General features: G+C 36.2%; 3 protein-coding genes across 3 annotated transcripts in view; 1 reads left to right on the top strand and 2 right to left on the bottom strand.

Annotated features, from left to right (window-relative positions):
* The first annotated feature begins 2639 nt into the window (after nt 1–2639).
* Nucleotides 2640–16142, top strand: CLEC9A (C-type lectin domain containing 9A). The gene is made up of 6 exons (XM_004438816.3): nt 2640–2779; nt 4259–4339; nt 12557–12703; nt 13807–13958; nt 15207–15328; nt 16013–16142. The coding sequence occupies exons 1-6, from the start codon at nt 2689–2691 to the stop codon at nt 16140–16142; spliced, it is 723 nt and encodes a 240-aa protein (XP_004438873.1). The 5' UTR covers nt 2640–2688.
* Nucleotides 16143–20651: 4509 nt separating this feature from the next.
* Nucleotides 20652–47315, bottom strand: CLEC1A (C-type lectin domain family 1 member A). The gene is made up of 6 exons (XM_004438637.3): nt 47201–47315; nt 37550–37648; nt 35982–36158; nt 26307–26458; nt 23902–24020; nt 20652–21766 (listed from the first exon to the last, which is right to left on the bottom strand). Exons 1-6 carry the CDS (start codon nt 47313–47315, stop codon nt 21616–21618), a joined length of 813 nt encoding a protein of 270 aa, XP_004438694.3. The 3' UTR covers nt 20652–21615.
* Nucleotides 47316–50818: 3503 nt separating this feature from the next.
* The window catches only part of CLEC7A (C-type lectin domain containing 7A), a 14945-nt gene continuing 4866 nt past the window's right edge, over nt 50819–60897 (bottom strand). Inside the window, exons 4-6 of the mRNA XM_014794004.2 lie at nt 59730–59881; nt 57956–58074; nt 50819–52037 (exon numbers count right to left, since the gene is read on the bottom strand). Coding sequence (XP_014649490.1) covers nt 51902–52037; nt 57956–58074; nt 59730–59881 — 407 coding nt within the window. The 3' untranslated portion in view covers nt 50819–51901. The remainder of the gene's footprint in view (nt 52038–57955; nt 58075–59729; nt 59882–60897) is intronic.

Raw genomic sequence — 60897 nt, 5'->3', positions numbered from 1 at the left:
GACTATCAATAAACAAGCAGATTTTGGGGTGAGAAGGAAAAATAACAGAAATACTTCAGATTCTGCTTCCTCTACAAATTCTTGAGATCTTTGCTTTTGGGGGATAGTATCATTATTTTCCTATTTTTACTTGCTTGTTTAGAGAAGCCAAATAGGAACTAATAATTCAGAAATCTGTCTAAAAATCAGCCATATCTCTGGACTTAAGTGTTTTACCTCCTCCAAATGGAAAAACATATATTTATACATCACTGGGGCACAACTAAATTTTGAAGAAGAGTATCAGTGCATGGCAAAAAGGCAATTAAAAAATGTAAACGAGGGGCTGGCCAGGTGGCGTAGTGGTTAAGTTCATGCTCTCCGCTTCACTGGCCCAGGGTTCGCAGGTTTGGATCCTGGGAGCGGACCAATGCACTGCTTGTCAAGCCATGCTGTGGCGGCGTCCCATATAAAGTAGAGGAAGATGGGCATGGATCTTAGCCCAGGGCCAATCTTCCTCAGCAAAAAGAGGAGGATTGGCAACAGATGTTAGCTCAGGGCTAATTCTCTTCACCAAAAAGAAAAAAAAAAATGTTAGCCAGTCAAACTCTGCCTATAAAGATTCTTTTTTCTGGTACTCATATTGAAAGCATCTTGCAGTATAGTTACAATATACTAACAATAGTACCTATTTCATAGAGCTGTTGTGAAAATCAAAATAATTCATGTAAAAGCCCTTTGAAACAGTACTTGGAATGTAATGAATAATAAATAACAGGTAGTGTGACTAAAAACATCAAAAGCAATACAGGTAACATATTAATCTTTTATTGGGAGAGCCCAATGCTTCCCCCACAGAAATTTATCAGAGAATATACTGTATTTGGGAAAACTAGATCTTTCTGAGCTTGATATTTAGTCCTGATAAAATTCGAGAGTACCTGGAAATTAATGACAATTCATTGAACTTCTGTTCCTGTGTTCCTGTCACTAGTCTTAATGAACATTTGGTATGCTTATGGTTTCTTGCTCTTTTTCTCCTCAAGAGAGAGATCATTCCATTGCAAAGGCTCTAGGGAATTGTCACATTATTTTTCAGATGGGAATCTCAGATCACATGAAAATCATAGGAAATATTGGAGAATTTGTTGCATATTCTCCAATTGCATCTTGAGATCCTCTCAGCCCCACCCTGTGCCTTGGGAGGCAGAACTCAAATGAACAGCATTATCTGGGCAAACTTGGCCTCTGGCTTCCAGTTAATTTAGCTATTGAGAGGTACTGGGCAGTAATCAGAAGGTGAAGAGAGGGTGGTCAGGTATTTATTCCCCTGGCTCTCTTCCTACCATGTCATGGTTTGGCAAAGTCTATATGTTCTATGTCTTAGACAATGGCCCCTGTCAGACAGACCACAAAGTTCCAATAAATACCCTCCCCTTAACCCTTCATGCCTAGGGGTGATAACAGCTTCCCAATGCATATTTCACCAGTCCTTTTTGTTTACTGTAATCCCTCCCAAAGCCTTGTAAACAATGCCTTTATTAAATGCCCTTAGATTACCCTTGAGTGTGCCATTTGTTTTCTCCTGTTATAGAGATCAATGAAGGATTAAGTGGGACACTGAAACAAAAGAGAACATTGCAATTTTGCATATTGTTGGGATTTGCAGTCAGTAAATTACCAAGACATGACCTTTGTCCATAAGGACAAATGGCCAATATATGAATGATGATGAAAGTAGCAAATTTCTCAATACCAATGCTGTAGTCACAGAATGTTGCAGAAATGGCCATCTATCCACTAAATAATTCGTGCTTCCTTTCTAGAGTGAAGTTGTCACAGATAGTTTGCTTAGCCAGGCAAAACTTACATTTATCAGGCCCAGCCTTCAGACCCAAACGTGAGTATTCCGTTGGTGGATGTGAATGTGATATATGTTACTTCTAGGTTATGGCTTTTGAGAAGCAGGTGTGCATTTGCCATCTTTTGTTTTTCTTCCCAACAGCTAGAAGCAGAGGACTCCAATGTTTCATAAGATAGGAGCCCAGGTCCCATTTGGAGCAAAATTACCCACTAACCAGGATTACTGGAACTAAAATATTATGTGAGTGAGAAATAAATTTTTATTGTGTTAAATGACTGATATTTTGAGGTTTACTTATCACAGCAACTGCATTACCTTAAGGAGTACAGTGTGTAAATCTATTTTAGGGATGAAATCCCTTCCTAGCTTTCTTGTTTAAGGACACTCAGTGATCTACAACTCCTAACACCCTGGTTTGCTCAATGTGGTCTATCCTCGGATCTTTGCTATCTAGGTCATCCCTATGCTTAATGTCCTATACCAAACATAAGTGCATTCTTTGCACTTCTATCCTTCTCATCATAACAGTAATCTGGTGCTATCACTTTCAACATCTGCTACATTTTAGAAACCAGAACAATAACATGTTCTATCGTTGGCAATTTTGAGTCCAGTTTCTTTCTCATTTCCTTCTTTAACAAGTTGTGCTTTGGCTTAAACTTCATAAACTTCTACTTTCTGGATGAAGATGCATTTATTCTATTCCTTAAACCCAAACATATTTTCTCACTGGAGTGAAAAAGTGGCCAATTTCAGTTCTTTCACCCATCTGCTCCTGACTACAAAAGAAGTTATTTGTCTCAGCTTCTCGTGTGGACTGCCTTACCTATCAAAGCATCTCAGATATGCAAGAAGAAGAAATGTATACTTCTCTTCGATGGGATAATCCAACATCAAACCCTTACCAGAAACATCTGCCTTCCACCAAATGTTCAGGTAACCAGTTCTAACTATTTAGTCCAAAACTTTGCAGTTTACATTTTGTTTCTTGTTCTATGATGAGCCCAAGGTGATTTTTCTAATGAGACAACCCTCTGAAGTGTATGATGCTGTGCATGATATGCTAACATTAAACAATGAAATAAAGTGGACGAGGAGTAAGTAAAGGTGAAAAGGAAAAGAGCAATGCACTTGACAAGTATGTGGTCCTTTATTCTCTCTCTCTTGCTGGAAAAGAAAAAGAATTCCTGGATTTGGAAAGTAAGAAAAGAAATCATATTTTTTTAAATTATTTCAGTTCCTGCATAAAACACCCTGAAATTGATCTGATAACGTATTAAGAAATAAAGAGAAAACATAGGTTGGAAAACTGGGAAAATCTTATCAGCCTAGAGCTGTCTGCTATAGTAATCAGTTCTGTCTTTATTATTTAATATTTGTACTAGTTTCCTATTGTTGAGGTTACAAATCACCACAGACTTAGGGGCTTAATACAACACAAATTTATTTTACAGGTCTACAGATCAGAGGTCCAAATGGGTTTCACTGGGCTGAGACCAAGGTGTTGGCAGGGCTGCATTCTCTCAAGAAGCTCTAAGGGAGAATCCATTCCCTTGTCTTTTCCAGTTTCTAGAGCTGCATTTCTTACTTTCCATGTCTCATGGCTCCTGCCCCCATATTCTAATTCAGCAGCACACCGTCTTCAAATGTCTCTCTGCTTCCATTATCATATGGCACTCTGTCCCTCTGATCTCTTACCTCTCACTTATAAGGGTCCAGATAATCTCCCCATTCCAAGATCATTTGGTTAATAACATCTTTAAAGTCTCTTTTACCACATAATTTAACATTTACAGGTTCCAGGAATTGGAACATGGGCATCTTGGGCAGAGGCATTATTCAGCCTACCACACTATCCAAAGATAAAGTTTACATATTTTTGTCTGATTAGTGCTAAGAATATAACAAATCACACATTCTTCATTTTTCCTTCCTGAATAGTTGCAAAATTACCTGGAAAAACATATTTCTCATCCCAAACTGTGTGTTTAAGAGGAAGTATCTTTAAACCAATCATGTTCAAGTGACACTGCAAAGAGATGAGGAGATGTGAAACAGCATTTTTGCTTTCAAAACTTAAACTTGCTGCCTGGTTTGTTATAATCTCTGAAAGTTGGAAAAGAATACATACAACTAGTTAGTAAGTTTTTGGCATCGTGTAAGAGTTAGAGAAGTATATTATTAAATCTCTTCTATTTGGCATGTTTCCGAATTAAATGCTATCCATGTTATAACTTGCATTTCAAAGAGTTTGAGTTCTCTTTTACCTGTTACACATAGTTAAAAGGCCTCAACGGTACTCTAGTAGGAATGCCTAATGTTAATTCATTCTTTTTCTCAGTCTTGTCTTATCCTGGCCCATATCTTTCATCTACTTTCTCAAACTAAATTTCATTGTCCCTATTCCTTGTTTAGGAACATGGTGTCTTGTGATAGTGATTGCATGTATTTTCTGCGTGGGCTCAATAACAACCTCCATTTTCTTGGGCATCAAGTGTAAGTACGAAAGGATATCTTCAAAATAATCTCTCTATATATGTATTATATACTACATATATCTTTATATACAATTATGTATCTATATCATTATAAACAAAACTTCATAATTCATAAATGGATAAATAAATCAATTAGAAACAGCTAAATGTATATAAGTCATATAAAATAATGGCTTCCTAATTTAAGTTATGGGACATTTATTTGATATAACTCACTAAGCACTTGGATGCCACTGATAACTTTTAACGTTCAATTGCATGTTGTTTAACTCAAATCTAACGCCATAGGTCTTTTTGGGGAAAATAATGTAAGTAATTATGTATATTACGCTGTAATTTGTGAATCATATTAGCCACAGCGTGCGAGCTGAAAGATTCCAGTACATGCTCTTCCTTTTCTAAATATACATTTATTCTAAACTTGACTTATGCAGATTATTTTAATAAGAGTTTTTCACTTTATATTAGGTAAGGTACAATTTAATATGTGTAATGAAAACCTGAGAACTTTATCTCGGCCATATTTAATGACATTTCTTTATTCCTTTTAGTCCAAACTTGAGACATGTTCCCAATTCTGGCAAGTGAAGTTGTTATAAGATATAATAATTACAGAGCTGCAGATTGCAAAAAACGGACTAAGAACCTTTCTTATCACTCATGCTAGCACTAAGAAATATGCTTAGAAAGACAAAGATGAAGGTTATTGTCCGGATAACTCTTCTTTCTTGCATGCCTTGGCAAATCATTTCTCTGTCTAGTAGACTTTAGCCAGTGAGAGAGAATTATCAGTTCTGAGAATGAGGAAGAGATGAGTTCAGATTTGCTTCCACAAGGTATAAGACACTTGATCTTGCTCATGTTAGCTATGAGCTTATTTTCCTGATGGTTCTCAGAGAAATGTCTTAAGAATTACTAGGAGCTCAATAAATAATTGTTACCTTGTCTGTCACCTCACATATAATTACACAGCCCACAACAAATGTTAGAACTTCCAGAAAGCTTTCCTTATCTCATTCTATGCTCCTTCTGTGCTTTATCCAAAAATAAATTTAAATCAAATGCAAGTTCATTTTTTTAAGGAACCTTACATTGAAATGTCTATTTATCAGACAGACATACTGAAAGTGGATTGCAGAGTTGAAAGACAGCTAACAGATAAGTCTATTAACCTCTAATAACCCAGTGTCTTCTGTAAAACCTGAAGACTTTTAACGGAATATTGCCAAGCTCCATTCTAACAACAATGCAAGAATCCCTATGCAACTGACATTGCAAACGTTAAAAGGCATGGTTCAAATAGTACTTCTATATAATAAATTTCAATGTTGTTTTATAAATATGAACTACTGGGGGTAAGAAGATAAAACAAATTTGAAGTGTAAAGAACTCTTTCAATTAAAAACAAGATTAACTGAAGATGCAACATTTTGAAGCAATATGGTCAAGTAAATGGGATATAGAATTAGTTTTTTATATAAAAATAAGCCTATGGTCTCCAATCACCAATTACTATATTGCCAAACAGCATATAGTACATACTAAGGATGCTTATAAAAGCATATTGTACAGGGGCCAGCCTGGTGGCGCAAGCAGTTAAGTGTGTGCGCTCTGCTGCAGCAGCCTGGGGTTCGCCGGTTCGAATCCTGGACACGCACCAAGGCACCACTTGGCAAGCCATGCTGTGGCGGCATCATCCCATATAAAGTGGAGGAAGATAGGCACTGATGTTAGCCCGGAGCCAGTCTTCCTCAGCACAAAAAGAGGAGGATTGGCAGATGTTAGCACAGGGCTGATCTCCTCCCAAAAAAAAAAAAAAAAAAAAAAAATACTGTACATCTTCCATGTCCTCACAAAACTTGCCGTCCTGTGGGTACTTAATTTTGTCTTCCTCTCTGTGTAGTTCATAAAATCTGTTTGGATAAAATAGACAATTATGTTCCTAAAAAACTGTGGGTCATCTTAAACTGTTTTAATTAATTTTGACTTCGAAATTCCACTTTTGGAAAATTTTTCTGTCACTATGTCCTGTAAAATAAACTTGCATGGGTAGCAATGGGGGAAAAAATATTAAAAACTCTCAAATGCCTATCACTAAGGGACAATTTAAATCAACAATGGTACATCCACAATACGGAATACCATGAAGCAAGAAGGAGGAGCAGGAGGAATAGGAGGATGAGAAGGAGGAGGAGAAGGGGGATGAGGAGGAGGGGGAGGGGAGGAGAGGGAGGGGAGGGGAAGGAGGAGGGGGCAGAGAAACAGCAGCATCTGTAGCAGCTGCTCTCTGTTGACTGATATGTAAATGTTTTCATGATATATTGTTAAGTGAAAAGAAGCAGCATTTAAAATAATGTATTTACTATGTCACAAATTGATTAAGAAAGGATAACTTCAAGTTACCCAAAGTAACACTGGAAGGATATATAAGAAATAACTAAAAATGAGATCAGGACTAGTGAGATAGATGATGACAATGGTGAAACAAGACATTTCATTGTTTCCTTTTTGTGGGTTTTTTAATGTTTTAACCCCATAGATGTAGTATGTATTGAAAAAATTTTTTTCAACTCCCAAAATAAAAATTATATAAAGAAAATGTTACTTTGATGAGGCTAAAGGAAAGCTAGCTAGAAAAGAAAGCATTTAAGACTTTCAGTAATTTCTGGAAAATGCTTACAAATAAAAGTTTTTGCTTTCTTTAGTTTTGCGTTAATAACCGTAAACATCTACTTTTAAAACCTAAATGTTACGATACAAATGTAAAATATTTTTACCTTTAGCTTTTGTCTAAATGTAGTGGCTTTTATTTATTTATTTATTTATTTATTGTGACCAACATTATCATTTCCCAAGGTCGCGTTATGTATTCTCAGCACTTAAGGCTTTTTTCAACTAAAACCAGTTACAGAAACACGGCAGTTGTGTTAAACAAGAAGCAGCTTCTTCACTTCAAACTTTCCTAACTAACTGCTTGTCCCTGCTGGTTACAGATTATGTCATAGCCACTAGGTTTTGAGTTATAAAAATCATGTTTAATTTTTAGTAATTATTCCATCTTAATCATGTTTCATGTTAATAAAGAATGTTAAGTGTTATATGATCTCTTCCTGAAAATTTTTATTGTGAGAGAAATGTCAATAATGTTTAAATTATATATATAATATGTGTATACATATTATACATATATACACAAAAAGTAGTGAATGAAATCTATATCCTTCTAATTAAAGTATCATAATATGAAAGTAATGAATGAAATAACTACAAATTATTCTTATATGTTATTAAAAGGGTGTTCATACCTGTCTGACAATAAAATAACTAGTAAAATTAATCATGTTACATTGATATAAAAGAATACAATGCAGTAATTTAAAGAAGTCCTCTAGGACTGTTGTTATTAACATGGAGATATAATTAGGCAATATTTTCCTATGAAAGAAACAGATTAAAAAGTCATTTATAGGGCCGGCTCCGTGGCTTAGCGGTTAAGTGCGCGCGCTCTGATGCTGGGGGCCCGGGTTCGGATCCCGGGAGCGCCCCGAGGCACCACTTCTCCGGCCAACGCGAGGCTGAGTCCCACGTACAGCAACTAGAAGGATGTGAACCTATGACATACAACTATCTACTGGGGCTTTGGGGGGAAAAACTGAATAAATAAAATCTTTAAAAAAAAAAAAAAAAAAGTCATTTATAGGGCCGGCCCCGTGGCTTAGCCGTTAAGTGCATGCACTCTGCTGCTGGCGCCCCAGGTTCGGATCCCAGGCGAGCACCTACACACCGCTTCTCCGGCCATGCTGAGGCCATGTCCCACATACAGCAACTAGAGGGATCTGCAACTATGACATACAACTATCTACTGGGGCTTTGGGGGAGAAAAATAAATAAATAAAAATTATAAAAAAAAAAAGTCATTTATAGAAAAATGTAGCTTTATAAAAACGATATGTCAAATCCTTGTATTTTTTACATGCATATATGGAAAAAGGTTTCAATGGATATAAACTAAATCTTAACAACTGTTATTTGAGTGATAGGTTTAAAAGTAGAAGTAATTTCTTGCTTTCTCCTTACTATTTTGTATTTTCTGTCTTTTTCTACTATATTAGTTATGCTAGTTGAATTTCTAATTACAAAACTCTATAGTGCAAAATATTTTCTGAGAAATTAGATTTTTTTCATTCTTTTTTACTGTTCTTTTTCATTTTCCTAGTTTATCAATTAGGTATAACATATAACATCATAAATAAATACTTTTATTTTGGAAGGCACTGAAAATATTTTGTCTTATATTTCCCCACGTAATTATATTGTTTAATCTTTATTCCTCACTTGTTGCAAATTGATTACAACCCCAACACCAATAAAGGGGCAGTATGTTGCTTTCCATTTAGGGGGAAACTAACAAAAGTCTCATTTCTCTTTCTCCAGTTTTATTACAGTTTTATGTCATGAAGGCTTTTCAAATAGTAATAAACAAAGCAATAATAACCTCAAAAATATTGTTAACTAGACAAAGTTCATCAAAATTTAAAATTTTAGAATAATACTTCAAATTCCTAAAAGAAAGATTATTTTTCGGTATCTAAACATGCCAGATTATTAATAGGATAATATAAATAACATCACTGTCCTACTCCCTACTCTAGTTAGATTCAACCTTTTGCTAAGAAGAAGGAAAATAATCCAAGCCACTGGCAGCCTGGATTACTTGAACTATTCACACATGGACAGGGTATAAACCTCTGCTTTCTCTAGTCCACAGTTCTTGGTTTCTAGCATTTCCTTCTCAGTAGCAATGTTGATAACTAAAGCAGATCAGAAGATACAGATACGCAATTACATATTTTATTATGATTGCTGACTTGACCAGTTAATGGAGAGATGAACAACATGCAGATGCAAATTGTTTTTTTAACACACAAAGTATATTCTTCCCCTTCACGACAATATCCTCTATTAAGAGCACAAGCAAATTGCATTCAAGTCTCCATCTGAGACAGAACTAAAGAGATTTTATGTGGACCAACCTTAAAAATATTCACTTCACTTGCATTTTTCTAATAATCCATTATTCTAAAATGGCAATCTGAAAGGAGTGGAGTTTGGCTAGTGCAATTATTATAAACAATGCAGATCTGATCAATTCTTGATCAGATTCGTTTTGTGATCTTAGTTAATTCCCTCTTTAAAATGTGGTTAAAAAAAGGAAATTATTTTACAATTCTGCCTATTTCTTCTTTTTTTCTATTTCTCTCTAAGAGGTCTGATTTTTACTTTTTACGGTCTCACTGGCATGTATAGTTTTTTTCTTTTTAATTCAGTAATTGATTTCCTTGATTCTCTTCTCTCCTTCTATAAAACAACATGTCTACTTAATAACTGCCACTTAATAACTATTAATAGATCATAAACTTATTTCAAACCAATTATATAACACTCTGTTAAACCACTCTCTGTTAAACCATGTAAATGTAGCTGGTATAGCCTTTAACCTAGAACTAACGAATGTGGTGAGTGAAAGACACCATTAAGAGGATTAAACAAAAAGGCAAGTTATAAGCTGGTAGTAAATATTTGCAAACCACACATCAAAAAAGAACTAAAATATAGAATTATTTCCTACAACTGCATGTGAATCTATAATTAACTCAAAATAAAATGTTACTTAAATAATATGAGCAGGAAAATTTTGTGTGATGGATAAGTTCATTATCTAGATTGTGGTGATAGTTGGTATGAATATATATATATATGATAATATATCAAATTTTACTGGTTAAATATGTGTGGTTGCATATAAATTATACCTGAATAAAGCTTTAACAAATTGCAATGGTTATGATCTGCTTTATCACCCAAAAAAAGAATTAAATATATTCACTCAGCTGAAGAGTAAATTAATTAACTAGAAGATAAAGCAGAAGATACAAAGAAGTAATAGAATGAAGAGAGGAATAGTGACAAGATAGAAAAATATAGAAAAGTGAGAGAGAGACATAAAACATACATGAGAAGGATTAGTATATGTGTAAGAGGAGACCCAAAAGTGGAAGACAAAGAGATTTGGACAAAAGTCAGATTATTATGACTTGTTGGATAAATATATTCCCAAATTGATTACAAACATTAAGCCCATTAAGTTTCCAGAAATTGTATAAAAATAAAAGATAAAATCAATATCTATGTTGAGAAAAATATTTAATAAAATAGGAGTGGGTAGATACTTTAAAATATGATTTTTAAAAAGAACTGGTTTAATAAGCTAGCCAGAATGGTATGAAAAGAACAAGAAAAAAATAGTATAAAAGTAATGTGAAATTGGGAGAAACGTTGGCCCTATCAGATATTGAAATAAATTATAAACCTAAAATAATTAAGGCTATTTGGTGCTGACATACTAATAGATAAATAGGGATTGAATATAATCAAAACAATAGAAATATACCCAAGTAGTTTATTGGAAATTTAAGCTAAAGATGGCAACTAAAAGAACATGAGAGGGGGGATCGTTCAATAAATGATAGACAACAGTGTAGCCTTCTGGGGGGGAAAATGTTGAAGTCATACCTTATAATTTACAACAGAATAAGTTCCAGCCACTTCAAAATGTAAATGTGAAATATATTTATAAAAGTATAATCTCAGGTGTAAAAACATGACTCAAGAAATATCTGATCTATGTGGGGTAAACTACCACAAGCAAAGTCAAAAGACAAACTGGGAAAATGTAACTGGAGCTTATACCATACAAAAAGCTAACTTCACCAAAATACAAGTGCACTAACAGAATCAGTTGAACAGGATTCGTTGCTAAAGATGACTCAGGACCCAAAATGACAGTGCTTCCAAACCTACAGTTTATTACAAGAAAAGGATACAATTTAACAACAGCATTAAAGCAAAGATACGTATTATAACAAGAAGTCTGGGGAGGCCAAGCGCAGGCAGACACCTTTTCCTCTCGCTGTAAGTGTCCTTGAGGAGATAAACTCTCTCTTGAGTCAAGAACCACTATATGTTTATTGACCACCTTGGTACCAGGGAGCCCAAAATGGAGTCTCGCTTGGGAATTTTATATTTTGCTGGCCACACAGGCATATTCCTGTGAGGTAACCAGCCTCAACAGCAGAGCCTTCCCAGGGTCTCCCTGTAACCATGGGCAATCATCAATCACATGTCATCAATAAAAAATACTGACAAGCTGGTATAATCTGGCCAAAAAATCCTCCAAGTTCCACTGCTAATCAGTATGTTTCATGCCCTGTCCAGAGGCCGGTGCCCTGCAGGAACTTTAGAAACACTGCTCAGGCTGATTCCAGGCCTGTTGGAATTAATTTTCACAGCACACTAAGGACCTCATATAAAACAATAAGGAAAAGACTAGAAACCCAATGAAAAAATATTACAAAGGATATAATTATACACTTCATAGAAAAGGAAATATACCCGACTTTTACTTAAATGTATGTGAAAAGAGTTTCAACATCAAATATAAAAAGAGAAACGCAAATTCAAACGATACTAAGATACTATTTGTAACACCATATAGTGAGGGTAATTTGGAAATATCTAATACAATTTAAATGCACATAAACTTTGACCTAGCAACTTATCTTAAAAACATACTTGCACATATATGAAATTATGTATGACTAAGGTTCTTTATTACACAATTTATTTCTGTTATACCAAAAGATTACAGTATAAAAATCAATAGAGAATGAGTAAAATAAATCATGTTACATCCATACGATGGAATCCTGTACAGTTATAATGAAAGAATGAGAAAGCTTTTTGTGTACTGATATGGAATTATGTCCAAAATATATCTTATGTGATAAAACAAAAGACACAAAACCATGTAAACAAATTGTTACTGTTTGTGTAAAGGGAAGAGAGGGCATTTTATATTCATTTGCTTATAAAATTCAAAATATTTCTGGAAAAATAAAAAAGAAATTGGTAAACGTGACTGCTTAGGGGGCATGATTGGGTGAATAAGGAGACAAGGGTGGCAAAGTGGCTTTTTGCTGTGTATCCTTTGTAGTTTTTGATTCTTGAACAATGTAAACTTCAAATAAAAACAAAATAATACAAATTAAAGTCACGAAAATGATCAGTAATATGTAGTTGTCCTTAGTCTGTGTTGAAAGATTACTTTGTTATAATTTTTCAGTATTTTACTAGAAATGATTGTTATTGCTTGAAGTGTTCCAGGTGTCCGCTATTGCAATGAAGCAGCAAGAAAAACTCATCCAACAGGAGAGAGCACTGTTGAACTTCACACAATGGAATAGAAACCCTGACCTCCAGATAAAATATTGTCAAACCCTCATGAAGAGCTCTTTAAGTTCAGGTAATTGACATAAGATCAATTTCCACTGTGCAGATATGAATGTGTGTGCCAATTCCTCAAAAGAAACAGTGACACACATTTTATCCTCTGCAAAATTGTAGTTAGGATTTTATAATAGGAAACCCATAATTTTGATCCATTCTCCAGTTCAATGTTATTTGTATATTTCAATAGTATGTGGAAAATACTGAGGTTCTAAGAAATGCAGGTAAAGAAAACATACAGTCAAATTTCAAAGTGAAATGTGTGAGATTAGTAGGTCAGATTTTTAAAAAAGCAACATTCTATGTTTTATCCCATCACTCAAATTTATGTGTATCTTTAATTATAGCTCCAAATTCCTCAATATATTTAGTTTAGCTATTTCTTTACAAATTTACCTAACTCTTTGAGCAGAAAATCCATTTTGAAAATTAGAGTATTTGTAATAAAATTATAGCAATGCAGGATTCAGCTCTTTTTAAAAATTCTACAGTTATTTCCGTTTAACCTTTACAAGTGTTACAAGCATTTTAAACCTAAAACAGTCTATTTCTACCTGTTGTATAGTTTGTCAAGTATTCTATAGTTACTTGTTTAGCATTTAATTATACATATAACATAGAGAATTAACTTTCCTGTAGTGGATACTATTTAAGTAATTGCCGATGAGATAGGTCAAAAACCTATTGTAGCTCCTTCTGACTAAAATTTAGTCAAGTAGTACATTTTCAACTAAACCAATTTAAGTAAGATTAAATGAACACTAAACAATAAGCAAACAAATGAAGACTATAAATGATGTAAACTTAAAAAAATGAAAGATTTATAAAAATAGAATAATCAGATTATGTATTATAGAAGGGGAACGATTTGGGAAAAGATAGTCCCAAATTAATTTTACCTCAAAATAATTCTTAGTGATCTATTGCAGTTGGAAATAATTACATAAATCTTATTGTATTCATCCTCAGAGAAGCTGAAATTGGTAAGTACTGCATCATATGAACCATTCAGTTAGAGCGTTCAGCTTCACTGGGGGTGACCCAAGGGGTTCTTTGGAGGAGATGTGCGACTAATATTTTTACAACAACTTTAATAAGGTAAAATGTTTATGTTCAAAGCCCATAACTGCAGCCCTTGTCCAGACAACTGGATTCAGAATGGAGAAAGTTGTTACTATGTCGTTGAAAATCACAAAATCTGGCATGCCAGTAAAGAGAATTGTTTGAAGGAGGGCTCTACTCTTCTACAAATAGACAATAAAGAAGAAATGGTAAGCACTATTTTATGATTTCATATCATTCTGAAAATACCATGTCACCCATTAAAAGAAAGGACTGATTCTTATAAGACAGAATTCCTTCATATTCTATAACAGTAGTATATTTGTTGAAATAAAGGTGTAAAACAGACAAAGTAGGCATTAATATGGTTTGTTTTCCTTTTAACTGGAGAAACCAAAAAAACCCAGAATGATTATCCAGAAATCAAGGAGAGTATGTTAGCTCTACATCTGTTACTGTTAATCAAAAAGGGGCGAAGGAAAGGGAAATAGCATTTTGTGATGTGCTAATCCAGTCCAAGAGATACATTCATTATAATTGTATACATGTTTTAAAATTATTATTTTCGATACTGTAGGGAAGTATAACCTATAACAATTTTGTAATTATGAAGAAAAAGCAGAAGTATAAAAAGTGAGGTGATTCATAAAATGGAGAGGTCTGTAAAAATAAGCATTTGCTAAATGAAATGTTTAACTGACATTAAACCTAGTGTATTACATCTTAACAAACGAACAATAAGATGTTTCCCTGAAATCATTCTACCCATAAATATGTGTGAAGTAGAATGCATAGTTACATATTTCTGACCTTATTAAAAATGTTTGCCCGCTATATTCAATAGTTAGTCCAAGTTCGTTTTTATAAGAATAATGGGAGAACAATTTGTTAAGGAAATGCGGTAAACCAAGGCAACTTGAACTAACTTATTACAATTATGGGTTTACACTATTTTTTCTGTGCAAACTTGGTGACAAATGTTATTAATGTTTCTTCTAACAAAATATGCCTACAGTTAAGTTGCTTCTGGAATCTTCTAAACTATTCCTCATACTGAAGTATACTGGGAAAGAATGATCTAGGCGATCTCCAGGAGATCTATGATGTCCAGGAGATTTTACTTCTCCTGATAATGAGGGTCTAGTATAACACTTACCTTTTTTTTGACATATACTATCTACCAAACTCTGTTAAAACTCTCTGAATCTATTAAAACTGTTTTAATACCAGATGCCTATTTTTCCCATAGTCCTTAACACTGCATTGATCATATGGCAACAGAAAAAAGTCTATAAAATGTATCCCTTCTTTTAAATACCCTCCCTCTCTCTTTCTCAAGCTGTCAAGTTCCCATTAATTTCTGTCTAGGCAAAATTCCAAACTTCATATTTCACGACAGTTTGTTGTTGGGTTTTTTTTTCCCCCTCAGTTCGCCTTTCAGGTCTTGTTTCTTCTAGGACTTTATCACTGGCAGCCTGAAGAAGATCAAACGCAGCTATGGTTACTGGGTGGGACTGTCTCGGGATGGACTCAGCGGACCTTGGCTTTGGCAAGATGGCTCCTCTCCTTCCCCTGACCTGTAGGTATCTGAGGAAAATGTTATAAGAAAAATTAGAAACATGAGAGAATTCCAAAGTTCATTTTATTTGATACCTTAGATTTCCTCTAGGAGACATAACCAGCATGATAATTTCACAGGCTTCTGACGGAATTAAAGCTGAGGCAATTTAAGAGTAGCTTCATGGCTTCTAAATCTTCCTCCTTCTCAGCCCCACTGCCATTACCCTCTAGCACATTCACATCAAAATTTGAGAGTCTGAATGAACAATTTCATGTAATTATCAAGTACATTTCTTTTGTATCACTTAATGGTTAGAGAGTGCTAAGAGAAAGAGATTATAGTAATTATTAAGCAATTTCCATATTAAGCTTTCAGACAGAACTGGGAGAGTGGTGAACAGAATCAGGTGCCTTAGTATTTTGAGAATGGAGAATCAGGAAAAAAATTCTAAATTAGAGTCTATCTTTGTGTATCCGTGTTTGTTTGTTTGTTAATATACATTTTGTTGAAATTACCTTAACATATTTTCTTGAGAGAAAACAGCTCTGTTGTTGAAGTAGGAGGACATAACTACCACAGGAGGGTGCCATACTAAAATAAAATAAAACAAAATGAAAAGCTGCACACCTCTTATTAGTTACCCACAGGAACATCACCGTAAGCCCGATACCTAACCTCAGATGCACTGACTTGCCTCTCCAGGTTGCCAGAACAGAGACTCGAATCACCTAACCAGGTCTGTGGATTCCTCAAAGACAAGTTCCTTTCTTTCGCTAACTGCAGCAATTGGAAATATTTTATCTGCGAGAAATACGCATTAACATCTATCTGAAAGAAATCGTGCTTTAAGTGTTCTCTCTATTACAATGGTATTTGTAATAGGCCATTGGAAAACCTGCTACAAAAAGCCAAACAGCAAGTGCAGAAGTAAACCAATGTGTGGGCTACGAAACCAGCTACCTGGGACACACAACTTATTTTGGCATTTACATTTGGTAATATTCTTCAACACTTTCCAGACATTTATTTGATGTTGTTCAAATTGCCAAGAATAAAACTGATTTAGAGCTATAGAAGACAAAACCCTGAAGAATTGAAAACAAATTGAAGAAAAATAATTTCCATTTGTCGCTTTTTTCTTTTTTTCACATAGAGTGACTATAAACTCCATACAGAAATCTCTAAGTCATTGGGGAGATGATGCAGTTCCAGCTGACTGATATTTTTTAATAAATAAATAAATGTGACCTTTTAAACTCTCTCTCTGACAGATCTTTCTATGCATTTTCTAAGCTTCCAGGCATTATGTTATCAGACTGGTAGGATGGGAGGACAAAGATATTGGAAGGGAGACAGGCTGCTATCTGCTGCCTGTAAGATGATATCATTTTTAGGACTGCAGAATTCTCCTAGAGAGATGAACTACAAGCACTTCACATAAGTGGAAGGAATATCAGGCTGCCAATATCAGTGTTTCTGCAGTAAAGGACAGCTATAGGCTTCTTTCCTCCCTCTCACTGACCGTCCCCACCGCTCACAAATCAAAGGACTCATGGTCTGGAATCTCAAGGTTGACACTCCAGCACTTTTGGCTGCCTCTCTCTGTGCCTCAATTTCTTCATTGTAAAATAATAATAGAACTTACTTCAAAACGTTGTTTGAAGATTAGATCATTAACGTCTATAAATTGCTGAGAACAGTACCTTGCACAGAATTGAACACTCTATTTGTGCTTGCTGTTGTTACCTGGAATAAATCACCAATCATCACTAGGCATCAACCTTATTTGTGTATTCTAGGTAAAAATGACCCCTTTTCCTGCTTGTATTACAGGAATATTGAGAAGATAAAGTTTACATGTAAAATGTCAGCAACTCTCTGGAGAGAATATCTGTTTTAAAGTTAATGAATCTCTTCAAATAAATCTGTAGACAATCTCTGTCCTAGGTCTGTAGGTTCCTTGAAACATGGACTAGCTTGTTCCCAAGAGACAATGGATACGATAGTATTTTGTGACCTGAAAGAAGGAAAAATTCACTAATTGTTATCATATTATTTTTCTACCATTTACTATCCGTAGAACAACACCTTACCATACAGCAGATTCTCATCAAATATATGCTAAATCCAATATAATTTTATTCAATCTTTTATTTCTCGAAGGAGTAGCTGAGATGCATTAGATTCTTATCTTTCTCTCCTTATAATAAAGACACAACTTATATAAATAAAGTAAAATAAAACCTAATTTGCTGAGGCAGTGAAAATCATTTAAATGAGCCTAGAATCAATTGTAAAAAGATGACCTCTGAAGGATAATTCCTTTAAGGATGAGAAGAGCGTGTTTCGGTGTTTTTTTTTCTTTATTTACCCTTGACCTGGAGTTTGAATGATGGGAATTTCAATAAAAGGAATTTTCTCTAGTTTTCTGCTAAACCTAGAAAAGGAGAATAGCAAAGAGAACACAGTATAAGTTGTCTCCTGTGTTTGGTTTTCACAGCTGGCAGCTGACAGCTGAGTATAGTAACTTGGAATAAAGGAGAAACAATAGCAATTTTATTAGTAAAGATTGTTTGCCTTCAAGATTCTTCTAAGCATTGTCATGGAGCTATGTTTAGAGAAAGAATAGGAAGCACTTAATAACTCTTTAGAAAAAGTACAATGAAGCAAAAGGCAAACATCCTTGGGCTGATGTCATCCCATTAGTACGTGATGCGGTATTTGCAAGTCAGAATTTTATCTACAGTACAGTTGACAGAAGCTCCTACAACTACAATTTTCTTCAGTGGCAACATTGTTTTCTACACAGACGTTATAGGTGGAAGATGTTTTCCTGCAGGTTTCTTTTGGCCCAGAATAACAAGGCCTTTTTCAAGGTAGTGGTAAGAGATTGGGCCTTAGCGCTGAGAGAACCAGTTTCGTATCCCAGTCCCACCAATAATGAATTGGGTATCTAGACCTGTCTCATTGAGTTCCAAGTTAGCTTTAAAAAACGGAAAGAAGAGGAGACGTAAAACTCTGTCCTAGAAATGTAAAGAGGCTTTGTTATATGGTATGGTCAGAGTACATTAAGTGTGTAAAAAGAAAAACATTAAAACAGTAATTTTGATAGACTTATAATAAGTATTATTAGATTCTGAAAATCTATTCATACAGTGAACCTTGTAAAAAAGTTTTGTACACTTTACATCTGATTATGCTGCTTTCTGTATTCTTCAAAAACAACAAGAATCCCTTTACAAAGTATTTGACTCCCAAATATTAAGGCCAACCCTGAGGCAACCTGCTAGACTCTTCTACTTAATCTTCTTATATCCCCAAAGTAAAAGCTCCCATTACGTTTCTCATACTTCCTGCTGTTACAGGGCTCATGACCTGCTTCCTGTTGATAAGTTTTAAGAGCTGGTTCAATATCCTCAGGAAAAGAAATAGCTCATTGTGTACCCTGGGGAACTCGGATAGACCGGGAAAGGCTATGTTCCTCGTTTGACTTTTCCTGCAATTTCTTCAGAATGACCTAAACGCACAAGAGCCTAGAAGAAAAAAAGTCTTCTCATGCTGAAAAGCTAATTCATGGGGTGCTGTCCTCTCTGATTCTCAATGGAAAATTGTTCTCAGCAAATCATATTTTTAAATTCACGTTATGTTTTTTTATTCATAAAATTAAAAAAAAAATGTTTGTGGAGAGAATGTTGTGTCATACTCCTTTTCTGTCTTTTGGGTATCGTGATCAGTGGGTTTTGTTATACAAATGAGGGAACTGAGCAAAGATGGAGAGGAATAAGCTCAAGAATAGCAAAAATGTCAAATAAATGCTATTTTTTCCTTCCTCACCATCAAAAGTGGCACTTTCCCTCAGGCTGCAGATTTGGAGAGAGAGCACTATTCAACACCCACTCTCCAGGTAGCTAGACTCTTCAAATCAATGGCATTTAAAGAGACACTTGTCATCCAACCCTGAACTAGATTGCAGTTACGTAGGATGCCAGGAGTCAAAACTTGATGCATGTCATGTCCCTATTTTACAACTTAGCCCAAAAAGTCGTTTGACTTTCTCACGTTAACCATATTTTCCTTCTGTAGTAGTGAAGCTTAAATAACATTTAATTGCTTAACTAAAGGCCTAATCCACATTTCTTGTTATGTGTTTATTATAGTAACCACATTCGTTAAATATCTGCACTCATCGTAGAAAGTATTTGGTAATATCCACAGCTTCCCAGTGTAAATGCCTCTCTACAATTTGTTCATGAATACATATCCAAAGAAGGTTGTTTATGCTTCGTGCTCCCGTATTTTTAAAAATGAATCACTAAATCCCTTCTCCCTTTTACACATTTTTAATATCTCTTACGTTTTATATTGCAATTAGGATTGTGAAACTAATTTCACATTTACCTCATTTCAGCTAACCGTAACACCTTGAGGAAATTAGAAATATTTCCACTTTATACTTAATGAAATAAGCTTTGTGAAGTAAAGTGATTTTCCCAAAATAAATCAGAATAAGTGGTCTAAAACTCTCATTTTATGACCACAAATACAGTTCTCTTTGCACAACACAATAAATCAACACAAAATTTGTTCAACACTGAATACATTTCCTAGCTAATCATCAGAAAATTGAAAAAAAAAATTCTTAAGGAAGAAATCTGCAAGTAGTGATTGACAGGTGACACTGTCATAAAAATGAACACAAAAGTGTCCTCTTTATCATATGTTTATGAACTTAATGTCATTAATAGATGTTTACTGAAAATAAAACTGAAGCACCCCAGTTTCCACTATTGAAAAATAAAGATTTATAATAGATTATACTTTCTAGTGTTAAACTCCTAAAATTGATTTATCTATAAACGAACGAGGTGAGTAGTTGTGATGGTGTTACTCGCATTCACCCTTGTCATATTGTCATCCTGAGAAAGCGGCTCTTAGGCGAGAAGCCAGCTATGGATGCAGATGTTATACGCTCTCTTTCACTTTCAATGACCTGAGTGGATAATTTACCCTATCGCAATTCGCTTTACTCATCTTTAGCCATGTGTTAAGGACATAAACTTGCCTCAAAGGATTTCATTTTAGGAAAGTGTTAAAACCATCCTCTTGAAGACAGCATGCATCTCAAAGACGTCTTATTTCCCCCAAATAATCAAATAATCAGTACTCTTGTAGAGTCCCTACAAATTCTCAGCAAGGCACAAACAATCAAAACACTGATTGCTATCATATTTTAAAGAGCATCTCCACACTGAATTTTTCCCCAAATCACAAATCCATTCTAAAATGACACACGATTCACATTATTTACATTTATTATTATTAAATCTTCAGTACCTGAAAGGTATAAATATGGATCAAATGGAAGAAAACAGGAACAGAAATCAAATTACTAGAAATGCACGTAAAGAGATTGACTTTTGCCCTCATCTTCAATCTCTCTGAAGGGAGCATCAGGGACAGTAATTCCGGTATGGAACTGAGTTGAGAATAGTTCTTTCCTGTGACAAATTGCTAGAGAAAGGAGACAATTATTGGAGTCTTAAGTGGACATGGGGAGGTATGTTTGTAAAAAGTTAAGATTCTAATAAAGAGAATTATCCCAGCGGAAAGCAGTTCATAGACATAGAAGACGGGGGCTTTAGTGAGAGATTGGGAAGGGAAAAGTACGAACCGAAGCAAACAAAAAGAATTAGCTGTGTATTTGGTAGCACAGTATAGGGAATGATTGCTCATTCCTCATGGACAACTTGACTGTTGGGACAAAGAATGTTACATACATTTATTTGTGCTACTTCAGTAAGTTTTTCACTTCTCCAGGTATTACAGAAGACATGGAAACCGGAAGATGATAGTCGATGCTAAGAAGGAAGAACACTAGAAAGTTATCTCTAAGTTAAGAAGGTGGATTCCAACAAATTTTTGAGTTTCTGAGGCTGCTTGGTGGTACATAAATAGGACTTCTTTGTGACTGGAAAATATATGCATGAATCCAAACTCAGAAGTGCTGGTGATCCTGAACAGGAAACACAAAAAACCTTCTTGTACCAGTCAGAGAGATTGCCTTTCCTGATTTTTTTCCATTTCCCAATGTCTGAAATATCTCTTGCATTGAGATGGTTTGGCTCAACCATTTTGTTGAATTGTTGTATGAACATGGATCAAATGGAAGGAAATAGGAAGTGAAACCAAACTAGAAGAGGTGCACATAAAGAGATTGACTTTTGTTCTGATCTTCAGGTTTTCTGGAGGATGCTTGAAGTTGCATTTGTAGCTGGAGAGTCAATCACCTCCATGGTTCAGAGAAGCTAATGGAGCCTCTCAAGCTGCACTTTTGCTGCTATTCTCTCACAAGCACACCGCCTCAACTCTCTGCAGTCTTTCGAGAAAGCCTTTCCATTGAGGATGGTCACACAGTCTCTGCTTCTCAGGCTGGTGAAGTCTATTATAATCTCAAACCTTAAAAAAGAAAAAAAGAAGTTAGTTTAACACAGTTTATTTCTAAAATGAAATGTTAAGTAGCTAGAAAGTACATAGAGAGTATTCCTAGCTTAATAAAATTATAGACTAGATACCCAGAATGAGTTTACTGGAAATATGGTGTCACCAAGCTCTTCCTTTTCAGTCCCTCAATTTTCATACTCATTCTTAGAAGCAGCAGGTCACCCAAAACAACAAAAACTGTTTCTAACTAAAACGAAGGTACATGTATAATCCAAATTTATCATATGATTTCACTGCCACCTGAAAAATGATCTACCTTCTCTGTGACTCAGTGTACTTAACTGTAAAATAAAAAAGATTACACTGAATATGTCCTGTCTCCTGGGAGAACAAATCCTATATGCTACATAGAGAAGAAAGGCATCTGTTCAAACATGGCTTTTTTTTTTTTATTGAAGTATAGTTGACATAAAATATTGTATTAGTTTCAGGTGTACAACATAGTGACTTGACATTTATATACACTACAAAATAATTACCCTAATAAGACTAGTAACCATCTGCCATCATACAAAGTTATCATAATATCATTGACTATATTCCTTATGCTGTACATTACATCCCCATGACTTACTTATTTTATGACTGGAAGTTTGTACCTCTTAATCCCCATAACCTATTTCACCTTATCCTCTCCCCTCTCCCGTCTAGCAACCACCACTTTGCTCTCTGCATCTATGAGTCTGTTTCTGCTTAGTTTTGCTTGTTCAATTGTTTTGTTTTTTTAGATTCCACATGTAAGTGAAACCATACGATATTCTTTCTCTGTCTGGCTTATTTCACTTAGTATAATACCCTCTAGATCCATCCATGTCACAAATGGCAGGATTTAATTCTTTTTTATGGATAATATTCCATTGTATATATATATATACGACATCTTCTTTATCCATTCATCTACTGATAGACACTTAGATTGCTTCCATATCTTGGCTATTGTAAATAATGCTTCAGTGAACATAGGGGTGCATATATTTCTTCGAATCAGTGTTTTCATTTTCTTCCAATAAATACCCAGAAGTGGTACCGCTGAATCATATGGTAGCTCTATTTTTTAAGTTTTTGAGTTTCTATAGTGGTTGCACCAATTTACATTTCCACCAACAGTTTATAAGGGTTCCCTTTTCTCCACATCCTCACCAACACTTGTTATTTGTTGTCTTTTTCATAATAGCCATTCTGACAGGTGTGAGGTGATATCTCGCTGTGGTTTTGATTTGCATTTCCCTGATGATTAGTGATATTGAGCACATTTTCATGTACCTGTTGGCCATCTGTATGTCTTTTTTGGAAAAATTTCTATTCAGGTCCTCTGCCCATTTTTTAATCAGATTATTTGATACGGAGTTATCATATGATTTACTCATATATTTTGGATATTAACCCCTTATCAGATATATCATTTACAAATATATTCTCACATGGCTTTAAATTGTAATATATTTTGGTATAGATATTACATTCACCTATTTCAAAGGATACCATGAACACTCCTACCTAAATGCTCACATAAGTAAAACTAATTTTTTATAATATTACTGTTTACATTGTCAGTATATCTATGCTCAGAGACTGTATTTTTAAAGATATGCTCCCCATTTCACTGGACAGAAAGCCAAGAAATCTGGGTTTTATACTATCTCTGGGTATTGACACATTGTCTGACCTGGTGGCAAGTTACCGTTACACCCTAGGCTTCAGTTTATTCATCCATAAACGATCTCTATCTCTGTCTCTGTCTCTGTCTCTGTCTCTGTGTCCGTCTCTGTCTCTCTGTCTCTAAATCCCAGACACTTAATTATGCCCTAAGGGACTTCAGGCCCTAAAATACAAATTTCTGAAAGCAGCCAGCCAGAGAACTGTCGCTACTATTTTACTAACATTTTGTTCTCTGTCTCCCTCACTGGTTTACAAGCCATTCCAGAGCAAGCACTATGTTTTATCCATCTCTAGACATGCTCCTGCAAACTTAGTATCCAGTACAAAGCAGATGTTCCATTAATGCTTGTTGAACCAAATTGTTGAACTCTGTCACTCAAGCAAAACCTCTTTATTAAATGCCTTTCCCATCAAATGTTCTGAAGGCTTACAGTTCAGGGGAGTAGTGGGCTCCATCCATCCACAGCCAGGCCTTACCACTGCCGTTGCGGGATAGCCCTGTCCAATAAGAGTAGAAAAACTCAGAGTAGCTCTGAGGCATGGCAAACTCCTGTGAAAGGCACACAAGAAAACCTTTAGCTTTAGAGGTGTTATAGCGTGTATATGTACACAGAGATGTATAGGGCCAGCCAGCACTTAATACAAGAACAGCACATGATAGCACTACTCATGATAGTGTACTACACAAGACAATAGTACACATAAGAGAAAAAGCATCTGTGCTGAGGACAGCTAATTTGTCCAGGTTAATGAACTATTTTGTCTTAACAATCGTGGAATATATACTGATATTCTGAAACCAACACTCACATCAACCAAGATTTATAAATGATACATTATTTTCAAGTCACAGCATTAAGCACTAAGATTGATATAAAAAATATAGGAGGCAGATTTACAAAGAGATGTAGAGAGTGACTCTGGGAAATGGAAGGAAAAGTGTAGGAATGGAGAAGTAACTTTTATAAATAAATGTGAAAGGAACTGACCAGGAAAGAGAAAAGAATAATGAATATACTTTAATGCAAAAAGAGGTAAAAGAAGAATTTAGAAGGATGATTTATATCTCAGACTAGGAAGGGGAGAAAGAGAAAATGTTCATATATATGTATATATATATTTTTTGTGTGTTTATATACACATATATAGCCATATATATGATAATTTCTGTTCCTAATATCCATATTGAATTTTTAAAGTTATTTACTTCCTTCTATCTAGTCTCACTCTTTAACATAGAAATTTATATAAATTACCTAAATTTATTAGAGTTACCCATTTTCATGTCTTTCCTTGCCACTATACTATGGGTTTCTTAAGGACATATACTTTATTTTATTCATTTTTATATCCTCAACCCCTCAGATAATTAATGGCACATATTGGTTCAATAAAAGACTGTTGGAAATATAAATGAAACTACCCCTAAGCAATAGTCATGAAATAGGCATATCAAAAGAACTGTTGTTGGGCCGGCCCGGTGGCGCAAGCGGTTAAGTGCGTGCGCTCCGCTGCGGCGGCCCGGGGTTCGCTGGTTCGGATCCCGGGCGCGCACCGACGCACTGCTTGGCAAGCCATGCTGTGGCGGCGTCCCATATAAAGTGGAGGAAGATGGGCACAGACGTTAGCCCAGGGCCGTCTTCCTCAGCAAAAAAAAGAAAAAGAGGAGGATTGGCAGATGTTAGCACAGGGCTGATCTCCTCACAAAAAAAAAAAAAAAAAAGAACTGTTGTTGAAAACATTGTTTCAAATTGAACAGTGTCCTTTTCAAATTAAAAGTTCTGAAAATGAATCATACGAAAGTGATTTAAATATGTACAAACATACGAAGTGTATAAGAAAAAATATATAACTTTCTCAATAATATTTTCTAATATTGTATATAGTTCAGTTATATACCTGAGTCCTCACTATGTGCTGGAGGTGGAGGAAACAAAGAGAATTGAAAAAATTAGGAATTCTTATGCTAGGATACATTGTCTTAGTCAAATAAATTGCCTCCATTTCCACCTAAATTGAGCTATCAAGAAAGGATGAAACATTATTTTAGTAGATGAGAGAGAGAGCAGTGTTTCATTAATCACAGATTTCAGGAAGTGGGTAGGAATTAAGATGTAGCTAAAAGTATGTTGAGTTTGCATAGTTAGCTGGGCATTTATTTCAATTAAATAAGCCTTTGCCAATAACCTATTCTGTGCCAAGACCTCCGCTAAAATAATGATGAATAAATAATTGTCACACTGCTTGAGGAATTAAACCTAAAGACAACAATAAACGTTAAGAGAAAGGGGAATAATCACACCATTTTAATTGTGTACTTTGATTGTGCGTACTTAATATATGCCAATTTATAGTTTTATTTTCATATCTGCCTTGACCAGTCTATGTTAGGCTATAAACTTCTGGAAGACAAGATATTTATTTGCAGATTACGGCAATGATTTAATTAAATATTTTTCTGTTAAAAGCTGTGTCACTTTTATAACGGAAGAGCAGGAAGTGATATTTTCATCTTCCTGACATGGCATCAATATTGTTCTCTTCCTACCCAAACCTAAAGAGATAAGAAATTAAGACATTTGTCATTTGATTCCTGACTCATGGGGAGTTGGAAGAGCTTTCTCTCATGTTTCCAAAGGGTGGGTATTTGTGGAGAACAGAACTCCTTTTATATACCTCAGGGGATCATTCAAAGCAAGACGAATAAGTCTTGGGCCTTGATTATAATAAGTGGGAGAGTCTGTGGACATTGACTCCTTAGAATCTTCCTGTATAGCTCTTTTAAAGACTTCTTTTCGAGAATACTTCAAATAATGACCAAGCCTCAGGACCTTACCAGCACTTGCTGTGTGTTTATCTTCAGCATAGTCGAGTTCTCAGAAATGCAGAAATATTCACAGCCCTGCCAACTCTTGCTCTCTTTATAGAATTGGTAGCATTTGTCCCCATGCCACTTCCATTTTTCTGGGCAAGGGCTGCATCTGTGTTCTTGGAAAGAAAATGATTTTAATAAGTTATTTTCTACCCAGGTCTGCTGGCTTTCTTCTCTTGAAATTACATAAGTACTTGATGACTCAAGAAAGAACTGATTCTCTTTCTCTTAGATACTCAATTTCCCAGCAATGATAACTACAAATGATTACCAAACACCCACTACATGCCAGGAATTGTAATTGGTAGTGAGTATACAGTGGAAATTAAAACAGACACTGCCTGCTTTCACGGAGTATGGAAACAGTAATGAATGATTGGGAATTCCTTTTTTTTTTTGCCCTATGTAATTCAGCATACTGAGAGGATATTCAATTTCAAAAGAACTTTTCATATTCAGAAACTCAATATGCATTGTATTTAAGAAACAACTGGGCATGGTGACGTCAGCATCATGGCAGAATGAGCTTCCTCCATTGAACTCTCCCCGTCTAAGACACAACAGAAAGGACATTCACATTCCAACAGAAGCTATTCACACAACACAGGGATGTCTGAGGCACCCAGGCAGCCGTACACCCAAGGAATGAGGTTCTGGAATCCCCAGACTAAGTCAAAGGAGGTAAGAGGAGCTCCCTTCCTTCCCCAAGGACTGCGACCCAGAGACTGAGACCATGTGGCTCTCAGAGGAGGGGGGAGGGGTGGCTCGCTGTGTGAAAACCAGTGCTCTCCAAGACCTCTCACAGCCCAAGGGGATCCCCTTCCGGAGTGAGCAGAATTGTTGCGAGAGTAGTTTCAACAATCTAGCCCCTCAGGAGAGCAGAGAGCAACAGCGAGGTGAGAAACCTCTGAGACTGGGGAGGCAAAAGTAAGTACCCCTCCCCCATCCAGCCTGCCCGACTGGTGCTTCAGCACAGCAGTGCTTCAGCTCAGCCCTGTCCCCAGAGGCTGTGGCCCCCAGGTGCCCAGGCCCCACACAGCAGGGGCAGCGTGACCATGCCCCGCCCCCACAGGCAGTGGCCCCCAGGTGCCCAGGCCCGACCAGCAGCAGAGCGAGTCTGCACCCCTGCACCAGAGGCAGCGCAGCTCAGGCCCCACCATGCCACAGCCCCAGCTGCTCCAGCTGGACCGTGCCCTGCCCCCAGCTCCTCCGGCTTGACCTCCCCCGCTCCGCCTGACTCCAGCTGCTTTGGCTTGGCCTGTGCTCTGGCTCCAGCTCACTTGGCACCAGCAACTTCAGCCCACCGCACTCCACTTCCAGCTTCTTTGGCCCAGCACACTCACGTTCCAGCTTCTTCGGCCCAGCACACTCCAGTTCCAGTTTTCTTGGCCCAGCAGCACTTCAGCTGCAGCTGCTTCAACCCACCCGCACCTGAGACCCAGCTGCGTTGGCCTAGCTGCACTCCAGTCTCAGCTGTTCCCACGTTTCCCCCCCAGCAGCCTCCACTCAGCCACGCCTCAGATCAGCCAGGGGCCAACGAGAGTGCCTATGGATTGAGGTAGGCCAGAATACACAGCCCTTGACCCTCACCCAGCGGCAGCAAGAGGAAACTGCAACCATATATTTTCGCTGTGAGGAAAAATAAGCCAACACCGACAGGCACCATGCAAAAATCTATTAAATCTCCAGACCAAAAGGAAAATGACAACCCAGAAGTCAACCCAGAAAACACAGAAATGTATAACCTTAATGATAGAGAATTCAAAATGCCATCATAAAAAAGCTTAATGAAATACAAGAAAACACAGACAGACGATTCAATGAAATCAGGAGTTTCTTCACATAAGAGATTGAAACTATAAAAAAAAAAGCAGAAATCTTAGAGGTGAAAAACACAATAGAGGAGATAAAGACAAATCTAGAAGCCTTAAGCATCAGGGTTAACAATATGGAGGAAAGAATTAGCAGTATCGAGGACAGCAATGTAGAAATGTTCCAGATAGAGGAGGAAAGAGAACTAAGACTAAAAAGAAATGAAGAAACTCTCCAAGAAATATCTGACTCAATTAGGAAATCCAACATAAGGATTATAGGTATTCCAGAGGGAGAAGAGAGGGCAAAAGGAGCAGAGAACTTGTTGAAAGAAATAATATGTGAGAACTTCCCAAACCTGGGGAAGGAGCTGGAAATACCAGTGAATTAAATAGACAGATCTCCTAAATATATCAACGCGAAAAGACTCTCTCCAAGGCATATAGTAGTAACACTGGCAAAAGTCAACAACAAAGAAAAATATTAAGGGCAGCTAGACAAAAAAAAAAAAAAACATACAAAGGACTTCCTATCAGGCCTTCAGCCGATTTCTTGACAGAAACTTTACAGGCTAGGGGAGAGTGGAACGATGTATTCAAAATTCTGAAGGACAAAAACTTTCAGCCAAGAATACTCTATCCAGCAAAAATATCCTTCAGATATGATGGGGAAGTAATAACTATCCCAGATTAACAAAAGCTAACAGAGTCCATTGCCACAAGACCCCCACTATAAGAAGTGCTCAAGAAGGCCGCCATCTCTCAGGAAAAAAAGAGAAAGGGGCTTCAAAGTTTTGAACAAGGAGGAAAATAGGTCGACAAAACCAGAAAAATTGCAGTCCTCTATCAAAATAGATTAGCAAACACTTAATTATAAAACCAAAGATCAAGGGAAGGTAAGCACCAAGCATAAATATAACCTCATCATGTTAAACACGAACTCACAACACAAGAAGGAATAAGATGTGACAACAATAATTTAGAAGGGGAAGAGGAAAGGGATCAAATTGACTTAGTCTAAGGGAATAAGAGGCCATCAAAAAATGGACTATTACATCCATGAGATTTTTTTATACAAACCTCATGGTAACCACTAACCAAATAATCAGAACAGAATCAGACATGATAAAGAAAGAGAAAACTAAGAGAAACCCCATACATAACTACCAAACTAAATTGGTAGTCCAAAACACACGGGAAAAGAAACAAAACAAATGCAAAAGAACCAGAAAAAGAGCAATAAAATAACAACAACAAGCCCCCATATAGCAATAATTACCCTAAATGTAAATGGACTGAACTCTCCAATCAAAAGACACAGAGTGGGGGATGGATTAAAAAACAAGATCCAACAATATGCTGCCTCCAGGAAACACATCTCAGCTCTAAAGACAAACACAGGCTCAGAGTGAAAGGATGGAAGGCCATACTCCAAGCTAATAGCAAACAAAAGAAAGCAGGTGTTGCCATACTTATATCAGACAAAGTTGACTTCAAGATAAAATAGGTAATGAGAGACAAGGAGGGGCAATATATAACAATAAAAGGGACACTCCACCAAGAAGACATATGACTTTTAAATATATATGCACCCAATACAGGAGCACCAAGGTACATAAAGCAACTATTAACAAACCTAAAAGCAGATATTAACAACAACACAATAACAATAGGGGATCTTAACACCCACTTTCATCAATGGACAGATCAGACAGAAAACAAATAAGGAAATAATGGATCTAAATGAAAAACTAGATGAGATGGACTTAATAGACATATACAGAGCTCTCCATTCAAACACAGCAGAATACACATTCTTCTCAAGTACACATGGAACATTCTCAAGAATAGATCATATGTCGGGAAACAAGGCACGCTTATATAAATTTAAGAAGATTGAAATCATAACAAGCATCTTTTTAGACCATAATGCCATGACGTTAGAAATCAACTACAAGGAAAAAACCAGGAAAGTGACAAAGCTGTGGAGACTCAACAACACGCTACTAAACAACCAATGGATCATAGATGAAATTAAAGGAGAAATCAAAGCATATCTGGAGACAAATGAAAATGAAAATACACTGTACCAACTCATATGGGCTGCAGCAAAAGCGGTCCTGAGAGGGAAACTCATAGCAATACAGGCCCACCTTAACAAACAAGGCAAAGCCCAAATAAGCAACCGCAAACTACGCCTAACAAATTAGACAAAGAAGAACAAACAAAGCCTAAAGTCAGCAGAAGGAGTGAAATAATAAAAATCAGAGCAGAAATAAATGAAATTGAAATTAAAAAAACAGTAGACAGGATAAATAAAACAAAGAGCTGTTTCTTTGAGATGATAAACAAAATTGAAAAACCCTTAGCCAGACTCACAAAGAAAAAAAGAGAGAAGGCTCAAATAAATAAAATTAGAAATGAAAAAGGAGAAATTACAACAGATACCACAGAAATACAAAAGATTATAAGAGAATACTATGAAAAACTATATTCCAACAAATTGGGGAATCTAGAAGAAATGGATAAATTCCTAGACTCATACACCCTCCCAAAACTGAATCAAGAAGAAATACAGAACCTGAATATACCAATCACAAGTAAAGAGATTGAAACAGTAATCAAAAACCTCCCAAAAAATAAAAGTCCAGGACCAGATGGCTTCTTTGGAGAATTTTACAAAACATTTAAAGAAGACTTGATACCTATCCTTCTCAAACTATTCCAAAAAAGAGAGTAAGATGGAACACTTCCCAACACATTCTATGAGGCCAACATCACCCTGATAACAAAGCCAGGAAAAGACAATACTAAGAAGGAAAACCATAGACCAATATCCCTGATGGACATAGATGCAAAAATCCTCAACAAAATATTGGCAAACTGATTACAGCAATACATTAAAAAGATCATACACCACGATCAAGTGGGATTTATACCAGGGACACAGGGATGGTTCAACCTCCGCGAATCAATAAATGTGATACACCACATTAACAAAATAAGGAATAAAAACCATATGATCATCTCAATAGATGCAGAGAAGGCTTTTGACAAGATCCAACATCTATTTATGATAAAAACTCTCAAGAAAATGGGTATGGAAGGAAAGCACCTTAACATGATAAAGGCCATATATGACAAACTCACAGCCAATATCATACCCAATGGCAAAAAACTGAAAGCCATCCCTCTAAAAACAGGAACAAGACAAGGGTGTCCACCCTCAAAACTCTTATTCAACACAGTACTGGAGGTTCTAGCCAGAGCAATTAGGCAAGATAAAGGAATAAAAGGAATCCAAATAGGCAACAAAGAAGTGAAACTCTCGCTGTTTGCAGATGACACGATCTTATACATAGATAACCCTAAAGAATCCATTAGAAAACTATTAGAAATAATCAACAACTACAGCCAAGTGGCAGGGTACAAAATCAACTTACAGATATCAGTTGCATTTCTATATACCAACAACGAACTAACAGAAAGAGAAGTCAAGAAGACAATCCCATTTACAATTGCAACAAAAAGAATAAACTATCTAGGAGTAAATTTAACCAAGGAAGTGAAAGACCTATACAATGAAAACTATAAGACATTACTGAGTGAAATCAATGATGACATAAAGAAATGGAAAAATATTCCATGCACTTAGATTGGAAGAATAAACACAGTTAAAGTGTCCATACTACCTAAAGCAATCTACAGATTCAATGCAATTCCAATCAGAATCCCAAGGACATCCTTCACAGAAATAGAACAAAGAATACTAACAATCATATGGGGCAACAAAAGACCCCATATAGCTAAAGCAATCCTGAAAAAGAAGAGTAAGGCTGGAGGCATCACAATCCTTCATTTGACTTTAAAACATACTACAAAGCAATAGTAAGTAAAACAGCATGGTACTGGTACAAAAACTGATACACAGATCAATGGAACAGAATTGAAAGTCCAGAAATAAAACCAGATATCTATGGGCAGCTAATCTTTGACAAAAGAGCTAAGGACATACAGTGGAGAAAGGAAAGTCTCTTCAATAAATGGTGCTTAGAAAACTGGACAGCCACTTGCAAAAGAATTAAAGTAGACCACCTTCTTTTGCCATACACAAAAATTAACTAAAAATGGATCAAAGACCTGAAGCTGAGACCTGAAACTATAAAACTACTGGGGGAAAATATAGCTAGTACACTACTCACCATCAGCCAGAAATGGATCTTTTTGAATTCCATGTCTACTCATGGAAAAAATAAACAAGTGAGACTTCATCAGATTAAAGAGCTTCTACAAGGCAAATGAAACAAGGATCAAAATGAATAGGGAACCCACCAGCTGGGAAAAAAATATTTGCAAACCATATATCTAACAAGTGATTAATCTCCATAATGTATAAAGAACTCACACAACTGAATAACAAAAAAACAACCCAATCAAAAAATGGGCAGAGGCAACGAACAGACATTTCTCCAAAGAACATGTACAGATGGCCGATAGGCACATGAAAAGATGCTCAATATCACTAATCATCAGGGAAATGCAAATCAAAACCACACTAAGATATCATCTTACACTTATTAGAATGGCTATAATCACCAACACAAAAACCAACAAATGCTGGAGAGGCTGTGGAGAAATGGGAACCCTAATCCACTGCTGGTGGGAATGCAAACTGGTGTAGCCTCTGTGGAAAGCAGTATGGAGATTCCTCAAAAAATTAAAAATAGAAATACCTTATGATCCAGCCATCCCACTACTTGGTATCTACCCAACGAACCTGAAATCAACAATCCAAAGAGGCTTATGCACCCCTATGTTCATCGCAACATTATTCACCATAGCCAAGACATGGAAGCAACCCAAGTGTCCCACAACTGATGATTGGATAAAGAAGGTGTGGTATATATATACCATGGAATACTACTCAGCCATAAAAAAAGATAAAATTGCCCCGTTTGCAACAACATGGATGGACCTGGAGGGTATTATGTTAAGTGAAATAAGCCAGAAAGAGAAAGACAAACAGTGCATGATTTCACTCATATGTGGAATATAAACCAACACATGGACAGATAGAACAGTTTGGTGGTTACCAGGGGCTAGAGGGGTAGAGGGTGGGCACAAGGGGTGGAGGGATGCACTTATATGGTGACTGATAAACAATAATGTACAACAAAAATTTCACAATAAAAAAATTATTAAAAAAACTTTATTGCTAAAAAAAAATAAAGATAAATAAAGATACCAATTCTCCTAAAAAAACAAAGAAACAACTGAAGTTTCTATAATTTTCTTCCTCAAAATCCTGTTATATAATAGTAAAAGGATTTTTGAAAATGCAATACATACCAATGGGATATGAACTCTTTTCTCATTCTAAGCACAGGTAAATAAAGTTTTAGAAAAAATTGCACAAACACTAAGCCGAGCATGAATTAGAATGGTAAATATCTATGTGTCAGAAATAAAGATGGGCATCAAAATCAGAGAAATAAGTGCACAGGTCAAGGGTGAGACGGACTCCATGGGTAGTGATTGTAAATATAGGAACTAGACCCGGAAAGCCATGGTTTTAACGTCTACGTGTGTACATGGCCTTGGGCCTGTGAGAGTTGGGGACCTGTGGCCAAGTCCCTTGTCGGTATATGGTAGGATGGGAACTCAATCATATCCACAAAAATGTCTTTATTTTAAAAACAATCCAGTGTCATGGGCCGGCCCCGTGGCTTAGTGGTTCGGATCCTGGGCGCGCACTGACACACTGCTTCTCCGGCCATGCTGAGGCTGCGTCCCACATACAGCAACTAGAAGGATGTACAACTATGACATACAACTATCTACTGGGGCTTTGGGGGGGAAATAAATAAATAAATAAAATCTTTAAAAAAATAAAAATAAAAAAAATAAAAACAATCCAGAGTCAAAATGGTAACATGTTACAATCTAAGGGGTCGATACACAAAGGGATATTATATTCTGGTTTGTATTTTTCCATATATTTGAAATATTTCATGAGGTAAAACAAAGTTCTAAATAAAGAATTTAGGAGATTTTCTTTGTAAGTCAGTTTATATCTTTGGCCCAGATCTTATTTCTTATAAATCAAACTGCCTACTCGTACCTTGGCATATGACATGCTTGGATATCTAAATTATAATTCAAATTCAACATGCCCAAAATAGCATTCCTGGTTCCTACTCTTCCCCCTCATAACCACAGAATTCTTCCCCATTTCACTTGATCACATCTCTATGCTTTTAGTTGCTTTGTTCAAAAACTCTGGAGATATCTTTGACGCCTCTATTTATCTCAGACCCTATTTTATCCCATCACGCATTCGTCTCCACTGATAATATTCTAGTTGGAGGCACCATCATCTCTCCCTGGATTATGGCAATAGCCATTTCTTATGTGATTTCTCTGTTTCTATCCTTCTCTCTTCTAGTCCATTTTCAACATATTTGCAGAGTGAGTCTTTAAAAACTCTTGTCAGATATGTATTTCCTCTGCTCTAGAGCCTAGTAATGAATGCTTATTTTGCACAAAATAGAAACCAAATCCCTTACAATGTCCCCTAGTACCATAAATAATCTCTACCGCATCTCCTATTAGTCTTCCAATCCCTCACTCTGCTCCAGGCCCACCGGCTCCTTATTATCCCTTGAATATGGAGATACTTTCACATTTTACAGCTCTTGCATATCCTGTTTCCCCTACTTGGCTTATTCTTTCTCCGTATATCTACATGGCTACCTCCCTCAACTCTTCAAATCTTTGCTCCTATATTATCATCTTAATTAGGAATTTATGATATCCGTATTTAAAGATTTTATTTATTTATTTTTTCCCCCAAAGCCCCAGTAGATAGTTGTGTGTCATAGTTGCACATCCTTCTAGTTGCTGTATGTGGGACGCGGCCTCAGCATGGCCGGAGAAGCAGCGTGCCGGTGGGAGCCCGGGATCCGAACTCGGGTCGCCAGCAGCGGAGCGCGCTCACTTAACCACCAAGCCACGGGGCCGGCCCTGATATCCGTATTTAAATTAGCAACCCACCATCCCTGAATCCCCGATCTCCCTTACCTTGTCTACTTTATTTCCCATAGGATAGATTATCCTTTCATATATTATATTTAGGTTGATTAATCGTTCTTACATGCCTGGATCCTGGGGTTTCCCAGAATGTGGGAATTTGAGTATTAAAACTGGAAAAGTTTTGAGCAAACTAGGACAAGCTGGTCATCTTATTTTATGTTTTTAAATCTATTTATTACCACCACCCCAAAAGAGCAAGAGTTCCATGAGAGCAGAACGCCTTGTGTGTTTTGCATGGTGCACATCAGTAGGTGCTTAATAAATACTAGCTGAGCGGTTGTATTTTATTTTAAACCGATTTTTATTTTAAACAGTATTTCAACCTGATCCCTGTATAATTCTTAAAGTTTGAGCACTATGGTTGTGAGTTTATTAACTTCTTAATGGGGAAGGATTTGTCAACACATTATGAAATGTATACTACTGTTAGGTCTCTATGTGCCAAGGTAAATTGAGCAATAACCTGTGTTTTATTTACTCGCGTTGTTATTTGGGTTATTTGTTAATTGTTTTTATTGTTCAAAATGTCTGAATTTGAAGAATCCTTTCATGTATTACAACACAGATGTATCTGAACTAAATGATCCTAGTAACTGGAGATGATCTGGATGCCCGAACTCTTTCTTAAGTTTGCCAGACAACTACACGGTTCCCCGATCCTAATGGGCAAGTCAGCCCTATATACTGACAGATATTCTGAGGCCAGAGGGAAGCCTAGTGATCAGGACTCTCTTACCTCCAGTTTTGTTATAGAGCTCTCGACAAAGTTTTTCAGCCACGTGCTGCAGAGTTTCTGCAAGCTTCCTGTTTTGGGCTTGGAGAGACTGCAGCTGTCGGGAGAGATTCCCCAATCTTTCTTCCTTTTTAAAGAGGCTGTCTTGTTGAGTATTGGAGAGCTGGTAGAACTGAAAAACTGACCCAAGTTACCAAGTCAGATTGGACAGCTTATTTCTTCATTTCTATTTCTATTTTCTACATATGGGAAGACGAAACAGTATTTCTTTAAGATCTCAGGCTCTGAGATCTCATATTGCCTATATTCAAGTTTGGACTGTAGTACATAATAAATTGGATTTTCCTTGGGCAAATTAATTTCTCTAAGTCTGTTTCCTTATCTGAAAATGTGGAGTCATAATAACAGTTTCTAACTTCAGGAATAAATTTCTTAACCAAATTTACTACTCAGTAAATATTTTTATGTATACTTTCAAACCATTACTCAACCACAGGTCCATTTATGTATTGATCATTATATTGAGTATTGACAATGTACCATATATCATTATCTCATTCAATCATTAAAATAGTCATATTATTATTTCTGTATTTTTATAGAGCTGCAATTGGGCTCAGTGAGAACAAGTAACTTCCTTAGTATCACTTGGCTAGAAAATTTCAATGCTTAGCTTTAAACTTCAGGTTTCTAAATCTAAGTAGAGAAATCCTTCAGGAATCATGAGAGTTGTTTTATATACCTAAAAACAATGATGGTTGCAAAACAATAGTTTTATCAAAATGAAGTAAAAATTTTGGGGCCAGGTGGAAATACTAAGAAATTATTTTTTTTCATTTTAAAATTTAAGATCAAAACAAGTTTCTAAAATTTCCTTTAAAAAAAGCAATTTTTGGCATTAAAACGTGCTTGTCTGTGTGGCCTTTTACTTTGAACTACCTTCTTCAACTGTTCAGGAAACATTGCTGTAGAGTCTCAATCTGATGAAGCAAATTTGCCCACTTCCTTTTTTAAGTTTTTTCCTTTGTCCTTACGAGTTTGAAATTTAAAGACTTTTATACATGCATTCGTCCTTGTTTGATTTTCACACGTTTTTGCAAAATGATTCCATACCTTCCTGGACTTTTTGAAAAAATGTTACAGTGATTAAAAACCTAGTCTGTTTTCCTTACATTGAGGGGGCGGAATGTAAATGAAATTTCTTCCCTCTGCTTGGCCCGCTGCACCATGCATACTGAGAGCAAAACCCACTGCTGCTCTACTCTTTTGTGGAATGGGAAAGGGCTGAAGTATGCATTTATTAAAAATTGATGATTTTAAATATTGACATATAAACAAATAGACAAAAACCTTCTAGTCTCAAAAAGATTGTAAAAGTCTAGCTGGCAAGTGATTGTTGTATTTTAATGCTTCTACTACTCATCATTTAAATAGGTGCATTAGAGTAAGGTACATTGAATTACCCACAGGCTCCAGAATTAAAGTAAAATAAAAAAATCTATATCAAGTATTTCTCATCCTAGACAAACCTTGGAACCGGGATCCTCCCCCAAGTCAGAGCGGAGACTTACACACAAGCCCCAGTGCTGCCAGGCCAATCAGCAGCAGTGAGCACAAAGCCAGCAGGGTCAGGGCCACTGGACGCCAAGCTGAAGAGCGGGGCTGGTGCTCTGCAGGGAACAAAAGAAAAGGCAGGGTTTCGCTTTTTCTTCCTCTTGGATCTACATCAGCAGCAAGCAAGTGAGAGGAGTTGGTTCTGGGAAGGAACAAATTCTGCAGAACAGTAATCAGGAGCTAGAAAACATTCCCTCTGTCCTCAGAAATATTGTCATAAAGTTCTATGCCAAGCCTCACTTATCACAGCTAGATACTTTCACAAGCCCCACCCATTTCTATTCTCCCCACTCACCCAGTCCTACTTTGCATTGAATCTAGTTATGCATTACCATTATCTTTATGTGGTTGTTTGCATAACCTTCTTTTTGTTAAAATTTGATTTATAAAAGATTCTCATGAAAATGCCTTAACAAGGAACAATTTTCCACATCAGAGAAGAGATGCAATTAACTTGTTACTTTTGCAAAACATCCCCCTCCCAAGTTTCATGTATGCGTCTTCTAAAGACCAAATTGCATATCAGTAAAGCGACGTGATCTCTTTGCTGTTTCTCTTTAGGATTTCTTTGTAAGGATTTTGTTTGTTCATTCATTTGATTTATATCTCTTCAAAAATAGATTATAAAGACATGATCATCAATTTCTCAAGGATGGATCTAAGCTATTTCAATTTTGCACCAGTTAAGTAATAAAAAAACAAAAAAAATCTATAGCCAGCATCCTTCCCTTGCCCACATCCCCACAAGTTTGCCTTACAGGAACTGCTGAGTCAAGAGTAAACCCATCACATAGTGAGCTCATTTATCAATCTGAATGACGTAAGATGTCTAACAAGGAAGCCCCTAAATCAGGTACAGGTAGCATCTAGCACTGTGATTAAAGTGAAACAAAGGAAGAGCAAAACTCTCAAACAAACCCTGATCTCTTCATGACCTGTGTTTCACTCCATTGGGAATTTAAGTTAGGTTCTAAAACAAAAAGATTAAAGACATATAACTTCATTTCCTCCTTAGCAAAGTCCTGTACATAATATAAGTACAGGGATTTGTGCTAAACATTATTTCCAAATGGGGAATGATAAATGATAAAAATAGCATAGAAATAGAAAATATGATCACTATTTTTTGGAACTTACAGTCTGGTAGAGAAAATATGTAAAAATCAGAGGGCAGACATTGATGTGTTTTAAAATGTGAATCTTATTTTCTCTTGATAATCATCTCCTTCATAAAAACTTTCAATGGCTTGCATTATTTTTAGAACAAAATTCACATCACTTTTCACAAAGACACAGGTCCCTCTTTTTAAAAAATGGAAATTTGATTATGGTACTTCCTGACTTAAAAACTGCCAATAGCTTTATTGCACTTACAAGAATCTTTTTGATCTGGACCCTACCTAGCACTTTCATCCATTTCTGAGCTAATCTTTTCTCACCCAAATGCTCTACTCACAATGGGTTTCTGTTTATCCTTGATCCAAACAAGCTTGTCCCTGTCTTAGTATCTTTGCATTAGCTCTGCCCTCTACCCCCAAATTAATTAATCCTTAGATTGGTTATTGGTAGGCTGCTTCCTGTTACTCGGCTTTTGATTTAAATAACACATCCTCAGGAGAGGTCCATGAGTCCATTTCTAGCACATCAGCCATTATGTATGCTTTTATAAAATTAGATTAGTAAGTAATATTTTCATGACTTTGTTTCTGTCTATCCCCTCCCCCCTTGAATGTACATTCCTTAAAATAGTGATCTTGTCTATCTTATTCACCAATGTATTTCCAGTACTGAAAATACTGCCTGGCACATAAGGCTTGGATACATATTTGAATGAGTAAATAAATGAAGAATGCAATTAGGAAAAATTAATATTACCCAAACTATGTAAATTTTACAGAGCACAGAGGATTATCTAAAGTTAAACTTTACAGGTTGATTTTTTAAAAATCGACTGACTTTTCAACAATATTTCTGTCAGCAGAGGGCAGACTAAGACAAATACATCTCCCAGTCATACTGGTTTCTATATTTATGCGAGATTCTGTATCATGAACAAATATGAGAGAAATTTGCTTTCTCCTCTGTTTCCTTTGATTAACTGGCCTATATAGTTTGGTCTAAATTTTCCTGGAAATTGGTGGTTTCTCATGGCATTGACCTTAAGAGTATCTCAAGTCAGAGTATAAAAGAACAAGATCAGAGGGCAGAATATAGCTTAAGCTAAATATCATCTCCAAAACTCTAAGTCTTTTTAAATTTCTATATAGCCCAAGAAAATTAACCATGTGGATGTTTCTAGATTCCAGAGGTACAAGTGCATATATGGACCCACCAACAATGGCTTTATTTTTCTCCATATGTCTTATCACCGTCAAATATACTATATATCTTACTTATTTCTTTTGGTTTATATCTGTCTTACCCCAGCAGAAAGTAAGCTCCTTCTTGAAAAAGATTATTGTCTGTTTAGTCCCTATCATAGCTCAGCATCAGTTGAAATAAGCTCGATTAATATTGATTGAATGAATGCATGTGTCTGTTATACATAAATATCTCTGTTATATGCTTGTTTACCTTTGCTCTAACCTAATTAGAGTACTACATATCTCAAAAACATAAAAAATGGTAAAAAATGCTGTCCCTTTTTATGATCAATATTTCCCTTGTCAAAATTAGAAATAATTTTAAAAAGGTAAAGGAGAAGAAGAACTATGGAAATCAACCAAATTATTTATCCCTTAAGAAACCTGCTTTCGCTTGTATAATATTGAGGGCAAGGGAGATGTTGTTTTTCTGCCCTAAGGATCAAAAAGAATGAACTTAAATCCTTACTGTGAAGCGAGAGCATGGACTTTAGGGATTAGAACATTATGTAATAATAATTATATCCATGTAAAGAATAAATATTTGATCCTTCCTAAGCTTGCCTCTAGGACAGAAAAAGAAAGAAATGTAGTATGTTTTTTCCTAAGGAAACAAAAGTTTTAAAAATTCCCTTCTAAGGAATCATCTTTCTCTGATCATTTGAAAATTTTTCCACTCTGACTCTCCTCTCTCTCTCTATCTCCCTCTCCCTCTCTCTCTCTTCTTCTCTTCTCCCTTAATATTCACAATTCCTCCCTGTTTTATCTAGAGACCCAGAGAAACATAACCCTATGGAATTTCTATAGCAGGTATGGTCATTTCCTAGGAAACTACGCTTCCATGATGAAAAGACTATGGAGTTGAAAGTTTCACTTTTCTTTTTCTTTGATGTTGTTTTTCCCTCTCGGTATTTTTTTTTTTTTTTTCTTTTCTTAACTATGAGTTTCATGTTTCTGAGTTCTATTCTAAGTGCCCCTGATCATGAGGTCTCTCTCTAGGGACTACTCCCACCTAAAACAAGAAAAATAAGCTGCCTGGGAGGTACCTCAGTTTGGCTTGGCTTTATTGTGGTTTTAGTTTTTGGAAGAGAACCCCTATGCTGTCTCCTGAGGCATGTTTAGAAAGAGGTGTGGACAGGCCAAGGAATGATATAAACATCCCTAGGAATAATAAGATATATGCAGGAAAAAACATCCCTTTCCTGTATCCTTTTACTATAACTCTACTATAAAAGGCAACAGTGCTAAGGACAAGTTTTGAATACAGATTTCCTTGTAGGTTTAAGAAACTTTGTGGATGAAGAGAGTTGTCATACTTGACCAGTTACTCTTCATCAGGCACCAGAGAGGGAAAATTTTGTTCACCTCCATTCCCAGGGCCAACAAAAAAATGAAACAGACGTTACCAAACGTAGTCTATTTATTCCTCTGAAATAGAAAGAATCTTAAAAGCCGGAAAAGACACAGAGAATTTAAATAATTTGCACAAAACCACATCACAAACTAGTGGCATACAGCATATGGCACATAGTAAACCTTCTCTTGTGAGGCTGTTCAAGGTTCCACGGGTTGGGAGTATTTTTCGGTGTTCATGAAAATGCAAGTTTCCTTTCCCTTATGAGTCTATTTTGAATGTTTGCTATTTTCATTCTCTCTAAAATTAAATGGGTGTTACCATTCCTATTATTTCAAAAAAAATATACATCTAAGAACCTATAAGCTATTTCCAGAATATTACTGAGTTTTTGATTCACAGAAATTAAAATCTCAATTATATTTTTCTTTTGAGTAAATTTAGGCTAGTCAATTTTATATCCCAATCAAGGAGTTTCATTTCTGAAATATAATTCAAAAATAACATTACTATAAATTATAATTGCTAAAATTCCTTGAGTTATTGTGATAAATGCCATATATGAATCACCTCATCTATCCTTACAAACACCATATGAGGTAGATACTATGATAATCCCCATTTTAGATGTGGGCAACTGAGTCCCAGAGGAGTTAGTTACCTTACCCAAGGGCACACAGCTACTGATGATGATACTGAGTGTGTTATATATGCTGTAGTATTTCACTTGAATCTGCCAAAAAATATTCAAGAGGGCACTATTTTTACCCTTTTTTTGGTTAAGAAAGCTGAAGTGCCAAGTGCTTAATTTGCTTAGGGTTGCACAGCCAGCAAGTGATGGTGGCAGAAGTGCTATCTAAGCACTCTCCTTCCAGAGCTGAACATTTTAATCATTTTCCTATCTTCCCGACAAATCTTACATTAATATTTGCCCTTATATGGCAGTTCCAAATGGAATTATAGTGTTTTACCACTTGCATCTTTTTGCTTCTATATTGTGAAGTATCTCAGTAGCAGCCACCTTAAATCATACATTCTCCATTCTACTTAAGGAAAAACGTTTCTTAGTGTGCTATATAAGGGCCTGCATAGTAGGATCCCATCCTGCTTTTTAGCCTCATCTTCCCAAATCCCCCTCATACACCTACTCCCCTTGAGGACTGTTCATTCCTCAGCCCAAGTGTCCACCTTGCCCTCATGTTAGACTCTGCTGATGATACTCAAAATTATCTTATCCTGATCTAAATTCCAATCCAAAATTAACACCTCATCTTCTCCCTCTGAACTTGTCTTTCTTAATTTTACCCATCAATACACTGAATCTCTGATGTGTACCCCAGATTAGTTCTTGCCCCTCTGCTTTTATCTTTGCACATGAGGTCCTCACTATGGCAAGGTCACCCAGTGCTCCATCTTGCTCCACCTGAAAATTTCGACTCAGCCTTGTAGCCCAGGATCAAATGCCACTTCTTGCAAAAATATGCACATGACTTAAACACAGTCACTAACTTGTTCATTCCTGTTTGTGCCTATGGCCTCCTGTACATATTCAATAGCAATACACCACATTTTCTTATAATTATTGATTCAGATTATTCCTTCCACTTCTCTAAGCACCTCACAAACAGGGTCTCCCCAGTGCCTACCATAGTGCTTGATATTAAGTAGGTGTGCTTTAAAGATTTGTTGAATCAATTAGATGTGATTTATGCCATGACTCAGCAATGAAGGGTTTATGCTGTAGTTGAGGAAATTAAACTAAAAATCTAGGAAAAATTTGAGAATATTGTAATTAATGTAAACAAAGAAAAAATGGAACTTGAATTTCTCATTAAAGGTTTTTTGTTTTTTCTTAAACCCAAATTGGTTTTCATATTCTTTTGATAGGATTACATTCAGTTTCCAGCTAGAATTTTGGCCCATCAGTTATTTCATTCTCTCTCTCCTTGGTATACTATTTCTGCAAAGTACTTTACCTGCACTTCTTTTCAAGCTACAATTGAGTTAAAATCTCCCATACCTTAAAAAACAACTTTACAAAGCACTCACTCAACCCCATAATACCTGAGCTATAACACTTTATCTCTTCTCTTTACAGCCAGGCTCCTCAAAAAAGAAGAAAGGAAGAGAAAAAAAGACAATGATTTAAATTGTCTATTTTCCTACCTCTCAATTCCCTTCAAATCTCTGCTATTAAAAATTACCAATAATCCGTTTTCCTCCTCATTGCTAAGACAATAAATTATTTTGGGGCTTCCTCTTACTTGAACTCTCTGCAGATTTATTGTTTATTATTTTAAAGATTCACCATTCATTACCATTGACTTTTCCATTTCTCTTGAAGTTATTGTCTCCTGGCTTCCTAGATGCCTCTCCTGGTCCAGCTTCTACCACTCTCTGCCATCCATTCTTATTACCTCTTATTGGAATCTCTTGCTCATCCTGGCCCTTAATTGTTCTATTCTCTGAGATTCTCTTCTTGGCACTCTTCTCTTCTCTTCTTTTGTCTTTTCATTTTACATTCTCTTCCTCGGTGATCTCACTCATTCTTATGAAGTTTAATTCCTAACTGAACGCCAGCAATTCTCATATATATATGTAGCTCAGAATCCTTACCTCTGAATCACATCCTGTACATACAAGTGCCTTTGGGCAACTCCAGTGTGTGTGCCTTCTCTTATAGGCATCGCAAACTCAAACTGAATTCATCTTTCCTATAGTGGCTATCTCAGTTAATGGCAGCACCACGCACATAACATCAGATGGAACCTAGCCAACCTCTGCTCTCCCTTTCCTTGTCTTCCACATGTGACCAGTCACCAATTCTTTAAACTCTACCTCCTCAACATCTGTCACATCTGATTCCTCCTCCTCGTTCCCGTACCACTTCAGTTCAGCTTCTTCTAATCTCATGCTTAGACTAATGCAAAATCTGGTATTAGCTCATCCAGTTTTATACTTCTTCAATCCATCCTCCTCATTGCAGTATAGATGGTCTTCTAAAAACCAAAATTGATTATGTTACTTCCTATTTAAATTCCTCAGTGACCTCATTTCACCTAGTGAATAGAATCAAAATACCTCAGTAGGACATAAAAGATCCTCCTTAACTTTCCAGACCTACCTCTTGTCAAGCTTCCTCCCTCCAAGTCTACACATCAACCACAACACACTGCTTATAGTTCTCTAAAAACACAAAGTTACTTAAGACCTTCATGGCTTTCCTCCCATGTGTCTGTCTGCCTGTAGTGCCCCCAACCCTTTAAGTTCTCCCACTTCTGCTTCCATATCATGTGGAACACCTTAAAGTTAACTCAATTCAATGTTCACTCCCTCTCTCAAACCTTCCTTGATCTCCTCTACTCTTGTCAGATAGAAATGACCAAGCTCTCCATTGTACCATGTGCATCCTTCCATCATGGCACCTTATCACACTTATTGCTTAGTCAAGAATTGTATTAGACTTTAAGTTTCCTCACAAACAGGGACCATATCATATTTGGCATTATATCCTCAGTACTTTGCCAACATGCCTGGCATGACATGACCCCTAGCATAAGTTTGTGGAAAAAAGGTATGAGAGTGTTGTCTTTCCTTTTTACTTTCTAGCTTCCTAATTGTTTGGCATTTTTTTAACACAAGCATAACTTTTATATTGAAAAAAATGAAAGTTTAGAAAAGAAATGAAAGTATATAATTTATTTTTAACTCTAAATAAAAATTAAAATTTTCCAGTCATAATTGTGCCACATTATGTTGAATCTGAATTCTCTGCATTGCCAAAAAATTCCCAGAGCAATTTTTGCTCTGTTATTTTTAACAGCAAAGTTATATCAGATCTATTTTCCTAAGAAATAATTAGACTTCTGTAGTGACATTCCTCTAAATATTTGCATTATTACAAGATAAAAACAAGATATCATATATGTACGCTAATATAACTATTTTCAGATGCTTGCCTCCAAGACACTTTTTTGTAACCTCTACTCCTACTGTATCAATTTCCACTTTTTACACAAAGGCTGCCAGATGTTTCAGTTAGTGTTTTATCCTGCTCCACCTCCCTCTCCACCCTCCAACCTCAGCAGAATTTATTTGTACACCCTGTTCCTGATTATGCTGATCACTAATCCTTGTGAGAGTTCCCGGCTCTAGTCAAAGGTGAAAAATGAGGTTATACACAAGGCACTTAAAACCACAGCCCTAAGAGCTGACTCTTCACAAGATTTGTTGGAGGAAAACATATTGTATCCAATTACATGTATCCGGTAGCTACAGAAACAGACATTCCAAAGTTGTCACTTTGTTTCACATCAAGGAGGCTGGAAATCCCCCGTATTTCCTCACAGTTTACTAGATAGATTAGTTAAAAAAAAAAAAAGCCACATCAGTGAGTCTCAGGTGGGGGATCATTTAATGGATAGAAAGTGAATGGAAAGGTTTAGTAGGGAAAGGAAGAGAACTTAAAAGTTATTTTATAAAGGGGAAAAGGAAGACAACTGTGAAAAAGTGTATGTCCAAATTTATAGAGGTGAAGAAAATGTGGATATGGTCAAAAGAGAAAGGACATGAAGATACAGGCACTGAATGAGTCTCTCTCTGATGCAGACTGACACAAAAATGTTAAGCAGAACACTGAGAATTCTCAAAGAATGTAATATTGAAAAGACACATTTTTAATGTCTCTGCAACGCACCAAGGACTTTACATAGCTTATCAACCTTGGTTGATAAGCTCATAGCCACTTTATAAGAGAGGTTTTGTTACTTCTATTTAATATTGGTTCAAGTTAATATGAATTAATACGTATAAAGTGCTTAAAGCAATGAGAGGCACATAAAAATCACTATATACATGTTTACTATCATTAACATTTTACAAATGAAGAAATTAAAGCCCTAGACTACTTAATAACTTTAATATTACACAGTAAGTGGCATATCTTGTACTAGAATCTAGTCTTGCCTGTATTACAGTGTGAGATCTTTTCACTAGAACTCAAGTCAGATTTCTGCCTTAGTTTGAGTTGCCCAAGAAATAAGATCCTTCTCTATGTATGCGAATTATCTCTTCTAAGGACTGAAAAAATAAATATTTTATTACTACGTCAGAGAGTGAATTATTGGAAATAAAGGCATAAGATGGAAGCTAAATGTAACTACAATTAAATATTTTCATAATTTAATTCAATCATCTCAATAATATTATGAGAGTCAATAGAACAAAAGGGAATGGGACGGGATATAATTGCATCTGAGTACACTGTTTAGATCATCGAATTACAGAATTTCAGAGCTGAAGAGACCTTAGAAAGCATTTGCTTTAATCTCCCCTCATTTCAAAGGTGACAAAACCAAACACCTGATGTTGACATGACTCCCAAGGCCTCACAACTTCAGGATGCAGAATTATAATAACAAAATACCAGGGTTGATGTGTCTGCTTGGAAATCTCCCTCTAAAGCCATGAGTTCAAAACTAGCAAAAATGTAGCCTTTATAAATTTCCAGATCAGATTACAGATGGTAAATAAAACAGCGTTGGATTTGGCCTTCCTGGGAAGGCAGGAAGGGGAAGGGACATTGCTTTACTTGTACATACAATCTCACCTAGTATGCTATAGCTAGTTGGTAAAAGCAACATACTCTCAACTGCAAAATACTCTGCCAGCAATCAAATCTTAGAAAAACAAACATCTGTGTATATATTGAGTTTAATTTTTCAGATGTTCATATATGTGGCACATAAGTTGAAAAGTACACAGTTACATATTATTGTAAATCATGAATGCATTTTCTCTCTTTCCTCCATTTTGTACATTCCTAGGAGAGAGAGCTCATCTCATGCATTTCTCAAGGGGCTGGCCAATTTCCACTCTGGGAGGCAGAGTACCTGTGCGCTCCGGCTCTGGCCGCTGGGTTGTAGTAGACGCTCGAGAATGCAGGCTCAAGGTGGTGTCCCCATCAGCATCCAGCATGTCCCTCGTGCTGCTGTACTTGGCCTGCATCTGGATTCCTGCAGGGGTGAAGGCGAGCTGTGGTCAGATTTCCCCAGGCCACCGGGCTACTGTGAGACAATTCAGGAACTGAGGCACTCAAAGGCATTCCTAATGTTCTTCTCTCCCAGCAAATAGCAGGGGAAGCCTCTGACTCCAGTTCCTGCCTGGAGAAGCCCAGCCCCTCTCCTGTGAACTTGTACTCTGAATGCCAAATTGGTCAGACGGAGGGGAAATAGCATGTGTTTTCTATTTGGGCGGTCTCTGAACAACGATCAAAGGGGTTGCCCTTCTCAGATATCTTTTGTTCACCTGCTTGTACTTCCTGTGTTACTACAGTGTAAAAAAGCCAAGACCGTACAATCGTATGGAGATTCCTTCAGACTCTGCAGAGCAATAATCAGTTGGAGGGATACATATCACCCAATTTCTTACCCATCATACACTCACTGAGTTCCTTAGATTAAATTTAACGTCTCTGTGCCTTTGTGAAAAGAGAAGAGACTATAGGACCAACTTCTTTCTTTCTCCAAGGGCAGAGTACAATGCATCGTATACATGGAATGTCAGCACAAAAGAGTCCTTTTGAGGATATCTAATTGATTCTACTCTTTCATTTTCCAAAAAAGTAAATTGAAGCCTAGCTAGATGAAGTGATTGCTCTAAAGTCACACAGTTGGTTAGTGACAGAATTAGGTTTAAAACTACTCTCCTGTTGTCAATTCAATGATCTATCTTCTTACAGTATTTGGACTCAATTTAACATTTTGTAGCACATCTGGTACGTCATGATCATGAACAATTACACATTTTACTGGAAGTCAGGAATTTTAGAATTATTACTAACTACCTGTGAGTTTAAGAAGCCAAGTAACAATTTTTGCTTAAATTTCCCAAGTTGAGAAGGAAATGAGAAGATTATTTTAGATGATGTCCAAAAATTCTTCCTGAATCCATACAATAGAATTATATTATTCTACCAATACTTTTCTATATTTTGGGTGATTGCTTGGCTAAATCAAACATCCTAAATACAAAAGAGTGTAGAAGATGCTTAGGTTGGGGCACCCAGGCCCTATGAGGAACGGATCAGGAAGTATATATTGTGGATTCATTGTGTGTCTCAAGCCATGTATTGTTCACCAGGTTATTCTAAATAAAATGAATCTAAAGAGACCTTTCTCTTGCACAATGCCTTGTGAAAAGTAGGAAATCAAGAGCCAGCCCTGATCACCTAGTGGTTAAAGTTTGGCACACTCCACTTCAATAGCCTGGGCCTGGTTCCTGGATGTGGAACCACACCACTTGTCTGTCAGTAGCCATGCTGTGGTGGTGGCTCACATAGAAGAACCAGAAGAACTTACAAGTATACACAACTATGTACTGGGGCTTTGCGGGGGAAAAAGAAGAAAAAAGGAGAAAAATTGGCAACAGATGGTAGCTTAGGGCAAATCTTTCCCCACAAAAAAAAAAAAAAAGTAGGAAATCAAAAATGATTTGGTCATTCGCATTGGATTGATGATTTAGAAAATAGAAGAGAAGGCAGTAAAAAATTTGAAAAGAGAGGTAAGTGAAGCACATACGAGAATGAAGCAGAAAGATAGAATATTAGAAATTGCAACAGCTGGGGCCAAAAAAAAAAAAAAAAACAGATTTAGGAGATGCTGGTAATTATGATTCTAATGAAACAGCTATCAGAACTATTTCCAAACTTCAGCGATTCAAGTAGATCCTTGATAATTTTTGCCAAGCAACCTACATTAGAACATTTTTACTACTTGTCCTTACTTATTTTTTCTAACAATGACAAAAATATTTTTTGAACACCTACTTTGTAGCAGGTACTATTCTGATTCTGGGATACATCAGGTTAAAAAAAACTCTCTGAGAGGCCAGCCTGGTGGCGTAGTGGTTAAGTTAGTGTGCTCTGCTTTGGTGGCCTGGAGTTCGCTGGTTTGGATCCTGGGCACAAACCTACTAACCGCTCATCAAGTCATGCTGAGGCAGCATCCCACACAGAAGAGCTACAACTCTACAGCTATGATATGCAACTAGGTACTAGGGGTTTGGGGAGGAAAAAAAAGAAAAAGAGGAAGATTGGCAACAGATGTTAATCTTCCTCAAAAAAAAATCTCTCTGTACTTTTAGAGCCTACATTCTATGGAGGAAGGCAGATGATATATAAGAAAGATCATAAGTAAGTAAATAGTAGAATATATTTGACTGTGATAAGAGTTATGAAAATATATGGAGGGTAAAAGAAATTAAGGATGTAGAATAAGAAGTGTTAGTAATTTTAAATAGGTGGTTAGAGTCAGCCTCATTAAGAAAGTGATATTTGTTCAGAGACTTAAAAGAGGTGAAAGAGTAGGCCCTGCAGATGTCTTGCGTAAGAATCGTTCAGGTAAAGGAAACAGGCAGCTCAAAGGCCCTGAGGCAGAAGCATGCCAGCTGCGGTTGAGAAATAAGAGAGAAACGAGTGTCCTAAAAGTAATGAGTGAAGAGGAGAAAAGTAGATTAGCTCAAAGGAGTAAAGTGGGCCACAGTAACTGTCTTATAGATAATTCTAAAAGTCTTTTGGTTTTGGTTTTGATTTACTTTTTTATCCTGACTTGCATGGGAAGTTGAAGAGAGTTTTGGTAGAGGGCTGACATGATTTGTTTTAAATTTAGTGGACCCACTCTGCTATGTTTGAAAACTACCTATGGAAGGGCAAAGGTGGATGCTGGGAGACTACTTTGAAAATGGTCCCAATAACTCAGGCAAGAGAAGGTGGTGGACCTTTAATAGGTAAGTTGTTTCTTCTAGCATGATTATTACTCATCTTGAATTTATCTTTCAGATGTAAATTCAGCTAGCAGCTATTTTCCCTTTTCTGTCCCTTGGAAAAGTGCGGATGTTTTCCGTTTATTCCCATGCACATTTCCACGTAAGCTGTGGTATAAACATGTATTAACAAGTCAGGTATGGTGTGTGCCTTGCACGACCTAGAGCAATCTTACTTTACACCATCGCTTTTGTCATATTTATGCTTTTCTCTTTAAGTCATAAGTTATTGTTGGCCAGACTGTCCATTCTAGATAAGCACAGCTGGACATTCAGCACCCAGAATTATTTTCCTTGATTACTATGATTTCTTCAACTCATCCATTCCATCCTGGGGGAAACCAATCAAACCAAAAACAAAATTAAAATTGGCATCTCTTCAAGATCCCACCTTGTGCCTTAATTTAACTCTCAACCTGGATTATCTTTGCCCTTTCCACATTTCCTTTTAGATAGTGACAACACAGGTTTGCATATTAAAAGACAATAGTAAACTTCACCAAAAATCTCTATCTTCTTCTCTTAGATTTTTAAATATTTAAGATCTCATATTTATTCTTCAACACAGAACTATCTACTACACTACCTCCTCCCCAATGCCAAATTCATCATCATTTTGGGGGAGAAGGCAAACTGTGATAGTGTTTATCACACACAGCACATAATTTGGAGGCCAAAGTTTCTTTGATTAACTTTTTATTAAAGTGAAATTTGCATAACACAAAATTAACCATTTTAAAGTGAAAAATATTGTGAACTTGATACAATTTCTGTTCACATATTAATAAACAAGGGAAGGCTGTAAATGCCTCTCCAATAATATGGAAATCCCCACTGGAAATAAAAATAGCATCAGTAGAAAAGACTAAAAGAAAATAAGAAAGAAACAAATCATCATATGAGGAAACATAGTTATGTTCCAATAATACCTTTTTACGGTCATTACCGAAGAATTGTTGAAAACTGCAAACAGTAATCATAAAAAATAATAAAATACGTTTCTCATTCTAAAATTTTAATACCTCTGTCAATAGGATTGGTGACTTTTTTCATATTCATTTTCAGATCTTCTTTTGATTGGTAGTATTTAAAAAAGAGAAAGCTTTCTTACAAGAGCAGTTTTCCTACAATTTCACATTATATAAGATCCTATTAGTCAGAAATGTGGCAGACATATTCTCTGGGCTATGTAATTGAGGAAAAAAAAGGGGGGGGGTTGCTGCTTCTTCTTGAGGCTTTTGATCACAATCATGACCATACTGATGAACAAAATAATAAAATAGCTCTGATTGCCATGAAGATATTTTTTCATTTCTTCATTTATCTATTCAGAAATATATTTTGTCTTCCACCTGTGTCTCACAGACTGCTAGAAGTGGAGGAACACACCATGGAAACACACCGTGTGTACAGTGGCACTTTATAAGGACAAATACGACTCTGGTAGAGCCAAAAATTAAGATCTTGAAACACCAAGGATTTGTGGCTAATCCCAGGTAAACACCAAATCAGTGGTAAAGTGAAAATTCAAGTTCAGCTGCCCTGACTCTATTTCTAGGCCTCTATTAACTAGAATACAATATTGGCCTACCAATAGAGCTGCAGAAATCATAGTCTCTCCATCCTGTTGCTCAGCTAAGATTCAAGTTGGCTGAGCTCTCTTGGTATTTTCAGCACTTATTTTGACCTTAAATATCTCCATTTTCTGTTTTGTTTTCTGCCCTCCTTACTATCTTATAGACTTCTCTCTGCTTCTTCACACCATACCCCCATCATTGTATTAACAGCTTCTTCTCACAAATACTGTATGAGGGTACACTACAAAGTTGGTCATATATGATTGATATGTGAATCCATACACAACGGTGAGATGAGTTTTCCTCGGTAACTGTGCTTCTAATTTGAAACCTGTTAAAATAAAATGCAATGGGGTAATTAGAACAAATCTAAGGAATACTGTCTACTGTCTATACAATGCTGAAATAAATTGGTAAGGATATTGGTGAAGAGAGTTTCTGAAGTGTCTGTACTATTGGAAAAGGAAGCTTGAATTTAGACTGTACTGGTTCTCAAAAGGTAACAGAATAGCCTCCATTATTAAGGCAGAAAAATGACTCAAAATTTTTTTTTAAGAAATACTACTAGTTGCATAAAATTAAATGAAGCTTCTGAAAAAGAAAAAACTATGTAATATTCTGTAGAAAGTTCTTTATTTATCGTTCAACCTCTTACTACAAGTATATTTATCAAAAAAGCAGCAGTTGGGCCGGCCCTGTGGCTTGGTGGTTGAGTGCGCGCGCTGCGATGCTGGTGGCCCGGGTTCGGATCCCGGGTGCGCATCGAGGCACCACTTCTCCGTTCATCCTGAGGCCGAGTCCCACATACAGCAACTAGAAGGATGTGCAGCTACGACATACAACTATCCACTGGGGCTTTGGGGGGAAAAAAATAAAATAAATAAAATCTTTAAAAAAAAAAAAAAAAAGCAGCAGTATAGTGAAACTATTACTGGGTGTATATAGTGAGTAGACCAACTAGATTGTTAATGCTAAAAGGGAGCTAAAACTAAACAAAGAACATAGATATCAAGGCCACTTAAAGGCAGGACAAACAACTCTATTTATTTTAATGCATCCTGAAGGCAGAATTATATTTCAATATCGTGATAGACAATTATGATAATTACCATGGGTAAGTGGAAGCATGGCTCTGTTCTATTTGCTTTTCAGTCTCCTGAGGTAGCAATGTTAATTAGTCAAGCTCAAAGAACCTCACTGAGCCTCACTGCAAAAGCTATGGTCTAGTACTCTTCATCTTGGGTATCTATCTCTTCTTGATCCTGAGGTTGGAGGATTGAGAGAATTCTTCTGTAGAAATGACCAGGCTAAGGGCATGAAACAACTTGGATCCAGGCTTCAGGGAGAACACTATTCAGTGTTCTGCAAAAATTTCCCTTGACGTTCAAGAGTTTTTTGGGTATGTACAGAACTAGATTAAGTTACTGCCACCAAGGGGCGGTAACATATCAAAATGTTAATTTGGGCCCACATTTGTGATTTTGGAAAGAATCCTATAGTCGTATGTTTAAAGGAGCAAAATAAAATTCAAGACAAAAAATTGCTATAGAAAAGTAGGAAATATATTTTGTTAAGATTGTTAATAAACTCGCTGATCTTGGGCTAGTGAAAAATAAAGAGTTAAGTGGTGTTAAAATCAAAATGTGATCATATTCAGCAGTTTGTACCATTCACACCCAATGGTGCCTGCCAGAAACAAATGAAAAGCCACCCTGCAACCTTCAAATCAATTCTCAGATAAAATGTTAAGCAGATTATCAAAAATAATCAGGCATATAAGAAAACAAATCAACATGAATGAAAAATAAGAGAAAAATATAATAGAAACAGACATACATGAGTATAAGACATTGGAATTATCAAATAGTTGTGGTTTTAAATTGTTTTATTTATTTATTTATTTTTTGTGAGGAAGACCAGCCCTAAGCTAACATCCAATGTCAATTTTCCTCTTTTTTGCTGAGGAAGACTGGCCCTGGGATAACATCCATGCCCACCTTCCTCTACTTTATATGGGACACCGCCACTGCATGGCTTAACAAGTGGTGTGTCTGTGCACCCCCAGGATCTGAACCAGTGAACCCTGGGCCGCCGCAGCGGAGCGCGCACACTTAACCTCTTGCGCCACCAGGCCGGCCCCAAATAAATAGTTGTTAAAGCAACTATACTTAGTGTATTCCAGGAGTTAAAAGATAATGTTGAGAATGTTGGAAGAAAGCCAGGAATTAAAAATAGCAACAGGGTAGATTTGAGAAAGAAGTTGAAATCACAGAACTGAAAAATTTACTAAACAAAATTAAAAACTTAGAAAACCAATAGTGTTTTCAAGTGTTGGTGAAGATGGGGAGAAATGGCAACTTTCATATTTTCTTCTTGTGGCGTTGTAAATAGTTCTATTTGGAAAGCAGTATGACAATTTCTAAAAGAATATATAAAGATGTTTATAGCCTATGATGCAGCTGTTGCACGTTGAGTTATGTGTTGTAGAAAAATTCTTGAACATGTGCTCAGGAAGGCCTATCAAAGGTATGCATTATAACATTATTTAAAAGATCAATGAATTGCTAACAACCTAATTGCCATCAGTAAGGCAATGGATGAATAAATCGTGGTCTGTTTATATTACAGAATAACAGGGAACAATCAAATATTGAGTGACTAAAATAAGTTGTACAAGACTACTATATATTTAAATTAAAAACGTGGAAAATACTATGGTTTACAGACAATAGGTAAGTAGGTAGTAAAGTGTAAAACCCTGGATAAAATTGATATTCACCAATTTCACTGTAGAAGTAACTTCTGGAAAACAATGGAGAGGAAGGGTGGTATCAACTGCATCTGCCACATTGTATTTATTTAAGGGAAGAGAAGATGGTGTGAATATGTCCCAATATGTCCAAACGTCAACATCATTTGTTAAATCTGGGTGCTAGGTATAGAGTGTTGACAATATTGGTCTCTGCATTTGTCTGCTTATTGGCACAGTCATAAAAACATACAAAAAAAGTATTAAAAAGAGCTATGATAAAAAATTTAATGGAGGCTTTTACGGCAGTTTAGCGATAGATTAGAAAAAGTCAATGAACTGGAAGATAAATGAGAAGTAAATATCTAGATTAGAGCAAAAAGAGAAAAAAGCAACTGAGACGTATAGGATTGCAAATGGGTCTACATTGCACACAACTGGAATCCCAGAAGAAAGGAAGAAAGACATAGAGGAAGCAACGTTTGAAGCAAATATGACTGAGAATTTTCCAAAGCTGAAAAAAGACATCAGATTTAAAACATGTATTACCTTCAAACAGCTGATCTTTCAAAAACAACAATAAAAAACAGAAAAAATAATAGTATCTTTGAATGGCTGTGAGAAAAATAATACAAATCTCTAATTTTATACTCAAAGGAAATGTTTTTTTAGAAACGTTGAAATAAAGACAGTTTTAGGCAAACAGAGAATTCAACCCTAAAACTTCGACTCTAAAGGAGATACTAAAGAACATTCTCCAGATTTAAGAAAATGATTCAAAATGGAAGGTAGGAGAGGCAGAAAGGAATAAGAAACAATGAAAATTATACATACTTGCGAAAATCTAGATGAATTGACTGCATAAATCTATACAGTTACTGTTTCCTAGGGCTACATATTTTTCAATCCAAGATACCATAAATTGTTGATGTACCATTTATTTAATCTAATACTGTGAAATAAATTCATCAAAGATGAAAATTTAATGGAAAATAAAGGGCTATTTTAGTGCAGGAATAAATAAATCAAACTGCCAAACAGAAAAGAGTAACAATGAAAAGTGCATATTTCAATCTTGCCACCACATAGAAGATGGGAGGAAAAAACTATATCCTCTGAGAACTTGAATCACAAGCTGGTACTCATATAGTTCACCTCTCTGAGTCCATAATACCAGTGTATTCCAGAAAAAATCCAAGTGGAGTGTGTAATTTAAGTGGTCTCAGGTTAGGGATGCCTCTCTTTGACTACCAGAAACAAATGCTAATCCTTCTTGAGAGGGCTCAACTTCCATCCAGGCCTACAGTGATTATAAAAGACCATCAGCTGTAAGACAAATGCCAATTTTAAAGATGTTAAAATGTGTAAAAATATGTGTCATCATTAAAGTACACAAAAGTAATAGCATGCAAATTGGGGATGAAGTAAAGAGAGCAGAAGAATATTCTAAGATTTTTATATTGCCCAGGAAGAACATAAAAAGGCCAATTAATATTAGACTTTGATGGTGAAGAATTCATGCAATCTCTACGGTAACTACCAGAAAATTAGTAAAAGAGTAAATTCCAAATTGATATAAAAAAATGAAATAATAGAAAGTATTTAACCAGTCTAAAAGTAGGAAAGAAAGAAAAGAGAAAACAACACTGAACGGACCATATACCTGTAAGATATAACAATTTTAAATCTATCTGTTCCTAACAACATGGCTCCAACACATCAAATAAAATGTTTACAGAATTGTAAGTAGAATACAGTGGAAAATTTTGATACAATTCTCTCAGTATGGGAAGAAGCAGATAAAAATCAGAAATCGCAATCACAGTGAATATGTTCTCTGATCATAATGGAATAAAGCTAAAACTTAAAATAAAAGGATAACTAGAAACACACATATACTTATAAATTAAGAATTACATTTGTAAATAATTCATGAATCAAAGAACAACTCACAATGGAAATTAGAAAATACTTTGAACTGAACAACAATGAAAATACATTAAAATGATAGCCTTAAATACACGTACTTGAGAAAAAGAAGGAGTGAATTTCATGTGTCTAACATCCATACAAAAGTTCGAGAAAGAACAGCAAATTCAATACAAAGAAATTGGACGGAAGGTAGTAATAAAGAGAGAACCAAAATTAATGAAAGAAAAAAAAGACAGAAGGAGAAAGAGAGAGAATCAACAAAGCCAAAGATTCTTTCTTTGAAAAGACTAATCAAATTGGAAACTATACCTGTTGAGATTGATAGAAGAAAAAAAGAAAGAAACAGGCGTTCACACACACACACTCACACAGACACCAATAAAAGAAACTTAAAAGAGGAATACAATATCACATTCTGCAGATGTTAAAAAAAATAATGAATAACAATTGCAATGAGGAAAACTTTAACACTTTGTGCTGGTTAATTTTACATGTAAACTTTACTGGCCACAGCCAGATAAAACATTTCTGAGTGTGCCATTTGAATCTGTGAACTCAGTAAAGTAGATTGCCCTCCCCAATGTGGGTGGGCATCATCCAATCCATTAAAGGCCTAAATAGAACAAAAAGGCAGAAGAAAGAGGAATTTGTCCCCTTTTTCCTGCCTCGCTGCATGAGCTGGGACATCTCATCTCATCTCATCTTCTCCTGCCTTGGCACTGGATTTTACACCATTGGCTCCTCTGGTTCTCAGCTCTTCATACTAGGACTGAATTACACCACAGGCTTTCCCAGGTCTCCAGCTTGCAGACAGCAGATTGTGGGACTTCTCAGTCTCCGTAATCATGTGAGCCAATTCCTTATAATAAATCTCTCTATATCAATTCTTCCTCATTGTGTCTGTATTAGTCAGGGTGCGAATGGGGAACTCTGTTTCTCTGGAGAACACAATGAGGAAGAATTTGTAATGATGCAAATGTGAAATATGTTTATAAGAACTTCGCAAAATATGAAATGTAGTTGCTTTTAAAATGATGATAATAGCATGTATCACATATTTACTATATGTAAGACACTATGCTAGGTGATTTTATTTTATCTCCTTTATCTCAAAATTCTATGAGGTAGGTACTATTTTTATTCTCATTTACAGATGAAGAAATAGGGGCTCAGGCAGGTTAAGCAACTTATCGGATTTTACAGTGAGTGGGCCAATCACTGACTCAAGCTGAGAACTAACTTCAAAACATATGCTCTTAACCACAGTTTAACACTGAGTGACAGTGATTACTCCTTACTGCACAACTTCAAAGAGATGCCCTTCTGGTAAGAAAGCTGAGGGAACGCTTGTGTTGATAGCATCAAATGGCCTCTCAGCTCTTTTGACTATAAAGACCTCCTCTACGCTCTTGTTCTCTTTTTTTCCTGGCTCACTCTTTTCTCTCTCCCCATGACTCTCTGTCATTCTCTCTCTTTCTTTATATGGCCAATAAACAGATTCTTAACCGCTTGACATGGTCTCACCTCTCTGAGAAAGGGTATGAAGCTTTGTCTCTCCAGATACTTACAAGTTAGAAGAGAATATTGAGCCATCCTCCCAGAGCCATGCTCCTTCAGTCTGATGGCGAGAAAGCCCTATCCAAAATGAATTATCAGGTTGGGAAGACACTTGCTTTGCTATAAATTCCTGTAGGGAAACATAAATACAAATACCTGTCAAGGAGACAGAGAGGTAGAGATAGAGATAGAGAGACAGAGACAGAAGAGATAGAGAGACCCTCTTGGCAACATTGACAAAGAGACAAAAGATTGAATCACCTTGGTGAAGGATGCATGCATACACTGGCATCAACCTAGAGAGAAGTGGTAATTCTTGAATGCCATTCAGTGTTGCAAAAGGCATATTTCCTTTCTTCAGGGTCATTATTGCTTAATTTTTCAATAAAGAATAGATCCATAACGTCAAAATTGTGTCATCTCCACTCAAACTACCTGACAAAATCCACAACCTTCTCCTTCTCCTCAAATTGTAAGTAAAAATTTACACGACCTTTGTCAAGAAATGATTCTCATGGGGACGGCCCAGTGGCGCAGTGGTTAAGTGTGCGCGCTCCGCTTTGGCGGCCCGAGGGTTCGCAGGTTCGGATCCCCGGCGCTCACCGACGTACTGCTTGTCAAGCCATGCTGTGGCGGCATCCCATAGAAAGTGGAGGAAGATGGGCACGGATGTTAGCCCAGGGCCGATCTTCCTCAGCGACAAAAGAGGAGGATTGGCAGATGTTAGCTCAGGGCCAATCTTCCTCAGCAAAAAAGAGAAGGATTGGCATCGGATGTTAGCTCAGAACTGATCTTCCTCACAGGCACACGCACACACACAAAAAAGAAATGATTCTCAGAGTTACATGACAACTTAAAAATAGTTTAGTCCCACTGCTTGCTTTATGAATAAGTAACCTGGGGTTTAATGATGATATTTGAATTGTTAACAAATATAGTACAATATAGTGGCAATTATAGGAAAGTCTAAAAACCAGAAAGACATCCAGTCTCATTCTCTTTCTTCGCCATACATCTACTTCCAGTAATTTTCTTATGAACTAGAACTGTTGGGTAAGACATGACAGAAACAAAAACCTGAGAGTAGTGAAAGTAAACGGGGAAGTTGCAGATTGTTTAGATGTATAGTCTAGGATGTTTTCTGACTATTAACCCCTTCTCATAGCCCATCTCAGTTCTATCCCTCGTTCATGATGCATTGGAAGTCTCACTTTTTCCGTAAAGCTTTTCGTGTCAAGAGAGATCTCTCTTTGAATTCCTATTGCATTTGTTGCCAATACCAGATATTCAACTTTTAACAGCTGTTGAATTGTTTATTTTTTTCTTACAAATTATATGAGCATCGTAATAGCAAGTTTAGTTTTTAAACCTCTTTGCCTTTCCCAGTAGCTTGCAAGGAGTAAAGGATTTATAAATGTATATTAAAATTGCTGCTATTTTTCTTGATAATTATGATGACAAAGAGGAGAATTTTCTATTTTAGTCCACCAAATTTAAAAATTGAAATCCAAACCCCCAAAAATGAGTAGTGGTCTGATTATCATAGTCATGCAAACTTGAATCTGTTTGGAAAGATTTGTTTTAAAGTGAAATGTGCTTATTTTTTAAATTAATTAATTAAAAAGAAAAACATTATATACCTTACCCACTTAGTGCATGCTATTATAATTATGGAGAATATTAAAAAGGACTTTCTCTTAGGGAAAATTATCATTACCTGGAATCTACCTCTGTTTTTCTGCTCAATATAGACCACAGATAGTTATAATTGAAGTCTACACTTACTAATTCTTCTGAGCTGTCTATCTTCAGGAGATTAGAACCCAGTAGAGAGCATTGCCTTTTACTTATATTCCAGGAACTTAATGATGTGCTAAATAGATAACAGCTGTTCTCATGTATGATCCAGTTAGAGGGACAAGAGCTGGAAAGAACTCCTGGAAATAAAAGATAAATATAATGAGGTTCATATCCTAACAATTCACTCTTTCACTGCGAACACCATTCATCCTGAGGACACTTACTAAATAATCAATGAATTGCTAATAATATACTTTATTTTCAATTCAAATTATAGGGATATAATATTACAGAAGAGACCACCTTAAAATCCTCCCCTTCATTTAAAATTAAAAAAATTAATCGAGTAACTATAAACAGTGTTTTAGACAGTCAATTCTCCTTTCCTTCTTGACTTGTTTTCCTTTCCTTCAAATTCAGTCTAGAACTCCCTTTCTCAGTCATAACTTTTAAAATGAATTAACTCAAAATCAATCATTGAAGTAGACATTGAAGTAATTAATTTACAGGTGTGAGATCCATTTCAGAATGCAACTTTCCAAATGAGAAAAGTAAAAGAGCAATTATTCACATTATAGAGTATCTCTGTTTTGTATTATTAGCTACTTGATACCAATAGTGATGAGGTATGGGTCCAAAGATAGAAAATTGAAGTCAAAATATTGTCATAGTCAATTATGAGGCAGTTAGAAATAAAGGTCAAGTGTATATAAAATTGTAATGAAATTGTATGATTAAAGAAAACCAAATTTAACTACAGTTTTCAGGAATACATCTATTAGGTCTATCTCTTTTGTATGTGTTTAATTTAGCCTCAATTCTTAGCACCATTTTCCCTTCTTTCCTTTTTCTCTCTCTTTCTTCCTTTCTGATGTCCTGTTTGCTACTCTAATTATATCACTTTAAAATGTCAACTCCCTAAGGGGAGAGAACACATTTCTCTCCTTCACATCAAATTATACAATCTCCTTTAGGTCTAAACACTTATCCAGTGATAAATTAGTTACTGATTTGAAAAAACAAAAACAAAAACTTAGAACTGTTCAGCCAAGTGCATGGGGTGTTTATGATACCACTTTATTGTATACAAGACAGGTACGTATTATACTGAGATAATACTACTGTGTGCCTTCCTTGAATGCACAATCACTGC

Source organism: Ceratotherium simum, chromosome 17, assembly GCF_057802395.1.
Source record: "Ceratotherium simum simum isolate JZ-2026a chromosome 17, ASM5780239v1, whole genome shotgun sequence".
NCBI lineage: Eukaryota > Metazoa > Chordata > Mammalia > Perissodactyla > Rhinocerotidae > Ceratotherium > Ceratotherium simum.
The sequence above is the reverse complement of the archived record's forward strand: the minus strand, read 5'-3'. Positions and strand labels throughout refer to the sequence as shown.

Excerpts from the sequence above, each read along its gene's own strand:
- CLEC9A (XM_004438816.3), top strand. The coding sequence starts at position 2,689 with ATGCAAGAAGAAGAAATGTATACTTCTCTTCGATGGGATAATCCAACA. Across the intron at positions 13,959-15,206 it reads TAGACAATAAAGAAGAAATG|GACTTTATCACTGGCAGCCT; the intron begins GTAAGCACTATT and ends TGTTTCTTCTAG. Across the intron at positions 15,329-16,012 it reads TCCTCTCCTTCCCCTGACCT|GTTGCCAGAACAGAGACTCG; the intron begins GTAGGTATCTGA and ends TTGCCTCTCCAG.
- CLEC1A (XM_004438637.3), bottom strand. The coding sequence starts at position 47,315 with ATGCAGGCCAAGTACAGCAGCACGAGGGACATGCTGGATGCTGATGGG. Across the intron at positions 26,459-35,981 it reads GCTCTATAACAAAACTGGAG|AACACAGATGCAGCCCTTGC; the intron begins GTAAGAGAGTCC and ends TTTCTTTCCAAG. Across the intron at positions 21,767-23,901 it reads GCCCACTACTCCCCTGAACT|GTTTGAGATTATAATAGACT; the intron begins GTAAGCCTTCAG and ends TTCTTTTTTAAG.